This window comes from Pelobates fuscus, chromosome 13, assembly GCF_036172605.1.
Source record: "Pelobates fuscus isolate aPelFus1 chromosome 13, aPelFus1.pri, whole genome shotgun sequence".
Taxonomy (NCBI): Eukaryota; Metazoa; Chordata; class Amphibia; order Anura; family Pelobatidae; genus Pelobates; species Pelobates fuscus.
The window spans coordinates 8930436-9002524 of NC_086329.1; the positions used below are offsets into that span (position 1 = coordinate 8930436).

Sequence of the window (72089 nt, forward strand, 5' to 3'; positions counted from 1 at the left end):
CCTGATGCCCACCAGCATGGGGTAGCATTTAACAAAGCGTTAAATATAAATGTGTACTAGTGAAAGAGCAGTGGTCTAATGGTAAAGGACAGAATGTGAATAATTATTTATCCTGTAACATATGAGATATGAGCATTTCTACATATTTACTTTATCAAAATGCTTAGTAAGATGTGATTCTAGATTTGCAGTAATTAATTTTTCGCCTATTGTGATGTATCAGGAAAAGAATACATTATTGGTAGTAATGCACGAAAAGTTAAATGAACAGCCTACCAGGTTACAGTTGCTGTGATGGATTCCCTTTGCTATAATCTCACAGTTTTTCACCTAATTAATTTCTCCCTTCTCTGCACCAATGTTCCATGAGTATATCTTGTTTGGAAGAGATTAAGAGTCATACACTTCATTAGCAAGGTGTAAATTATAAGAGGGACCTAGTCCTTCCACCTGCTTAATTGGGTTAATGAGGCATCTCTGTGGGCCTCCTCTAATGCAGCAATCTTTTTATTTCTCTACAGACCTTAACACGATATCTCTACAAGCATCGAAGTGCCGAAAACAAGTGAACACAAGAGTATGTCAGAACAGCTCTCTTCTCACAGCACTTGTTGACAGTAGGATAATGTAAAATGTGGGGTGTGCACAAAATGAATGAGCCACGCGCAGTCAGAGCCTCATAAGGGGATATTGAACAAATTAATTAAAGAAGGCTTTTGCAAAAAAAAAAAATTAGACTGCACATTAATAAGCCACTAATGGAAATGAATACTTGAATAACACGTTAACAAATGGGTATATTTGTATACTGGGCTTTTCTAGAATCCTGTAATTTGGGAATAAGTGATATTTTGAATATGTTTAGTTTTGTTCTCACAAAATATACGTCAGGTGTTTGGATGTATTTCGTTCTTTATGATGCGCTTAGTGTTGTTCGCTGAATTTATGGAAATAAATATTATGGAAAGAAATCTGACTGGTAAAATTGAGATGCAAAATCAAGAGGTATTGCAGCTTGCCTTGATTCCTCTTTTTTATTGGATTAAAAGAAATGTGTAGTGACGAGGTCTCGAGAGTTCCTCCCTTTATCATTTCTAAAACAATGCCTCATGCTGTAGACTTGACAAATGGAGCCACTCACTACAAATTTATGTTAGTCCAATAAAAAAAGGTATTACCAAATCTGAGTATTTGGTGAAAGACACAATCCAGTATTAAGTCCCAAGCAATGAAATAGAACAGTGAAGCTCGATACATTTTGTGCAGTAAAATCGCTTAGTATTACGCCACAATACATGTTTCTACCCAAAGTGTGTGGCCATGTAATCATTGGACTTGACCCAATAGAAATAATTAAATCACATGTCACAAGGTAGAATTGAGAGCAAATAGGTACATATTACCAGTCCTTAGAGGTGGCCTGGCTTAAAAAAAAACCCAGAGAAATAGCAAAGTCAGTATGCAGGCTCAGGTTAGTCTTTATAGAGGTACGCGATATTGAGACACTAGCCAAGGTCAGAGACAGAGAATAGTCAAGACAAGCCAAATCTTAATGAACCAGGAATCAGAAACCACAAAATAAATTCACTCTCAGACCCCCATAAGGGAAATGAAGACATGTCAAAAGCCAGCAGGCAAAGAGGGACTTAACTAGCCCTCAATATGTTTTGATTGGCCTGCATCATTCCTGTGACGCCCAAAGACACCTTGGCGATAGTACAGAAATAATGCATGTGAATGTGTATCGGAAATCAGACAGGACATCTAAGCATCACAAAAATGGACATGAGGTTGGTGCAAGCAGTATCCAAAATTATGGTTGGAATGGTGAAAGGACTGCTGGCCATAAATGTCACTAGAATGATGCGAGAATGGCAAGTAAGAGCCAAATATGAGGCAAGAAACTGCATCACTTTGATAACAGGTGGCTTCATTGCCTACAGCCATTTTAAGGGCTTTCAGTTTTATGTGTTCCATCTAAAAAAAGTCATAGAATTCCGCAATATTCTTTTTTTTCTATTTCAAATTCTGAGGATTTGTGTAAGATATTTTATCACACATTTGCATAACTACATACATTTGTCATTGCTGGTTTGACCGGTGTAGAGGTAACTATGATCACATTTAACAGGTTTGTAATGCATACTCTACTTATATAATTTGGACTGACCTAGTCAACAACTTAAAGGACATGTGGAACCAAAATATCTGTTAAAACCTGAGAGAGTGGATAAGGTAGGGTTGCAGGTCAGGGTGGCGATTACACAGGTAAGGAGCAGGTATTAATGGGGTGGAGGTATGGTTACATGAGATTGTTTGTTTGAGATGGACCAGAAATGGATCTAAGTGATGATGTGTCAAAGTACCAGTGGAGGCTCCTTCACTGTCTGCATCTTCGTTAAATGCTCCTGGACGCGCTCCACTCAAGCCCAACACCAGTTATAATCATGGATGTGGGTGAGTGTCATCTGATGGATAAGAACCTTTGGAGATCTCCTATGATTCTCACCTAGAAGAGACTGTTAGAACCCTTAGCACATAAACTATGCATCACCCAGTTTTAGAAGTTCTACCACATTCCGTTTTATATCCTGACATCACGTTTATAGTTTTAATCCCCAGTGCGCCAAGGAACCAAAAGTACCATATTATCTATTAGAAATACAAATGGAAGTTTCCTTTTTACTAAGTTTATTGATGACACATTTCACCTCTTAATTAAGCAGACATTTTTAGTACTATAGTATTTTTGGCATTTACGCTCGTACCGTGACCTTATGCTGTGCTTCATGCCTGTACTATGCTTTTTTTTACCTTCTCCGCAGACATTAAGTTTATATGCGGATAAGGGAACAATTCTGTAATTATGATGTATTTTTACCTGAACAACAGGATTTGTTCTAAATTAAAACAAATAAATTAAAAAAGTCCATGATTTGATGCAACATGCCTTTCTATACTGCCTTCAGTAGTTTTGGCGACTAAAAGATGGTGCATTGCATTGCAAGCTGGCTTCAACAGTGGACACCTGTAGAAAGTCTGCACTGTGAAAAGCGCATGTATGGGAGGACGATGTGCGGTCTTCCGGCTCACTAAACATGCAAGCAATCTTCTATTAAATGCACACTAGAACCCAACACAATGTGCTTTTTCCTAAACACTCAGCCTCATTTCTATTTTACACACCTTAGAGGAAACATTAGTAAAACATAATTATTGAGTCATGTGCTCCATGGGATGTGGGAGATTGTTTCTAATTAAGACCCAGAAGACACATAATCTTAGGAAATTTCTTGGGGAAATTGTAACAACCTGAGAGAAAATTAAATAATTAATGTGTAGGAACAGTCACTGGAACAAAAACATCTCAATCAGAAGCAATTGACGAAGATAATTAGTGCTCAGTAAGAGCCGGGACCTTGAGGTAGTTCACGTAATATCCAAGAGGGGAGATTCTGTGTGCAATATTCGGCCGTTGTTTTCCGTAACCACTTATTGGTTGGTATTGGTTTATTTATTGAAACAGAATATCTGTTTATTAACATTTGTGCATCAGTCACATTAAGCTATCAGTTCTCCAACCTGGTTTTAATTAATATTTTCGGGTCACTGCGGGTTACACTATCAGTTTATGTTTGTATTTTCTCTCGCAATGTGAATAGTATAGCCAAAGTTCACAAACACATAACCTTTTGCAAATCCTAATTTTAATGGATAGATTTAATTATAGCTGTTTATGTTAAAGAGGGTAGTCTAAGCACCATAACTACCACTAGAGCCCACTGTGGTGGTGATGATGTCAGTAGTCCCTTGGTATCGTGATACGGTAAATTTTAAGCCATTTTCTAAGTTTTATTACAAAAGGAGGCCAGATCGCAGGCAGATAAGTGTCAAACTAAGGTAGACGTTCCCATTTCTGCATTATTTATGTAAATTACATGTGCGGACAGACTTCATTGGCTGAAGGTGCTCTCAACCAATAAACTTCATTCAGATATACAGCAGGCTGTAGTGGTTGTGGTTCTCAGTCTGCCTCTTTAAGCAGTTTAACAAAAATGTAATTCAAATCCAGTATGGATATAAAAATGTGTCCTTTTTTATAGTATGCATTGAACATATATGTATTATTATTACTTGGTTAGTTGAGTAATTATTCATTTAAATTAACCCTACTATTGAAATACTTCACTGTGATATGAATGATTTAATAACTGACATTATACGTCTTTCAGTGCGATGTTTGAATAATATATACATGTTATACATACTCCAAATCATTTCATGCGTATTTTGAAAAAAAATCTACAATTTCAGACTTCTCCCTTCAAAACCTATTATGATCGCACTACAATTTCCACGCAAAAATGAGATATTCCTTGTCACCACGGTGTTGTAGACTTTTAGTGTGTAGTCATTACAGTGTGTTTAATAGGGGGTGACTCACAATGGCCAAAAGCCAATGCCACTACAGAGACATTTTTAAAATATTGTTTAACTGACCTGTTGGGATAATTGAAAGTTCCGCCATAATTATGGCAAATTGCCTGGAGTCTGGAACAAAATGTACAGTGTCCAGCCACATATCGGTGCATTCACGTGGGTTGTTCCTTCCTCGGATTACTGGTGGGATACTGTATGGATGTCTGGATAATGCTAGTATTCATTGTATACATTTATATACATTATTCCATAGTTACATTACCAGTGCAGCCGCCTGGAAGAATGTATGATATTGTTTATAGATCTATAACGCTGCTGGAAAACACAGCTTATTCGCAGAGAATTGTTGTAAACTGAGCATGTTTTTGGATTATAGACCATGCAGTAGAGTAGAAGAACCCATTTGGCTTATTAATTAGATATTATTGGGATCACAAAGGTCATACAAGGAAAGAGACAGTTTAACCCAGTACTCAGTACTCAGAACCCAGTAGGGGTAGATTATGAGTGATGAGGGAGATATGCATTTATTTATTTTTAGTTAGTTAAACAACTTCAAACTGTTGAACAGAAAACTGGGGAGCAGGTGGTCCTAAACTTCAATTGAAACTTCAAGCACCAGAACCACTTGCAGTCAAGGTGTCACGTGTGTCCTGGTTCTCTTTCAGCACAATATGTCAAACCATTTTAGCACGATTTTGCACTTACCCGGGTCCACGCTCCTTCCAGTCTTCCTGAGCAGAAGACGCCTGATGCCAACACATGCGTTCATTCACTGAGAGCGTTCGTTGAAGGTTCTCAGCAAACAAATGTGTTGAAGCAATTTCTATCTTGAAGAAAAATGTAATGTAATGCTTTCCAACAATGTTTAGTCTACACAGCTCTGACCAGAAGCTTTTGAGCACTCACCGTTCCTATATAAGTGCCATATTGTGAAAAAATGGTTTGACAGAATAAACTGAGACAGAGTAAGTGATGATAACTGCACTCAGTCCCAACGGCCAAGGGTGCTCCAGAGCAGGACCAGCAATCCCAGTACAATAATCCAAGAAGAAAAAACTCACAGGCACTCCAACTTCAAGCCGCAGGCAGATTTATTATGACAGAATGCAACGCAACGTTTTGACCGGAAAGGTCTTTTTCAAGCTTGAAAAAGACCTTTCCGGTCGAAACGTTGCGTTGCATTCTGTCATAATAAATCTGCCTGCAGCTTGAAGTTGGAGTGCCTGTGAGTTTTTTCTTCTTAGAATAAACTGAGACGGCACAAAGTCACTCCTGGCAACAAAACCACTACCATTGGCTCTTCCTTTATTGATAAAGTACCTTAGAGAGACAGATATTTAATATGCGTTTATGAAATGAAGTATTTTTCATTTACTAACTCATTTAATCACTGGACACCATGTTCAAGCACAGTGTTAGTTTATTAGATTTATCACTAATAAAACATTAGTAGCAGAATAAAGTCTGTTTTCCCATTTGTTGTTTAATTGATGGTCGTATAACTGGTATTTTTATTGTTACCATCGACTCATGCTTTCACTTGTATTACTCAGGATTGAACAACCCGAGCGTCCTGCCAAGTGAAATCGGAGACGGGATGCCAACACCTGCGTTATGTTTGTCTTGAAATAGAGGAGGGAGAAAACCTGAGAGGTGACGTAAAAAATCCAATACAAAACCAGCGATTACCATGAATAGTTGAGAACATTTTGTCTTGAAGATCCCTTTTCCCTTTTCATATTTTCAGAAGTTAGAGATAAACGTCGAGGTCTTGCTTTTTTCCACAGTTCTTTATCCAGGAAGGCAGCTGACATTATTTTATTCCGATCCATGGATTTTCTAGTTACTGCTCAGTATATGAATCTTATCTTAGAATATTATTGAAAAACAGGAAGGAGATTAACCTGCAGCTGTTTTTGCAAAAGACTCAGTTACGGGTTATTTACTAAACTGAGAATTCAAAGTGAATTTCAAATTTAAGATCAAAATAAATTAGCTGGAAAAATTCTCGTAGTCAGCCTTTCAGTTTAGCTACTCTGGACTTACATTTGAAATTCACTTTGAATCCTCTCTTAGTAAATACCGCAGTTGGTGTGATTTAAAGCTCCTCTTTTGATTGCATTAAAAATGGAGACCTTCTTTTAGAAGTGAATGCATAATGAGTAAACTCCATAACTTTAACCTGGATGTTTGAATTAGTTACTGTAGCTCCGGATTACCCATTAGGTGACGTAGGTGGCTGCCTAGGATCCCGGCTCAGACAGGGGTTCCAGTTCTGTCCCTGAGCCAGCATGAAGATCAGCAGATTCCCTACTTGGCCCTGTGCCCCCTCCGTTTGCAAGGAGAGTTGTGATTTGTACACATGTCAGGCGCAGATTACTTTAAGAGCTACCTCGCGGTCCCACTGTGCTTCTCAGATGGGACGAAGCCAACACTCTGAACTATTAATTGAGTGCTGGGACCCACAAGGAAGCTGATAAAGTGGTCTGCACCTGAGAGTGATGCAGACCACGCTGCTCTTCCACCAGATTACCAGGGATAATACCCCTGTGAGCGCACTACATTGGAACACCAAGGATAGCAACCCCTCCTGCCAAGAGGTAAGCAGGAGGGGGGCATATGGAAAAAATATATACTTCCCTAAACACACTCAGCCTCTTTTCACACAAAATACTTACAACTCAGACAACACTCAACCCGCACACTCACTCAGCCACCACACATGACATTTAGCCAATCCCATTTTCATTTTCAGCCAAGAGCTCTAGGCAGTGATCCCCAGTCTGGTATCCTGACCAGGGCCCTAGGCAATCTCAGTCCAGCTCTGGTCAGCTGATTATAAAAAAAAATTCTTTGCCGGTCCTTTAAAATAGCACAAAAGTCTTAGAATAATTACATCTGTTTTCTGAGACACATTCAAACACCCCCATTCCAGGCGAGGAATTTTGAGATAACTTCTGACAAACTTTGTTCAGTTGAGCTTGGGCAAAGTTTTCTGACTAAGTATTAGATATGCCAAAATAGACAGCTAATTGGTTGTATTTGTATCACTGCCATACTACATGGTGCAGTCACACTAAACAGGGATTAACTAGAGAGACGGGCACCTGTGTCAAACGGAAAGTGGCAGTAATTTATCCCGTGATGCTTTAAAATGTTAGAAGAATCATAGAGCATTATTTTTATGTATGATTTATATTAGAGTAAAGCAAAACACTCCAATAAAATGGTACTTGCCATCTCAGCTTTTCTGAACAGAGCAAATCAGCCATCGTGCGTTTTGGTTGGTGAAGAGTCAAATACCCAAACTCCAAGAATAAAATTGCCTGAATTACACACCAACCAAAACGCACGATGACTGATTTGCTCTATTCAGAAAAGCTGAGATGGCAAGTAATAGCTTGAGGTTAGATTCTCCCCTCCCCCTCGCATGCATAGAGACATACTTCATTTTCTACCGAGGGCAGCGTGTTTCAAACCAATTTGAAAAGATCAAAGTTGGCAACTTGGAAGCAGGTCCTAGAAGACACGACACAAGAGTGCATAATCAAAAGAAGGGGAAGGTCGCCTCTACGGACCTACAAGCGCTTATCCCTGAGCTTGGTGTTAAGCTCAGGAGAATGTGAGTGTATTGACTGTTAGCCATATAAGAATATATAAGTATATACGTTATCACACTATTAGAGGTTTTTAATTCGCTTTATAGGTGCATTCTGGAACACATATTCATTGTGGAATTGTTACCAGTACGAATACCCTCTGGTTTGGCTCAAAAAGAACATCATATATGTATGTAGCGCTACACCTTTATTTGTTGTTGGAAAAAAATATATATCATCCTATTGTTTCACTCCCAAACCCAAGGGTTCAATCCCTAATCTCTCTGACACATTCCCTTTCCCAAAGCCGAAGTCACCCTACCCATCCCAAATGTCCTATTCTCACAGCCTTAAGCTTCCTTCTCTCCATCCAAAATATCTGTCTGTTAGGAGCTAGTCTGTAGGATCAGTATTTAGACCAGTCTTCTCTCAGTGCTGCGTAGGATTGGGGGCCAGGTGAGAAACAGTCAGACCCCCTTCCCCATCACTATTTATATATGAAATATTCTGCATTCTAATCTTCTCTTCTGGTCCAGATATTAAATGCAGAAAACACAAATGCCCAATATATTGTACAGTAAATGGCTAACTCTGGAGAATAACAATATACAAAGCATTATTCAAATCCACAAAATGCTAAATGCTAAGCCATTCAGTACTCGGCAGAGAATGGATCCACAATTAGATATGTTGAGATATGTGTAGGCTGTAACTATATAACTCCAAGGAAATGTGCAATATAAATAAAGCTAATGTTCCATTAGTACAAACTATTATACACATTCATTACATTGCACATAAGGAAAGATTTATGTATATATTGGTTAACAAATTATTCTCTGCAAGAAAGGCAGCCACACGGATTGTTTGGATGTAGCTAAGAATGTATATTATTACCTAATATGTAAAACTTGATATATTCAATACCTGATCTAGAATTTAGATGTTTGTTTATAGGCTTTCCCAGTTTACACTATGGATGCTGCAAATAATTATATAGTGCAATATGTCTGATTTGGATAACAGTTAAATCCCTGCGTGACCCAGCCGTGGTACTTTCAAGGTGACATTTCGTATCTGCTGGTTACTCAAAGCATTGCAATCACAAGCAAAGTATTAGTCTCTGAAAAAGCCGAGCAGAACTCAGCGTTTGTCAAATAAAATGCTCGGATTCCAAGGGAGATTGTTTTACTGGTCACCCAAACAACCAGGATAACTATGCACATAAAGGAGTTTCATTTGCTAAACCAAAAATTGTGGAGAATATAGAAAGCTATTTCATTTTTATTTATTTTTTTAAGTAGAAAATATCCAAATGAAATATTTCCTGTATGTTGGCTACTTTTTGAGTTAAGCCAAACCAGAACTCTTTTTAAAAGTACACAAAATTAAGCCCCGCACTCAAACTTTCATTATTCTCATGTGGCTTCAGTTCTCTTCAGCCCAAATATCTAGAACAGGAAACAAAGTTACCTGTGCACTATCTCAGATCCCTACACATATTTAAATAGCTGGGGGGTTTTAGTCCCATTCCAATGGCCATTAAAGTGTAAGCTCACGTGCCACATCAAGGCAAAACCTCTTAGGTAAGTCCTACACTAACAATTCACCTTGCTGCTTTCAGCAAAAAAGCTAAATTTCTGAGAAACCCTTCCACAAATTAACCCTTAATAGGGAACACACGGGATAGGCGACAGCACTGTAACATGGCTGTGTGATACTAAAGTAAATATAAACATATAAAATTAAGCCCTGCGCTCAAACTCCCACTACTTTTGGGAGGAAGCAATGACTATAGTTTCCACCAGCCTGCAGTATATAGAACAAGCAAAATAAGTTAGTGAATCATTAGTGTAGGACTCACCTAACATTTTTGCTTTTCATTTATAAAAGTGTGTACTAGGTCGTCCAGAAGGTATCTAGCCATGTAATATGAAAAATAGAGACATTTATTGAAGAAGATTTAGGAAACATTATACATAGGACAATGACCCCTCAGTCGCCTTCAAAGTCAGCACCTTGGGACCTCGCACAGTTCTCCCAGAATCTTTTCCGCTGCTCAAAACACTCTGCAAATTCTTATTGTTAGAATCGCCATCAGCTTCCTCGTCGTATTTACCTGAATCTCATCGACGGTCTGCAATCTCTTCCCTATCAAAGGTGATTTTAGTTTTAGGAAAAGCCAGAAGTCGGAGGGCAACAAAATCTTTCAACAGATTCTCGACCATCTTTGAAGTGCTTGTGCCACACTTTTATTTGCGCTGCACTTTTTGCATTGTCCATAAAAGCATTCTGAATCATCCGAATAGTTTCAGCAGAGGAATGTTCAAGCTTAATGCAAAATTTGATGCAGATTCGTTGCTCTACACACTGTCTTTTTGAATGTGACAGCCACACAGTACACATGCTCACTCAACAGCGTCTAGCGCCTCCACTGACTGGTAAAGTAAAGTCGTCATTGTTCACGCATGCGCATTCCAGTCCACTGTCCTTGGCTGCCAGGTTACATCGATGTCAATCAACACAGAGATTCTGAGCTCTGATCAATAGTAATCTAACCTGCACAAGAATTATCATTTAGGATTTAAGCGTCTGACATATTTGCAGTGTTTTTTGTTTTATTTTGTTTATTAATTTTACAGATATGCAATTATAAGAGCATTATTATAAGACTTGTTTTCAGCACAACACGGTTTTTGATGCAATCCTAGTACAGCCTAAAGTTTTTCATGACAAAGAAAAACAGACAAACAGATGATGAGCAGGACCTAAAACAATACATGCAGTAAGACCAATCATTATAAACTGTGTCTAAACCAAAACAAAGAAGATGTGAAAAGAAAAATGATGATTACATTTTCTACACTAATTTTTCATATTTTTCCAATCAAACATTAAGTCCCTAAATCTTTCCATAAAGTTTGGAAAAGTTTGTTTTCTGTTTAGATGCCTCTGTTTGGACAGAAGTTGGCAGTTTAAACAGACCTACTTACCCATGCGTGGTTGCTGAGCTTTCGAAGACCGCCTTTGCTAGGCAGAGTCTGGGGTGTGCGGTGTAGTGTTAACTTGGGAATAATTGGAAATTAAATGAATTAAAACAATTGGATCAATCACTGTGACATCACTTTGTAGCCTTTTCCTAACTAATATAGTTTGAGTACTCTCTCTCCTATGACCGTAGAATAGTCAGAACTTCAGCTTGACTAATGATCATTCTCCCGAATGGGACTTTTATCTAGAGAAAAATGATTGTTACTCTGTTTTACTGGTACAGAACAATCGTTAGGTAACTGGGTTGCCAATAGGATATTGTTTTATTCAGCTGTGTAAACATGGAAAGCCCAGAACAGAGGGGTTGAACATTTTTGCATGCTGCACATTTTAATTTTTTTTTTTCCCAAAATATTTTTCAACATAAAACCAATCTCACGTTAAAATAATTATTTTTGAGGGGGTGTGGCTTGATCGCCGAGAGAAATGACCGCATAATCAGAGAGCTCTGCACCTGAGATCCCTAAAAAGCATGGCAACTAGCTTCTTCCCCGACATCACTGGCAGCAAACTGTCGAGAATGCTGGCAGAAGAGCTCCAGAACAAGACCAGCCGCAAAGCGCCGCCCAAAAAATAAAGGTGACACACCTACTGTGGCAGACATGCTGGGAGCACAGAGGCCCTCACCCCTCACCTTCCAAGATGGCGCCAGCCCGACCTGCTCTGCCTCCCCGACCTCGCTGGGCTCACCAGACTCTGCTTGCCACTCACACCCAGACTCATCAGGGGCCATACTCCGCTTCCTAGCTAAAGTAAAAAGCTTCCTGGCAGCGGAGATTGAGAGGACAGCACGGGAGGTGAAAGCAAAGATACAGGCTGTGGGAGCCCGAATAGATGCACAATGGAGCAGCCACACTGACCAATATGCTCCTAGACAGAGTCACAGAGCTCAAGTTCGAGATGGAGGACACTTCCAACAGGTTCAGAAGAAATAACATGAGGGTAAGGGGCCTGCCAGAGAGCATAAGGGATGCTGACCAGCTTTGGCTGATTGACAGGGTCCATAGGGCCCTGCATGCTAAGGCCCCTCCAAACGGCCCACCCAGAGATGTCATCATACGCTGGCATTTTTTCTCCACAAAAGAGGCAATAATGAAGACCAGCAGCCGACACACCTTTAAGCATGAGGGACAAGATGTAGGCCTCTTCCAAGACATCGCACCCCTCACCTTGGTACGACAGAAAGAATGGAAGCCAATTGCTGGAGGTGATGCAGAGACAAATAGATGTAGAGCCATGGACTGTTATCCAGACTGGTAACGGGCCTGACCACCAAAGAACAAAAGCTACATAACAATATCACGTTAGAAGCAAGACGGGCAATAGCCCAATCCTGGCTCAAAAGCACCATACCCACCATAGACCAGGTCATTCTCAAAATAAAAGATAACTCCCTTATGGAACAACTAACAGCTCAGGTTAGAAACACCGAGCCGGCATTCACAGAGATCTGGCAACTCTGGGAGGATCATCTAGAACACTAAAAACCCAGAGGTAATGGGAAGACAGGGGCCTCGGGCAAACAGGGGTTCCTCACGTGTAGGTCTCAACTTAGGAGTCAGGACCCGTCGCTCCCTCGCTTTCCCCCTCAGCTCCCCCCCCACAATTGTCTCCTCCCCCCTTCCTACTGCTTACCTCTCCCCCCTCATCTTACCTCTAAAAACATCTTACTTCATACCCCTACTTTTATCCTTTGTGTCACTATACCCCACTCCCTCTAGAATGTAAGCTCACTGAGCAGGGCCCTCAATCCCTCTGTTCCTGTACGTCGACTTGTCTGGTTACAATTAAATGTCTGCTATTCCACCCTTTGTACAGCGCTACGGAATATGATGGCGCTATATAAATAATAAAATAATAATAATAATAATAATAATAATAATAATATTTTCTTTTTCATACCCCCAGATAAACTAAAGAAAATTGAGACAGGAGATGGTACACAGCGTAAGGTCACACTGAGGGCCTAAGAGCAGGTACAAGCCTACATACGGCAGGTGATTAATACGACCTCCATATCCAAAATGTAAACATCCCATGAACCTACCCCTCTCTGCTACACCATATTCCAGCCACCACCACTACTCATCATGTACTTGATGTACGTGTACTGTCACAAAGATGTAACACAATCAAAAATGTAACCTGCTTTGATTGTTAAGCTGCACCTTTTAAAGACCTGCACAATCTAACCTTTGTGCATTGATACGAGATATCTAGCTCTTTGTCCTAAATCTACCTGTGCTCAAAGATAAAGTATTTTTTTTAACAAAAAACAATTATTAATTTTGAATTTAAATATTTTTATATAAAGTATCACACAAATCAAATTTTAAAATAGGTCTGCGTAGGGAGAGAAATAGTAATAATGTGGAATGGCGTTGCCCATGTTGCCCAATAACTCCATTACAGAAGATGACAATGTTATAACCTATATTTATCGTTTCCTTAATATAAAGTATTAAAGTTTGGGGATTCCTGTTCCTAATCCATATACATCTTCTTATAATATATGTCCATCTACGTGTTTGAGCTCCAAAAAGCATCAAAAGTTTAGACGTGGGGAGTATCATCAATCCAAATGTGTTTGGATTAAATATTTGTATTATAGTATGTATAAAATGATACGTTTTTTTCATATCCATGTCTAGGACAAGCAGTGATGATTACGGGTAAATGTCCACAAAGTAGACAGAAGTAATTTGTTGGCAACATGAAAGTACAAGACGCATTGAGTGGCTTTGTCAATAGGTGGGATCAATTGAAGAGGTAATCGACTAGACCAACCGAGACAGCATAAGTAAACATTCCATTCTAACAAAAGAAATAAAAAATACAATAGTGGTGGTCTCAAAACCTACAAGATGAGAGTGGTACCTCGTACTTCAAATACAAATGGAACATGAGGCACTAGAGTGCAGACGGGGGAAATTATGGAAAATTAAAAAGGGTCTGTGAGGGGGAAGGGATGGTGGGCTGTACATATTGAACGCACTTGGTGTTCATTGTCGGGTTGCTCTGTATGCTCAAGATACAACAAGACAAGAAGAACCCAAAACTCTGAGGATATTTACGTTTTAAGATGTGACTCCATTATCCAAGCGAGACTCACTGTGTGGAATGATCTGTGAGGGTTTCTCATTAGGACGATCAATTGACCCTATAGTAATACATAGTATTTTATTATGGCTTTTAATTTGAAAATGTATTTGCTTGTGTTACGAGGAAGAAAAACAATGTCATGTTCAGAGTGTACGAGTTCAATATCACACCAGTTATTGCATTACCATACACCGTGCCTAACCAATAATTTTGTATTTACGTCCAATGCCGACATGTGCCGTCACATCCTGAATGCAATTAAAACGAACTAGATTTAGTTTGCTAGTAGTTTCTGCTCCCTGTAGCTCTAACTCCCATGTGATGCTTGCAATGATGCAATGTATCCTTTACGTTACTTTCTGTCCTTGATTTTAACAATAAATAGCAGAGATTATTAAAGCTGAAATATCGAATGGAACATGTTACCGATGCGACAGACGAACGGCACAGAACAATCCGTATGCTGAGATGGAGGTATTATTAGATGGGGGTAATGTGTTTTGCTCTATGTGCTTTGTTCTATGTGTTTTGTCTCTGCATTGCTATGTATGAACAGTAGTAATATAAAATAAAGGATACGAGATGTGGATGTTCTGTTACTTCAAATAGAGAGTTCCTAGATTTCTAATTAAAGAATAAATGTTCCTAACTGCTGACTCGACGACCTTGTTCTGACATTTAAAGGGACACTGTAGTCACCCAGACCACTTCCGCTCAATGAAGTGGTCTGGGTGCCAGGTCCCTCAGGTTTTAACCCTTCAGATGTAAACATCACGATTCCATCATGCAGAGCATCCATAGGAAAGCATTGAGAAATGCTTTCCTATGGACACTTTGAATGCGCTCACGGCACAGCCACGCATGCGCATTCGGCTCCGCTGACGTCAGACGGGGGAGCTGACGTTGGCGCGGGTGGAGAGGTCACCAGCACCGAGGGAACCCAGCGCTGGATTAAGGTAAGCTGCTGAAGGGGTTTTAACCACTTTGTTTTCCTGACACTATAGTGATCCTTAAACTTAGAACACTTGGTGCTGTAAGTCAATCCTATTAGGTTGTTCACTAATGCCTAGAAAATCTAGATTTTAGATATTTTGACCTATAATTTTAAATTCCTACTCTCCAGGCATTGTTACAATATTTACATCTCCACAGTTTTCCAGCTCGCCTCCTTTAACCCACAATTTGTAATTATCCTTGCCAATTCTCCACAATCCCCTGCATTGGGAATAGACTCCAAGATGTGATCTTACTCAGATAAAACCACACAACTGATCTCTTCAAGTACCTGCTACATTTAGCTCAAGTACAATTCAGCCTGACTTGCCAGCTTAATTCAGAGAGTCCCTTGGCACCCGAGATTTTCCAGTGTTATTGGCTAGTGCCTTGCAAGCCACCCAGAGCAGATATATTTTGAGAGAACTAATCTCCTAACTACTTGTACATTCTTTCTGTTGTTCTTAGTTGTTCGGTCAAGTTTATATTTCCATCAGGCCATAACTTCATTGAACAAATCAGTAAAGTTTCATAGACACAGCTGGCTTCATTGCACGGACAGTATTCCAATTAAAAGACTGCTTTAATAAAGCCTAATTAAATCAGAAAATGATTGTTTTCCAGAATGTTTACTATTATGTTTACATATCCTCTGTACCTGAGGTCTAAAAAATTAAATTAAATGGAGAAATCCACAATTTTTATCCTGCAACTGGGCGCCTCCATCTTAGCTTCCTGTCAGTCATGATTATAAGCTACAATTTGTCCTCCTCATTTGCATAGTGTGCCCTGGTTGTGCCTGGACTCACCTGGATTGTGATGTAACTTGCTAAATCTAAATTTTAAAAAAATTGAGCATATAGGATAAAAGGGTTAACACATGTTTTTGGTGATTTTCAATCTTTTATTCAATATGGTGCGTTTTCCAGAAAAGTGACAGCCATAAATTTAAAGGGTATTATTTTAAAGGGGGACTGTTTCTGTCACATAAAATTTGTGTTCATTTCTGTTAACCAACAGCCCTTGTGGATTCCAGCTGTGTGATTGTATGTGATTCTGGCTTGTTCGTGTCTGTCATGATTTTAATTTGAATATAATAAAGTAGTTTTAAAATTGAAATATTAGTGAGCAGTGCCCTAATTTGGATACATACTGATATTTTTTATAGAAGAGGGCAGAGGGAGTCCGACCCTGCACGTCACCTAGATTGGATTTTAATTTGCTAAAGTTTGGAGTTTAATGAATATCTCTTTCTAAATCGGGGACGCTATAGGCCTAAATGAGATTTAAACGAGTAAAAGCACTTTTTTCCTCCAAAAATGTTATCCTGTTTATACCTCGGTTTATGGTCTTTGTCATCAAACAACCAATCGCATTAACTTTTTTTTTATTCATTCGATAAACTGTGAACCATGGATAATTTCTAAAGTGCATTTCTAAATAAGTATATTGATCACCTAATTTTAATGTTTTCTTCTTTTTTTAACGAAGGCGAAATCATTCAAACAGAATGCATGTAATCTCATTTGTTTTTGTTTTCTTTTCGAATGTGAAAGTCAAGGTCCAAACTAATGACAATGGAGATAAACAGAAATTTGTTTCCACTTGGTCGTTCAATTTCTGCCACTCAAATCCGAATTAGTATAAATTTTACTAAAATTGATTTTATTTAAAGAAAAATAGATTTTATCACAAATGGTCAGAAACCTAACCTTTCTGATAGATACAGGGAACACGGCACTCAATGTATAAGGTAAAGAATAGTTGCGATGAGGTATATATCGAACAATTGTTCCCAAACTGGGGGGGTGAAGGACTACTGAAGTCTCTCTGAGGCTGATTGACAGGCAGCCAGCTGTGACCAGCTGTGGCGATGCTTTGAAGAAAGAAATGTCCTTTGAGCAAACAAAAAGTATATATAATAAGAGAAAGAAAATGTTGATCAAGGGCATATTGTCCTTCAAGGATTGGAGCAGAACACCTGCTGATTTAAAATAAGTATTGAGGGAAAAGAAACGAAATAGACAGTTTTGCCAAGCTGGACCGAGCATCCGACTGACTATCCTTGTCAGCTAATCCTACTCAGAGCGGGATTAACTTTTCAAAAAATATATGAATTTCTACAAGACTGTGCAAGTATGTGTTGAATTCAGGCGGAGACTTTTTATTTTAATGAACTAAGATGAACTTGAGATGGTTCACTTCACAAATATGTCTACACAAAAAAAAAAGAAATTCTCAGATTCTCTTAGAGGTGATGAAAGGTGTTTGTAAAATTAGGGGGTTATGTCTGACATGTGGGCAATGAGCAAGATAGAGAGTGTGGGTGGGTGTTTTCTAATTAATTTTAATCAATTTATACTATTTTATTGCAATAGGAAAGCATAATTGGCTGATAATTACACAACAGGTATGTTGACATGTAGCCTCTAAGAGGACTGTATTGATGAAATGGTTTAGAATTCAGAGATTAGGATCTACCTGTTTTACACTCTATCTAAATTCTGGTGGTACATTCAAAAACTTTCCTTTTTTTATTTTTGTTTATTTTTAACATATGTAATGTCTAAAAATACCAGTTAATATTACAAGAAAACCAATACACTGGTTCAGTGAACTGAGCCCCTGATTTTTTTTTCCTGCTAAGTGGCGAGGCTGGAGAGTGCTTTATGCGTAATCTTTCACTTACCTTTTCATTTTCAAATATCTTATATTGTTTAAACGGCAAAAATTGTCTTATAAAAATTGTAAGATTCTAGAATGTTTTTTTTTTCCCCCTTTTGGTTTGTTTAACAACATGAACACAACACAATAAAATAGAGTTGCTGAAATCATTCATTACAAAGCAATTAAATCAATCAACACTGAGTCACAGCAATTAATGCATGATGTGTGATATATCATTAGCAAACTAAATAAAGTCTGGGTTCTTTGAAGTTTGTATATTGTGATTCAATGTGTACTAGGAATGATAAGAAAGGGTTTTACATGAAAATAAAGGCTGATTTATGAGTCACAAGAACAGATTTTAGACACTCAGCTTGTCTTTTATGAATAGATAATGAAATATATGATAAAACTGTGAATATTAATATTTAAACTGTAGTGCAATAAGACTTCATTGGCCCAAAATCCCAAAACCTTTTATGAGCTACTATGTTTAAATATTTAAATACAACAGTTTTTTTTTTTAACGAGAAAATGTATTCTAAGCAGCCATTTAAACTTTATTCTACCAATACATGTTTTTATGAATGATTATTTATTATATCCATTAAAAACATTAACATACACTTTTGAATGCAAAGTGAAACATTTTTTTTTTTTTGTCATTTATTTTAAAATGTATCTGTTTCGGGAAAGAAAATAAAAATGCATTCAGATCAAAACATGATTGTTCTTTCACAAATAAAGTATCCATTGTGACAAACATATTCATTAGGCTTATTTGAGCTAAGAAAGTAATTATTTCCTGCGGTTAATAAAGAATATTGAAAAAATCAGAATGCCTTAAAGATTCCTTTGGATTTGCAGTGGTTCAGCCTAATAAAAGTGGAATTAATGTGTGAGCTGGTGTGAGGTTCCATTAAGTCCCCTCCTTGCCTATTAAGCACATTTTGTTCTGTAATATCCTGTAGTTTGCCAGACTATAGAAAAGCAAAAAAATATATATAACACACAAAGCGTGTGTCTGCCCTGCTGTATATTGTGGCATGTTTGGAGAGAATGGTTTGAAGTGAAACCACCCATGACATATGGGCTATGGGGCCTGGAGTACTATATCTGAATGGACAGTATAGATATAGGGTATTTACAGTGTAATTTTATTCCCAACCAAAGAGCATTATTTAATCTAAAAAAAAGAATGCAGAATTTAAAAAAAAAAAAAAAAAAATGAAATAATTTTGAATTTTAGATGATCAGTGGATATCATTCCCCAACTGGCTAAGTGTAAGTAAGATGAATATGGTTTGTAGAAGTCTAAAATATAAACAATGCAAATATAAGTAGAAAACTAGAAAATCAAATTTAAATAGAGCTGTAGAGTTTATAAAATATCTCTTTACTGGTGTATTGTTTGTTAAATGAGATGTGGTGTAAATGCTATTATTTATAATAGGGAAGACAGACAGATAGACAGACAGACAGAAAGATAGACACCTAATTCAAAGTTAGAGGGACTGTATGTATCATAAAACACATATACACTATGAATCACACTCACAATCTGAAACACACACAATATAAACCATGTAGTACACACACACAAATATTTGTTTTTGTTTTTGTTTTTTTTAATAAATAAATGAGGGTAAAAACAAATCTGTTTATTTTTCAAGTTTAATAAGAAAGGAATAGTTTGGATGTTTTATGAAATCTTCAATCCAATCCAGCATTAGGAATAAAGTTTAACCTTTCAGTCATCTTTAACATTCCTCTCTTTGGGATTCTGGAAAACTATTAGAAAGTTGTAGGTAAGCTTTCGGTAAAAGCACGCCACTCCTAGGGGTTTATTTACTAAACACTGACTGGTGTTAATTTAATTTTTAACTTAATACATTTAGGTTGAAATACTTAACTATAATAAATAAATAAATAATAATATATCCTGCCCTGACATGTCCGAGTTATGGCAGAATATTTTAAAACGTGGCTCTTTTGACCTATTTTTTTTTCTATATTATCCATCAGCTTGTCATAGCTCACTGTTTAGTAGATAATCCCCTGGTGGCACATTTCGGTGATTGATGGAAGGGATCCAGAACAGCTTGACTTGTTCTCAATCCCTCTCTTCAAACACACATTTCTCATACACAAATCCCATCTCTTCAACTGTTTGTCATGCAAAACATATGCAACCACAAACCTAAAATACAGGAAATAAGTAGATGCGATTAAGATACATTTATTATATTTTTTTATCTCTCTCTCCCTCTCTCTCTCTCTCTCTGTGGACCATATGATGTTGCAATAAACCTATCTAAACCAAGTATACAGAGTGGTGTCTGTGAGTAGTCCCAGGGAGAATGTCCCTTTAAGAGCTTCAGCTTATAAAACCAAAGCAATGATAATCTGATAATCAGGTAGCTGTGTGTGTATCCCCAATACTATGTTAAGAGTATTTCATCATACTTCCATTAGGACTTTGTAATCCTCTATCAAAGCTTTTGAGAGCCATTTGAATATAAGGAGATTTTTTATTAATGTTCATGAGACTAAAAGTCTAAATTGACTCTAGAATCAGATTTTAGCAGTCTGGGGGCATTCGTTGTGTCATACAACTTAAATGATCCAAGAAAATGTCATCAGATCAGGATTTTTTTTTTTTTTTTTTAAACGCTCTCTAAAGTTTACATAGAGTGGTGTATTCACTAAGCATCGAATTGTAGCGAATTGCAACATGAAGGCCGAAATAGCTGCCGAATTCTCCTTCCCCGTTTTAGTCACAGATTGAATGACAAAATTGAAGCCAAAATAGACCGATTTTAATTCGCTACAATTCGGAACTTAGTAAATATCTATGTGTAAAGTGTACGAAATTTTGTTTGGTTTAATATGCATTAAATTTACCTTCAAAAATATATATATGTTTTTTTTACAGACTGCATCCTTGGGTGCAAAAATAATATTTAGCAAATTATGCAAGGTGATTTAGCTTTGCAGGCGTATATGTAGCCAGGTTATTATGCAATAATAATAATAAAATAGTAACTAATTCTAATCATTTATTAGAATATATTTAATGTTGTTTTCTGTGTAACATTCCATTTTATCTGAATGAAATGGAATGTTCTGGTTCACACAGAATAATCCCGAAAATAAACCATTAAGCTCAGCATTGTGAGACTGGGGTTTAATTTCGCCTATTTTGATGTAGATTTTAACTAGACACATTACCTTCAAGGTCCCTCTTTGCTTTCCAGATCTAGAAATGTTACTATGGGTCAATAAGAAAATAATCCATCATTTACAAATACAAATTAGGACATAAAGAAATCGGTTGTAAAACAGGAGAATTCGGGGATTCCAGGTAATCCAACGTTGTGATTGGAAACGGTAAAATAATTCAATTGGAAACAGTAAAAGCAAGTTGGCGAATTACTTGGGTTCGTCTGTTTTGGTTAGTTTTGCCCATTCGGCTTTTTAGTTCGCAATAATTCAGTTTAGAGAATAAAGCACTAAATGGTTATTCACAAAAGTGATAATTCAAAGTGAATTTTAAATTTGAAGCCAGATTTTAAATAATGCTGTAAAAATGTTTAATATGAAATTTAGGATTGGTTCTCTGCATTGGTTTCTGCATTGGTACTCTGCACTGGGAGATATACTGCATTCTGTATACTCTGCACTGGGAGATATACTGCATTCTGTGTACTCTGCACTGGGAGATATATTGCTTTCTGTGTACTCTGCACTGGGAGATATACTGCATTCTGTATACTCTGCACTGGGAGATATACTGCATTCTGTGTACTCTGCACTGGGAGATATACTGCATTCTGTGTACTCTGCACTGGGAGATATACTGCACTAAGAGATATACTGCATTCTTTGTACTCTGCACTGGGAGATATACTGCATTCTGTGTACTCTGCACTAGGAGTTATACTGCATTCTGTGTACTCTGCACTGGGAGATATACTGCATTCTGTGTACTCTGCACTGGGAGATATACTGCATTCTGTGTACTCTGCACTGGGAGATATACTGCATTCTGTGTACTCTGCACTGGGAGATATACTGCATTCTGTATACTCTGCACTGGGAGATACTCTGCACTGGGAGATGTACTGCATTCTGTATACTCTGCACTGGGAGATATACTGCATTCTGTGTACTCTGCACTGGGAGATATATTGCTTTCTGTGTACTCTGCACTGGGAGATATACTGCATTCTGTATACTCTGCACTGGGAGATATACTGCATTCTGTGTACTCTGCACTGGGAGATATACTGCATTCTGCGTACTCTGCACTGGGAGATATACTGCACTAAGAGATATACTGCATTCTTTGTACTCTGCACTGGGAGATATACTGCATTCTGTGTACTCTGCACTAGGAGTTATACTGCATTCTGTGTACTCTGCACTGGGAGATATACTGCATTCTGTGTACTCTGCACTGGGAGATATACTGCATTCTGTGTACTCTGCACTGGGAGATATACTGCATTCTGTGTAATCTGCACTGGGAGATATACTGCATTCTGTATACTCTGCACTGGGAGATACTCTGCACTGGGAGATATACTGCATTCTGTATACTCTGCACTGGGAGATATACTGCATTCTGTGTACTCTGCACTGGGAGATATATTGCTTTCTGTGTACTCTGCACTGGGAGATATACTGCATTCTGTATACTCTGCACTGGGAGATATACTGCATTCTGTGTACTCTGCACTGGGAGATATACTGCATTCTGTGTACTCTGCACTGGGAGATATACTGCATTCTGTGTACTCTGCACTGGGAGATATACTGCATTCTGTGTACTCTGCACTGGGAGATATACTGCATTCTGTGTACTCTGCACTAGGAGTTATACTGCATTCTGTGTACTCTGCACTGGGAGATATACTGCATTCTGTGTACTCTGCACTGGGAGATATACTGCATTCTGTGTACTCTGCACTGGGAGATATACTGCATTCTGTGTACTCTGCACTGGGAGATATACTGCTTTCTGTGTACTCTGCACTGGGAGATATACTGCATTCTGTGTACTCTGCACTAGGAGTTATACTGCATTCTGTGTACTCTGCACTGGGAGATATGCTGCATTCTGTGTACTCTGCACTGGGAGATATACTGCATTCTGTGTACTCTGCACTGGGAGATATACTGCATTCTGTGTACTCTGCACTGGGAGATATACTGCATTCTGTGTACTCTGCACTAGGAGTTATACTGCATTCTGTGTACTCTGCACTGGGAGATATACTGCATTCTGTGTACTCTGCACTGGGAGATATACTGCATTCTGTGTACTCTGCACTGGGAGATATACTGCACTAAGAGATATACTGCATTCTGTGTACTCTGCACTGGGAGATATATTGCTTTCTGTGTACTCTGCACTGGGAGATATACTGCATTCTGTGTACTCTGCACTAGGAGTTATACTGCATTCTGTGTACTCTGCACTGGAAGATATACTGCATTCTGTGTACTCTGCACTGGGAGATATACTGCATTCTGTGTACTCTGCACTGGGAGATATACTGCATTCTGTGTACTCTGCACTGGGAGTTATACTGCATTCAGTGTACTCTGCACTGGGAGTTATACTGCATTCAATGTACTCTGTACTGGGAGTTATACTGCATTCTGTGTACTCTGCACTGGGAGTTATACTGCATTCTGTGTACTCTGCACTGGGAGTTATACTGCTTTCTGTGTACTCTGCACTGAGAGTTATACTGCATTCAATGTACTCTGCACTGGGAGTTATACTGCTTTCTGTGTACCCTGGACTGGGAGCTTTATGCTTTCTTCTTCTCAGACACTGGGAGATAGACTGTTTGTATACTGCATTCTGTGTACATCTATCCTAATGTGCTTTACAGAATAAAAAAGCTTAATTAAGAAACATAATCTGTTTGTTTTTTTGTATAATGTCTGCTCTGGTCCTGGATCTGACTGCTATCACTGCAAAACATCAGGGGTCCTCCAGCAAGCACACCATATGTACATATATTGTATATGTATTATCTCACTCCCCCCCCCCCCCCTCTCTCTATAAATGTGCATACATTGTATATGTAGTATCTCTCTCTCTGTCTCTCTCTCTCTCTCTCTCTCTCTCTCTCTCTCTATATATATATATATATATATATATATATATATATATATATATATATAAACATAGAATGTGACGGCATATAAGAACCATTCGGCCCATCTAGTCTACCCAATTTTCTAAATACTTTCGTTATTCCCTGGCCTTATCTTATAGTTAGGATAGCCTTATGCCTATCCCACACATGCTTAAACTCCTTTACTGTGTTAACCTCTACCACTTCAGCTGGAAGGCTATTCCATGCATCCACTACTCTCTCAGTAAAGTAATACTTCCTGATATTATTTTTAAACCTTTGCCCCTCTAATTTAAGACTATGTCCTCTTGTTGTGGTAGTGTATTTTTCTTCTTTTAAATATAGTCTCCTCCTTTACTGTTTTGATTCCCTTTATGTATTTAAATGTTTCTATCATATCCCCCCTGTCTCGTCTTTCCACCAAGCTATACATGTTAAGATCCTTTAACCTTTCCTGGTAAGTTTTATCCCGCAATTCATGAACCAGTTTAGTAGCCCTACTCTGAACTCTCTATTAAGTATCAATATCCTTCTGAAGATATGGTCTCCAGTACTGCGAACAATACTCCAAGTGAGGTCTCACCAGTGTTCTGTACAATGGCATGAGCACTTCCCTCTTTCTACTGCTAATACCTCTCCCTATACAACCAAGCATTCTGCTAGCATTTCCTGATGCTCTATTACATTGTCTGCCTACCTTTAAGTCATCAGAAATAATCACCCCTAAATCCCTTTCCTCAGATGTTGAGGTTAGGACTCTATCAAATATTCTGTACTCTGCCCTTGGGTTTTTACGTCCAAGATGCATTATCTTGCACTTATCCACATTAAATGTCAGTAGCCAGAACTCTGACCATTTTTCTAGTTTACCTAAATCATTTGCCATTTGGCTTATCCCTCCTGGAACATCAACCCTGTTACATATCTTAGTATCATCCGCAAAAAGACACACCTTACCATCAAGACCTTCAGCAATATCACTAATAAAAATATTAAAGAGAATGGGTCCAAGTACAGATCCCTGAGGTACCCCACTGGTGACAAGCCCAAGCTTCGAATATACTCCATTGACTACAACCCTCTGTTGCCTGTCCTATCTATCTCTCTCTCTCTCTCTCTATATATATATATATATATATATATATATATATGTGCATACATTGTATATGTAGTAGCCCATGCTCGATGTGTGTGTGTATGTATATATACATACATTGTATATGTAACATCTATATATATATATATATATATATATATACATACATTGTATATGTAGTATCTCTCGCTCTCTCTCCCTATATATATATATATATATATATATATATATATATATATATGTGCATGCATAGTATATGTAGTATCTCTCTCTCTATATATATATATATATAAATATGTGCATACATTGTATATGTAGTCTCTCGCTCTCTCTCTCTCTCTCTATATATATATATATAAATATATACATTGTATATGTTAAATCTATATATATTTGTGCATACATTGTATATGTAGTATCTCTCTCTCTCTCTATAAATATATACATTGTATATGTTAAATCTATATATATATATAAATATGTGCATACATTGTATATGTAGTCTCTCGCTCTCTCTCTCTATATATATATATATAAATATATACATTGTATATGTTAAATCTATATATATATATATATTTGTGCATACATTGTATATGTAGTATCTCTCTCTCTCTCTATAAATATATACATTGTATATGTTAAATCTATATATATATATATAAATATGTGCATACATTGTATATGTAGTCTCTCGCTCTCTCTCTCTATATATATATATATAAATATATACATTGTATATGTTAAATCTATATATATATATGTGCATACATTGTATATGTAGTATCTCTCGCTCTCTCTATATATATATTTTCATACATTGTATATGTAATATCTATATGTGTGCATACATTGTATATGTAGTATCTCTCTCTCTCTATAAATATATACATTGTATATGTTAAATCTATATATATATATATATGTGCATACATTGTATATGTAGTAGCCCAGCTAGATGTACACACACACACACTGTATAATATACACACTAATGTATGTGTAGTATGTCTATTACATACATGATGTCTAGCACCCTACATGCTTTGACAGGCCACCACATGTCAAGTTAAGGAAGTGACACTTAATGAAGTCCTTGTTAAGAAGCCATTATAGAAGACTTGTCCATTGTATGTACTAACAAACTCTCCACTGCTATTGACATTTTCTCACACCTTAAAGAAAGACCCCCTTAAATTAAGACAAGAGAGGGGGGTCTCTACCAAGCTCCTGGCCCCCTCACTCTGCTCTGAGCCTCTCCCTGTTCTTACATGATCCAGTATTTAATAGGATTCAGCCTCAGAATAGACATTTCACGGGAGACACAGCAGAGTTAAACTGGTTCTCCTTTTAGAAAGGGAAACATACTTTTATCACTTTAGTGAATAAGTCCAAATCAGGCTCAGCCCAAGATCTGATCTTGGTGGGACTGGAGTAAAATACAGACCTCCAGATTCTGTCTAAACCCCCGGATTATTATAGGAATTCAATTTAATTCGTTTTTAGAATTTAAAACACAAAACGCTACTTTATATTGAAGCATTGCTCCCAAGTTCACAGTATTAGTGAGTCACTCACTGTCTGCCCAGAGGACAGTAACAATCAGAACATCCCAACATCTGATAAACCCAGGACGGATACCTGCTTCTATCCCTGGCACTACAGCCACAGCCCTTTGAAGAAGGGATTTGGTACTATGTGAAAATAAAAATAAAACGTGTGATTAGTACAAAGCTGCAAGTTATATAGAATGTCTAACACGTTTAATAAAAAAAAAAACCTTCTCCCATTGAAGTATTAAGATTTAATTTATCTATTGGGAAATTAACATTTATATTCCTAAACTATAAAAAAAATAAAAAAATAAACACGGAAATGTCTGGGCACACACGGATCCAACTGCAGAATTTAATAGAAAAGAGCAGGCAACGTTTCGGCTCAAACAGGAAACAAAAAAAACAAAAACAAAAACTCCCGTTTGAGCCGAAACGTTGCCGGTTCGTTTCCATTAAAGTCTACAGTTGTAACCATGTGTCCCCCCCAGACATTTGTAATTTTAAAAGTATTGGGGTCTTGCAGTCACCCGGTCTGTGTGGCCCCAGAGATTGAAGATCCTTTTTGTAGGAGATGCCTTGTCCGGTTATATTAAATCTCTATGTCACTTAAAGTAATAATGTATCTCAGTAATAAATCAGCCTTTAAATCACCAATTCGAACGAGATCAAACGGGAATCGCTCTGGCAAAGTGTTCATGTATTTAATATTTTTACACAGTAACAAGTTAGATTGTATTAACTGTTACAGGGGGAAGGACAATTGAAATATTAGGAAGAAATGTGTATTTAAACCCCAAATAGGGTCATGGAACGGGGAGGGAGATATTTAATGATTTATAGAAGCGACCAAAATGTAGGCAGCTGGTTTTTGTATTTGTTTTAAGTTTTATTTATTTTTTTATTTTTTGGGGAGGGGGGGGGGTGTTATATTTACATTAATTACTATAAACCATCAGATTTCTAGCTTCACTTGTGCTTTTAACAGGTGACAAAATGCTTATAGTTTCAACAAAAATATTTGTTCTACACACATTACAAAGCTAAAAACTTTATACAATTTAGAAAAGTTTGAATAAATATTTTACACTGAATGAGAAGGAGTTGTAATAAAATGTTAAGTTGTTTATGTTCACTGTAAGTGGGAGAAAAATCCCAAACATATATTTAAAATAGTTCTTTTGAATTCCTTTAAAAACAAGGTAAAAGATTGGTGAAGGTCGCCTTATGTTCAACTCCTTAAATTATAGGCTTTGCAACTTTCTAAAGTGTCCTTTTGTTCAGACATTATTTCTGCTTCACTTCTGATCCCCCCCTCCCACAATCTAGAGGAGAGAGGGGAAAAAACAAAAAAAAAAAAAAAAAAACAGAATCTCTTTGTTGCAGTGAAAATGGTCCCACTGCAAAATAAATAAGGAACAGGAAAAACAGGGAATTCATGTAATGTAATAAATGTACCTGTAATTTAAAACAAACAGGACCTTGCCTACAGACAGCTGGAATGACGAAATATTTCATTCTGGGAGTTGAAGGGTTAACCCCACTGTGAGCTACATGACATGACAGGTATGGACAACACAAACAGGAAAACAATGCGAGGTTTAGTGAATATTTTTTTGCATGTAACAGTGGTGTAATTTGTTTGTTTTTAATTTTGATACAATTCGGAGTTTAGTAAACAAACACCAGAGTTAATTAAAACATCCTCCTAAAACAGGACAATTTTTAGCTTTTAAAAAAAAAAAAAAAAAAAAGGAAACTTTTTTTTATTATTATTATATATTCTCTTGAAACTACTGAAAGTCCTCTAGAATAGAGAGTCTACATAAAACAGAACCTGGTATTGGTAGAATTGAAACTTTTCAGTAGGAATCAAACTGGGACACATCGTTGTGCTAGATTCGTTTTTAATATAAATTATACATCATTTTTCAGCTCCAGAAGAGGAAATAGTAAATGCATATTTTAATTCACATATGCAAAAGGTTAGAAGCCAATTGATTGAGTTGTTGCATTGCACAGAGATCAGGTATAATTTAAAGCCAGTCTTTTTATTATTATTATTTAAATTTTCCTCTTGTTTAAATCGATCTCTAATAATCTAATGTCCATTCGATTTCTTTCTCCAATCTCTGTTCTCGCTTCTGGGACAGTTTCACTGCAGTTCCTCGTTGGTAAAAGACACATTTTGAATGATCAAAGGGCAAGATTTCCTCTGAACGCAGAAATCTCACTTAATAGATTATAATTCTTAAATCACAGAGGAATCCCTTCTGGTGGGTGGGGGGGGGGGGGGTTCACAGTTGCATACAATACAGGAGATCACAGTTTTGAAGTCTAGCACAGATTTAAAAACCACATATTTACCATTTATAAGACACACACTGATTGTCTTTTAAAAACTACATATTGACTCCTTATAAACATGTTTTTTGTTTGTTTTAAATAAAAGTAGTGCATCTATGAGAAATCAGTAGCACAAGTCACTCAAACCCGTGAAATGTTCTTAGTGTCAGCCAAGCAGTCACGAGCTGTACCCCCTCCAAAAATCCAGAACCGGAGCACTCCATTGGTTGACCCAAGAGTTGCCCAACACTGGACAACTTTTGATGCAGATTCTGTTGCCCCATCCCCCCAGTTTATATTAATTATCCATAATATGACTGCCTGAGATAGGAAGGGCTTCTTGATTAGTTTAAAAAAAAAAAAAAAAAAAAAATCAGCCAATTTTTTTTTTTTACTTAATTTTCTTCCCCTAAGATCTATGATCACAACTGTATCTGGTTTGGATGACTGGATAAATAGGTCCTTTCCCACAATATGGGAAGAAGTTTTTTTGAGATCAGCTCCAGAGTTTAGGGAAGGGATATATGAATAAGACTGGTCGATTTATTATATTTCCCCCCCTTCTTTTTTTATGGTTTGTTTTTCTTGAAGTCCACCAAGACCTGACTAGACCTGGAATGTCAAAAGGACTTTGTCTCCATAAAAAGTGCCTCCACTTGCCTAAAGTGGTCTTCACAAGACTTGGAACTTCCATGATGAGGTCTGGTCTTTATAATCCAAGCAGTCAGCATTGAAGTTTAGCTTCCAGGAGGCTGTTTGGTCTTTGTAATCCAAGCACTCAGCTGGAGTGTTAAAGCCCAGGCTGGAGGCCCCATAGGCCTGGCTTGACAAGGAAGCTGGGGACTGGTTGAGGTGGCTGGTCACAGCATTGGTTCCCATAGGACTTAGAGTAGCTCCAGGTCCAGGCAGCTGGTGGTGCATAGGAGTTAAATAAGATCCACAGTCCATGCCCCCAAAGTAGGATGCTGAGCCTGCATATCCTTGGCTGTAGCCTGAAGCTTGGGTGTAGGTCATGGGGTAGGACCTCTGCATGCAGGAGGAGGAGGTGGACAGGGGGTCTGACAGAGGGGATATGGAGGCTGGACTCCAGATTGACACTGGGGCAGTGCTGCTGGAGATGACTGGCACAGAGGTGCTGCATGGAGGGGTGTACTGCCCACTGGTACCACTTTCTGAGCTGACCTCTCTGGCTGGAGAAGACTTCTTTTTAGGTGGCCGTACCTTGTTTTGACCACCATTCTGCTGTTGCTGCTGTTGCTGGCGGCATTTTGCTCGGCGATTTTTGAACCACACCTAAAAAACATTTACAGAAAGAGAGAGGGAAAAATGCAATTAAAATGTGGCACCTGGGGCTCCTTGGTAAATAAAACCTGCACAGTTATCCTCATTGTGTCTGCAATAGAGATTAACCCTGTAAATGCCGGAGGGGATACTCAGCCCATCTGGTACAACCCCCCCAGTTCATTACTAGCTTTTGTTTTCAAGCAAATGAGAATCCCCCACCCTCCCCTCCATTAGACAGAATGAAATTGTTATCTTTCCCAGATTAATCCCAGCACAGTAACTTGTTATTATGTAACCAGACATTTTACTATGGCTGCAGTGATTCAGTTACAGGTTTATACTGAGCACTTACCTGGACTCTGGATTCGGGTAAGTTGATCTTTAGAGCCACCTCTTCTCTCATGAAGATATCGGGGTAACGAGTTTTGGCAAAGAGGGCCTCCAGGACATCCAGTTGGGCTCTGGTAAAAGTAGTCCTCTCTCGCCTCTGCTTTCTGGGGGTAGCTGAAAAGAGAACTATTGATCATTGGATTGATCTGATATTGGGAATGTATAGATCTAATCGATTTAAAATAAAAATAGGTTCCCCAAACTCCACTGCATTGCCCAAAATCCCCCCAAACCGTTCTACATAAACATCCCTTCGAAACAATATAGGTTTCACTGCAATCCTGAGTGTCCCACATTATAGATCAGGTAATCTAATTTTACTAGATTAAAAAAAAAAAAAAAAAAAAAAAGTTTTAAATATAAACCCCATTAACCCTTAGGGGGTACACACCCACCAACATAGATCGAATTAGTAATCAATGAAGTACAGTCAATTTGCTAGCCATATGTCAGGTAGCCATAGCAGAAATCCACTTACTGTACCTACACAAACCAAAGCCAAGCTATGTACCGGGGCGAAATTAATAAAAAGTCAATGATTCGAGTTACTAAACAGCGAACGGTAGAAATGGGAAACTCGATTTACAAGATTTAGGCCGGTATAAATGATCTGAGAACTATTCCAGAATAAATGTTGCAAATTAGTTTGTTTATTGTAAGTGGAACCCCAATGTTAAAACAAAAATCCCATCCTCTAGGCCAAAGGAACATTAACAAAAAAATAATCAATAACCCCCTCTCCCCCAACTTGTTTTTATGCCATTCTTTTGTCCAGATTCTTCGTTTGGGTTAATTCACTAAACTCCGAATTGTAGCAAATTGACATCCGAAAATTACAAAGTTTAGCCCAAAAACAAACAAACCTTCAAGCTATGACTATAAGCGATTTGGAAAATGTATTGCAAAGTCAGCTATTGTTTTGAATAAATGTTACCATTCTGATTTTAATTCACTACAATTGTGAGATTAGTAAATAGAACCCCGCTGTTTATTAAACATATCTTTACAGATAAACAAAGTATAAACAGACTTGAAATTCTTAAAAACATAAAAAAAAAAAAAAAAAATGCAAGTTAGTTTTTGATTTTAAAAAGTACAGCCCTGGGAATAAAGTGCATGTCCCTCTGACTTAGAGAATTACTGAAGATGTCCTGTTAATCCCAGAAACCTCAGATAATCAGCATTAGGTATAAGCGAACTTACCAGGATATCCCACGGAAGGATGTAGTAAGTCCATCCCAGAGGTAGTGAGGCTCAGTCCATTCACTGCATAAGGTGGTTGCTTGAGATAGGACATCATGCTAATGTTGTAGTGGGGAGCACAAATTGCAAAGTTGTCTGGAATCGTGGTGGCAGTTGGGGTTCCTCTGTACAATATTCTTCTGCACTCAGACGTTCTAGAACATGAAGGGGGTTTGATGTTAAAATTCTTGCATTTTGGATGTGGTTCTATGTAGTTTTTGAGCTGTGTGCATTTAAAGGCTTGTTTATTTTCATTCTGGATCTGTTAGTGGCTTGTTAGTGTATGAGCCTCAGTAGCTCATGTCCCTGCTCTTTAGGAAGTCCCAGACCCCCAGCTGACCAGTGGAGGAAGAAAATGCACACTAAATAAACGTGTCTCTTCCTCCCAAAAAAAAAAAAAAAAAAAAGTTACACCCCATGAAATACAACACGCCTTCCTAGGCAAAGGGAAAAAAAAAAAAAAATCAACAACCCCCAAGCCTTTAAATGGACTCAGCAAGCCTGCAGGAAGACTCATTTGCATAGCATCTATTGGTTGGTGCTTGCTAATTGTCTCTAACAAAACTTGATTAGGACCATTTGCAAGAAACAAAGAGCTCATTGGTTAAATAAATAATAAAGTTAAAACCCTTTCTGGGAGATAAAGAGAATGCATCCCTCCCAGCCTTGGTGGGCATTAGAAAATAATCATAAAACCATTTATTGGAGATAAGCTCGCTCAATTTATTTTGCTACAAGTTATTGCAGAAAAGAATTAAGGTTTGCAACAAAACAAAACAAAACAAATGTACACTTTTTTTAAATTAAATCTTTCAGTATTTTTTTTTTTTTAAAAGTTCAAAAATCTCCAATTCATTTAGTTAAAGGAAATCCTAATTAGAAATACAACGCCATAGAATTGGTTTATTGAGGTTTCAAAGTGTTGATTCAAAGTTAAACAAACAAGTCTTTAATTTCCAATTAAGAAACAATCTAAGAGAGAGTCACATTCCTCACCTGACTGAGTGCATACTGAGGTGCAGATACACTTTAATTGCATTAACTCATTTAAACACTCAAACATACACATCAGCAGTCGCCCCCTCCAGAATCAACAGTATTGGCCACTAAAGGCAACAATATATATATATATATATTTTTAAATGTTTTTAGTTCACTCTGCAATCTACCTTCTCCAGGTAAATAAAAAAAGTACTTAAAACCTGTCCAATCACAAAAATTGTAGCTAAAGATAATATGCCTTAGGAATTATGTTTCAAAATCAGGTATTTAAATATTTATGTTTCATTATTTATATGTTTTGTTTTTTTACTACAACAAACATTTTTACAGTTTCATTATTTCTAAATACAAGGCCATAAATACAATGTTATTATCTATTATAATTTGTAAATCTGTGTACTCCATATTTGTAGAGTGTAATTTATAATTCATGATATAAAATAGCCGATGATATACTGTACAAATATGATTGATACAATTTATTTCTAATGTGAATTTTTTTAAATTAGCATTTTTTTTAAATTGCTCCAATTACATGCATTTAACGTTAAACACGCTTTACAAGAGATATTATCTGATTGATTACAATGTACAAAAATCGTGTTTTAATGAAGAGTCCATTAATTACTTAGGAGATTGGGGATGGGGGCAACCTAAAATGTAATCACATTTAATAAAAACAAAAACGCCCTTAATTTTTAAGTTTAGCTTTCAACCATAAATTCACTTAACTTTTCAGTTGCATTTGATTAACATACTATTCTAACTAAACATGAGCCTTTTGAATGTAATTTATTTTTCTGTATTTTAGAGGAATCATAGACAAACTGAGTTATTGAACTGAAGTACTGATTTATACTACAGGTCCTGAGTATTATACTTAGAATATTTCGTTGAGTTTTATTAAGTTTCAGATGAGCACCATAGTTAACAAAAAACAATTAAAGAAAAAAAATATTAAGTAATTGTTATGAATGCCTATTTGAAACTCAATCGTTGAAGGCAATAACGAGTTTTTATCTGCCAATCCCAGGCGTTTAAATCATAATTTAAAATGGTCTTTGTTCATTTTTTGAAAAAAAGAAAAAAAAAATTAGGTTGCTGGTAGGACTTTTTTTTTTTTTGCTAATCACTGATGTAACTTCTGAACAACGGTTCCACAAACACAATCTGTCACTGTTTCCCCTAAACGTTCCATCTACAAGTTGCTATGCAGTTGCTCAATAATAATTACCTCGTCGAATAATTAATTATAATAAATGTTTTCTTGATAAATTAACGAGATAATCTGAGTGGCACAAGTTCCCTAATTATAGGACGCAGTTGCCGAAGTCTGCAGAGCAGTTGTGGTGATTAATTTTTCTGCCTCATGGATATTAAACAAAACACACAGACTGACATGCTGTTTATAGACACAAAAAAAAAAATTGGTGTTAGACAGTGAAAGTTTGGGGCCTTGGGGGGGCGAGAGGTAAAGGAGTTTTGGAAGTAGGACTTAATTATTTTGTCATCCCTAGTTGTTAATAATTAACAAAGCCCCAACGTGTATTAGTCACATGTTAATTAGTGTCATTGTTGCAAATTATTTTTACATTTACATTACAATTTGTAATATCTTTTAATTTTAATTGAGAACCCCCCAAACATTTTCAGAGTACACATCGCCCCCTCAATTCGTATGCCAAGCTGCTCAAAGCTTCCTCTTGTGATTAAACAGATGTTATTTAAATATCACTATTTTATTCATTAATATAAGTATGCTGTCCCTCATATACGTGATTTTATTAAATCCAATTTAATTGAAACCTAAAAGGACCCTTAAAGCATTAAAAAAATGTATTCCTATTTTTCTGTTTATAACAATAATATAATTATTATTGTTATAATTAAAACAATAATTTATCTATAACTATGGGATAACTATAAGCATAATTGTCATTGTTATAGTTAGATTATTATTATTATTATTATTATTATTATTATTATTGTTCATTTCTATAGTTATATTGTTGTCATAGTTGTGTTGTTGTTGTTGTTGTTATTAATATTGTTATTTTTATTATTTCATATTCTGTTCTAATTCAGAGTTTTTCCCCATTGTAAAAAATGTAAACGAATCCTATGAGCGCATAGCCTGAATATTTACAATCCTAGAATAGTTTTGATTAAGTTTACAAGTAATTGTGAAAATCAAAATACGATTGTTATCAGGGATTCTTTCTAATGTCTACCAAATTGTCAAACGAATATAAAACAAAATGTTAGCACACACACACAAACATTGTACAAATGCAAGTATAGTGCAATTATTTGTTGATCAGTTGACTCATAACATCTGCTCTCTCCAATAACAACATCTGTCAGCAGTACACACAATATACACATTTTGTTGAGATCATTAAAACCCAAACATTGTAAAAGCGAGTATAGAAGATACACTGTATGTGACAAGATTCTATGTTCTATGAGTTTACGGTCTAGAAGCCTTGTACAAGGCTGTGTTTTTAAAACGACTTTCCTTAGTTCAACCTATCGATTGGAGTCTGGGAAGAAATCTGTTTGTCAATAACTGAGTAAGCTAGAGTTTTAATGCCACTTATTTTTTTGATAAAAACTATTGGTTTGTCAACATGAGCAGGCCATGATTTTTTTTTTTTTTTTTAAAGTAGTCCCCCCCCCCCCCCCCCCCCAACCCATTGATCTTGTAAAGGAAAAAAAAATCCCAAGCTCTCTCCCTCACCCTTTTACACACAGAAAAGAGGGAAAATTGGGGATGAGACACCCCGCCTACTCAATTATCCGTTTTTCTCTGTTTGTGCTTCTGTGAATGAAGACAGAGAATTTACTAAGCCAAAAAAGAATGTTTAACATTTACTTAAATATCTTCTCGGATCTGTCTTCATAAACAAAAACAATAAAAACTTACAAAATCATTACAATTCACTTTATAAATAAAACTATTATCCACCTACAGATTCCTAAATGCATTCAGTAAAAGCTCCACTCTAAGCAATGTTTTCTTTGTGAATTAAGAAAAGGACAAACAGAGACACAGTTTAGAGATCTGGAACACATCAGCTTTCTCTTAAATTGCAGAAGAGGTCTAAAAATGAATTAAACAGAGCCAGGTTTAACAAACAGGAAATAAAGGTAGGTAGCAACACTCACCTCTTCAAACGTTAAATAGACCCCAAAAATGAAGCTAGGCTCAATCAGATATCCTTTATCCTGCAACAAATCGAAACAAGTTCATTAAAAACTCAGTTCTCTCTTCCCCTTCCGTGGAGTAAAGTACAGCAAAGCTTTAAACTGTGTGTTATCCCTGTACAGACATACAAAGGGGTTGGTGGAGGAGGATCTTGTGATATCTTGTGAAACAGAGGAGACAAGATTGGAGCTTGAGCTCTGTGTCTCTCTACTGAACATTTGCAGAGAAGGCTCCCTCACTGGCAACTTTTTGACGCAATTTCTGTAGCCAATGGCAGGGGGAATATGATTGACACTTGTGAGCCACAGGGAAAAAATAATAAATAAACACATCAGGGGGAGGGAAGGTACACTGCTCAACCACAGGGACAATCAGGAGACAAATAGACTCTTATGGCACTGGGCAGGCTAGCAATGCAGCTTTAAATAGGCAATTAATGCACATATTCATATTTTATACCATTTATGAGCAAAATGTATGTGGTGTATAAAGTATTGGGTTGTAATGTCCCATTTTAAGACAACATGATTATTATGCAAAGAGTTAGAATAAAAATTGTTTTGTGGGAGGTGGGCTGGTAGCGATATATTGATGTCATATTTCTAATTATCAACTGGGTGAATGTATTTGTAGGGTGTGGAATACACAGGGATGGCTGAAATGTATTAGGATAAGGAGAGGAGCATCGAAAAAGCATGTGTTGAGCTCCAACATATTCAGTAGCGTTGTGCATTAGTAAGAAAAACTAAACTATGAATACAAAGGAAAGAACGGATAGTGGTGCAATAACCAAGCCTTGTTCTCACATGCACATTTATTCTTTAAACGAATTTGAGGGTTGGGTTTTTTTTAGGGTGTGTAGTTTATTGTACACAAATCAAAGTGGTATACTAGAGTTTGTCATACTTTGTACAGTGCTGTTTGGCATTGGTTATACAGATTATTAGTAAAAGAAGGGGTGTTATACACACAAGGAATGAGTGGGTGAACAATTAAAAGGGGTGCTACACACTGGCAGCTGCTTACCACATGCACTGCTTCTTATAAATTAAGGATCAGAAGCCCCCATAGATTGCAGATAGAATTCACAGAGCTGGTAAGGACACACGGTTTTCCCAAATTCAGGCGACAGATTATAATGTAAAAGAGCCAAACCGTGTAAATAGTGAAATGATTTAGCCCAGTCCACAATAGAAGAAGGGAGTCCTATTTCTCCCAGACAGAGTGATCCAGGCAAAATATAGACTAGAATTATTCAACACCAGATCACTATATGTTAATCACTTTCCCAACGCACAAAGAATCCATTAAAGTCTTCAAAAGGCTGTAATAGATAGAATGGAACGAGTTGAAAATATTTCTTTTCTCACCCCAAATTGCCCAAGTACTAAATATATTTCCCTCTGGTAGTTAATTCTATAAATATATATTCAGTGAATATAGACTGTTACTAGAAAATAGACTATTGTAATTCAGGAACACACAGTGCATATAACCAGTCTACAAACCCACATCTTCTCCCTTCTAATAGGGTTTGTGAGGTTTATTTTTTGGTTTGTTTTTGTTTTTTTTTTTGTCCTTAGAAATAAAAATAATCAGTACACAAATAAATGGAAACTATTTTGATAAACAAACCATTTAAAACCAAACATTCTGAAGAAGTAGCAAAACAAAGTAAATATTGTTTATTTTCTAAGGCGCTATGTGCTTGTGTACATCTATATTTTCAGTTGTATTTTTTTTTAAATGTTTTTATAATTTGTTTCCATATTTCAGATAATCTCTCCAGAAGTCTTTGTTACACCACCATGCACAATATATGTATACAGAGTAATCTAATTTTACAATCTGGGTATGTATATAATCTAGATATGTTTTGCTATCTACAGAAGACATGTTGGATTTACGTTTATATCTAACACAATTAGGATCTGTCCATACCCATCTGTGTTTCCATTATCAAACAATGGATTAGGCAGTTTTACAACAACAATTCTACAATCCGAACACTGACATAGTTGCAAAGTAAGGTTGCAGTGGGGAGCCCTGTCTAAAATACTATGGGACCTCTGGTATAAACATTGTGTGGCTGGCAGTTTTAGAAGAGTCATTCTATTGGTGATGTAGGTAGAGTCTGGGAGATAATCTGTAGGCTATCTTTCTCCCACTAATAATAATTAGCTACTAGTTATTTTCGCATGGGCGATATAACAGGTAGCAGAAATGGACAGTTCCCTAAATAAACAAAGATCTCTTTAAAATTCTCATCTACTACAAATGTCTAAAGTCATACAACTATGATTTTGTCACGGTTTGGTAAATGTACCCCTTTAAGAGGCTTTCATAAATCCCAAGTACACACCTTCAGCCAGATTTGAATATAGATTTAGGTTTTAAAACCCAGATGCCTACAACACTGTTTTATCAAAGAGAATTTCTCTTTAGCTGAGCTGACTGCTGGGTGGATTCTTTGCAAAGATCTGAAAGAAACGAGAAAGTGGTGTTCATCTGAAGGAATTGTGCTCTGATTTTTATTTAGAGTATTTTTTTTTTTACTCTTCTTCTGAACAAGCTAAAGAGGGGGAAAAGTTCTCAAATTGATCTGCATCTCCAAAGAAAACTCGCCTTAACTCTTCACTGTTTTATTTTGAGGACTTTACACAGCAGTTTCCTACAGCCGAGGGCTCCAGTAGGTGGTAAAATGTATTTTAATATTCTATACCTAGGCACAGATCTCAGGGAAGTGGATCTAAATCCATTCTGATGCTGGTTATATTATGATGTGTTGTTACAATGTATGCATGCATTCTATGGAATGTTGTGATATACACAGCCATTAACTCTTTAGGATCCGTTAGTAATTAGTGGATGTATGTTAGTGTGGTGTGGAGTCGATCTGCCAATTGTGACTTTATGTTTCTGTATTGGGTGGTCCTGTGCACCTGTATTCTGGGGATCAGATTAAAAGAAATTTAAGAGAGGAATATGATAACTCGAAATATATGTGTCCCTTACATTTTTGGCAGAGGTGATACAAACGATAAGTTGAACTGATATAGGCGAAGGATGTGCTATTTACTTATATTTCTATTTCGAAAGAAATTTATTAAAATAAAGTATGATTAGAAAAGATATGTAAGAAAAAACAAAAACAAAGAAGAGAGCATTTTTTAGTACTAAATTAATTTAGTATCTTTTATTTCAATAGGGGAATTTAACACAAAAAAATCTAGTCTGATTATTTTACAAGTATAGGAGTATTTTTATTTTTTATTTTTTATTTTTTTAAACCAGTGTTTAGAGATAATGAAGAAGGCTTGTTTCTGTAAAATTCTCTAGAATCTACATCCAGAGAGAAATCTATTTTCACAGTTTGAGTTTAGGTACTGGAAGGATTTGTGATTGTGTAAAATGCATTACTTCAGCTCGTGCGTGAAACATTTGGTTCTCCTGATTGCTAACTAAATAAATGAGGCATTTTGTAAACACAATATTGTTTATATCTCATACATTATTTTATTAAGTCCTTGAAATTATAAATATTTACCATAAACATTGAGGGAATAGAGCTGCTTGGAAAACCGCTACTGCCAAATCGATAACAGAACTTTATCCCAGAATTGTTCTTTGTACATAAGCAACAATGTATCACTTCATTCTGTTTCTCGGAGAGAGTAATCAACACCAACATTCCATTCGTTTCTATGGTGACTGCGGCACTTTTACAACTTAGCGTCACATCTGCTGTTTGTACAAATCCTCCCAGTACCTCGCAATTCTAAATCCCACACCCTGCTAATCGATAGAGCATGATCTTGGCAGATGGGGGAAAAGGCTGGATCTACTGCTGCTAGATTTTACATTTAATATATTCGCCAGTTAAAATAAATAAAGTGAACTTTAAAACGCATTAAATTAAATCAATCGAACAAACAGACACAAACATTATACAAGCTCTCATCAAATTATTGTTGGTTATCTGGGAAATGTTTTTATTTAATTTTATAGTGAAAGTGTAGAATAATTTGTAAAATATAATAATCCTCACATTGCGCTAGCTTCTTGTCATCTACTGTCAATGTGAAGTTAATTCAATTAATATTACAACTCTACCTTTTAAATAACTGGGAAAATTTGGGGGGGGGAGGTGGAGGGTTCAAACTATAGCTGTACCCCAATTTATTTATATTGTCCTCTTTAGATAAATATGCACAATTCGATTTGTCAGTAATGAAAACAAAACACACACAAGCACAAAAACACACACACACATAAACATACACTCACATACACATGCACAAAACACACAAGCACAAAAACACACACACATAAATATACACTCACATACACATGCACAAAAACACACAAACAAACACACAAGCACAAAAACACACAAACAAACATACACACACAAAAACATCAACAAACACATACACAGACACATACACAGACAGAATATCTTTATGATTTATTTCTATAAGGACAAGAAGCCCAGTTTAAAGGAAGTAACAAAGCCACTGGCTTAATTGCTTTTTAATCCCTGCAAGGTTATTTGTGCTAAATCCTATATTTATTTCTACATTTAAATTATCTTCAAATAAATTCTAATGTCCCATTCTCTATTTAAATATATATTATATATGGGGGGAAAAAAACTAAGCTATTAAAGGACTAAAATATGAAGACTGAGAGGCATCCAGTTCATAACTGAAAAAGGTAACTGTTTAAATGATGCGGTCTGAAAGGAGATTACACACTTTATTCAAACAGAAAGATAATTAATAGAGAGAGGAAGGCTGGTGCTGTTAGTTTTAATGGGGTACAGAAATGGCAGGACATACCTGATGGGCGATGGATCACAGTAGATCTACAATGATGCAAAATGTACTTTGTAGCAAGAGAAGGGGGTTTATTTACTAAACAGCGAGTTGGAGGGAATTGAAAAATCTAATTGTACGATTCGGGCTAAAATGACTAAATTTGAGATTAAACATTTTTCCAAATCAGGTTTTTGTCTAATATTTAAAATGTTAGTTTTAATTCACAACATTTCACAGTTTAGTGGATAAAGTCCAAGGTGAATATTAAGTATTTAAGGGTTAAGATTGAGGCCTCAAATAAAACACGATTTGGTAAAACCTTGTACACCCTGGGGGTATAGAACACCGGCCTATTTACTAAAATACACAATTTTCAGCGCTGCGCCTTTAAATCAAGGACATCATGTCAATTTAGATAAAAGCAGGATCCAGACCATTAAATCATCAAAATTGAGGGATTTTAATCTCCAGTGCCCAATCAAATGGTCAATATTAATAGTTTGATTTTTTTCTAAAAGCACCTTGAATTTTACTCCATAACCACATTAGAATCCTGCAAGTGCTGGGAGGGAGAGGAGCAAAAAGGGGGCTATATTGATAATGGCACAAAACTAAAAGTAACATTCTAAATAGTTTTATTACATAGATTTATGCGAAGCGCATCGATAAAGAAAAATACGTTTTTTTGTTTTTGTTTTTTTTCTTAACAATCGAGCATCAGTTATAAAAATAAATAAAACTGAAAGTCACTTTGAATTCTCACTTTAATAAATAACTCCGTTAATATAAAAACACTCCTCCCCATTGGATACGTTACTCTTCTCATTATACATCTCTGGTTCCAGAATTCAAATCGTGTGACGGCAAGTTGTCAAAACTTCCTCACACAAGACTTTAATCTGTCTATCTATCTGTCTGTCTATCTATCTATCTCTGTCTATCTATCTGTGTCTATCTATCTATCTATCTATCTATCAATCTATCTATCTATCTGTGTCTATCTATCTATCTATCTATCTATCTATCTGTGTCTATCTATCTATCTATCTATCTATCTATCTCCTATTTTAAAGCATCAGGCGCCCCAGAAGATACTATAATTATTGCATAATGCCTTTTAGAAGGTTTGACACTGGGCTCAGTATAGCACAGATCCTAAGTGATGATTTAGTTCCTTTCATGCAGGTTTTTATTTTGGGTTCACTGAGCCCAGCAGTGGTTTGTGGAAAAGTTCAACTGGAGAAATGCGATTTTATTTTCGAGACTGTCATGAGAAATCTGGTGTCTGAAATCTTAGCCTTTCATTCTGAAATGTGGATGATGGTGGCAATGTTAACGGCTTTGAGGAAAGCTGAATTATTCGCTAACCTTATGGGATTTTCATCAGGTAGATTATTACCCTGATATATTGCGATGGTAGCCAATGCCACACTGACAGACAAACCTATTATTTGGAAACGTTCTGTATATTCTGCGTAGTGTTACAAGAAGGGGGATAATTTGTGGCAAAATGAAATAGAAACCGTAGATTGTAAGCTCCTAGTACACTGTATCCTCTTTCAGTGTTATCATATGTGCTCCAGTCTCTGAACTGGCCGGATCTGATCCTCAAAATACTCCGCTTTTGGATAAAGGGACGGTCTAAGCACCAAAATCACTTTATATTACAGATGTGAATTTGGGGCACGGATGATACCCACGATGCCTTGCAAATTAATACCGTAACATTTCTCAGAAACCGTACTGTTTATTTTTAGTACTTTCCACTCCTTCTAATAGAAAATTTGAAGACAGACAGACCGCCACTAGGGGATTCCAACGCAAATAGATTCAATATTAAACCTATTTGATGTTTGGTGTCAGCGCGCAGATAATTCGGATTGGAGCGCATTGTGTGCATTCGGTGTTTCTCATGGCTTGGCAGATCACAGTGATTGCTGTGCGTGAGTACAGTGTCCTCTGATTTGACAAAAGTATCAGCCTTGATAACGACACAGGAGGAAGATCGGGCTCCAGTGAGGAGTGTGTCTCAGTGCTATAGGTTCAAGGACTTTTTACAATATATATATTTTTCAAAACAAGGGGCTAGGTAATCTAAAATAAAGCAGGAACACACCTAATGTAAAATGCTTTTTTTTTTTTTTTTTTTTAAACAATAAAAAAAAATAATTAGAATGTTCCTTTTTGGATTGTGATAGAAAACTTAAAGTATTACTCCAAGTGCCACTTCATGGTGAGTCTGTATGTGCAACGAGTCGCTTTGAAATGCTGCGCATACAGAGTTTACCCCTCTGCTGGAGGTGTTTCTCCACCTCTAGTCACGTCATTGGGGCGTCCTTAGCCAGCCTTAACCCCTTAGGGACACATGACGTGTGTGACATGTCATGATTCCATTTTATTCCAGAAGAGTTTTGGGTGACTATTGCCAGTTCTACCTAAATTCCTATGCACAGAATTGTATTTACTGGCTTGGTGAGGTCAGCTGATGCAGAATGGCCAGCGGGACTGCTCTATTAACGAGAAACAGGTCCAGGGTACTCCAAACATCATAGCCCTACAAGGGGCTTTAATGGTGCATAAACTACGCCTTTAAAGAATATTTTTTTTTCTTTCTCTTTGTCTCTTTTTGTATGTATTATGTATAATTATTTTTACATATATTTTTTATTTATTTGATTTTACTTTCCACAGAATGGAATGAAAGTCAAAGGACGCTTTATTTTATTAGCTTACCAAATTCTCTCATTTTAGGGGCATTGCAATGGGTAGCTAAACATCTGGATAGCTGAATGTGAGGGGAAGTCAATCCCAAACGGTATCTGCCAAAACTCTGGCGTAATATGTTTTTGCCAAATTACTAATATTTTATTGATGAAGAGCTAACATTCTATAGCAAGATAACATTGTATTTGAACAAAAGACTTGACTTGTAATAGTGATTTGGATTTACCGCTGAAATTAGAAAAAACTCCGGAGCACAGGCGTGTACAAAGCGTGTGTCAAAAGTGCTCTGACACACCCTAATATAGTGCTGATTTGTCCTCACTGCCCCTAATTTATGTCCTAAGTGAACGTTTGTGTTACCTATTAGAATAACAGACATGTTATAATTTTTGTATTGTATTTAAGCAACACTTTAGTTGGTATTTTAGAAGTATTTCGACAAAATTGTTTTAGTTTTAATGAAACAATCTAAAGTCATAAATAAATCTTAAACTTTGATGAAAAAAATCAAAACAAACGTCGATTTAAGTGAGCTCCCAGTAAAATGTGCCATTTACTCGTATGACATTTGGTATAACCATGCAGCCCTCAAGAAACTTAACAGTGAGATCTTCCAGCTCACAAATCCCATGATGGAATCCAACACATTTGCAGGAGGTTGTAAACAAGATTCAAAACAGCCTCAATAGAAAACCACTGGCAGTATTATTAGTTGGGGAGCCATATCCAAGTTTAGGTTGCACAATATATATTACTACCTTCTGTTCGTGTACATCGATCCTATTTAGTAAATATTACTTGTTTAGCACTACTTAGTATGTTAGTGCTTTATAAATACCTAGCCTTCTATTTTATCGTTCTTTTAATTAAGATTATTCAGTTTTATTTTTAATGTGTAACAACGTACTGATAAAACCCACGGTCTGGTGTGTACAGACCCTACGCCGTCATGGTTTGTACGGGAGCTGACGTTAAATTGCCAGAACAGAGCTCAGTTGTATGTAAACAAGTAGTTTTCAGTTTGGATTGCGATAGGTAACCCTTTCACGACCAACAATGTGGATACGCTGTATCGGTATAATCCCATTTGAAATTCACTTTGAATTCTCATTTTAGTGAAGAACTTTGAAAATAACACAGCTACAATAAACAAATGAAAACATATCGCAATACAGTACTCTGACTTTCCCCATCCCTCCAGTGCTAACCCGCAGACGCTAACCCCCAGACGCTAACCTCTGCCTGTTTTACCGCCAAATTCCACCAGGATCATCACAAATACAAATCATGACCATTTTAACTTGTTTCTGTCACTCCAACTGCACAATGTTGCTTTTATGGTATTTGTGGTTTTGAACATTTTTTTTTAGGCTGTCCAGAATATTGTAGGACAAGGGCTACCATATAATCTTTACTTTACACCCCAATATAAAAAAAAAATGTTCTGAAAGCAAAAATAGTCTATACATTTATGACATAAATCACCATTGGTAGCTAACGGGTTAAACACCATTGGTAGCTAATGGGTTAAACACCATTGGTAGCTAACGGGTTAAACACCATTGGTAGCTAACGGGTTAAACACCATTGGTAGCTAACGGGTTAAACACCATTGGTAGCTAACGGGTTAAACACCATTGGTAGCTAACGGGTTAAACACCATTGGTAGCTAACGGGTTAAACACCATTGGTAGCTAACGAGTTAAACACCATTGGTAGCTAACGGGTTTAACAGGTTAAACTCCATTGGTAGCTAATGGGTTAAACACCATTGGTGTTTAATGGGGTCATTGCATTACTTTCCTATTTGTTTTTAAATTTGCAGTCACATTAAAATAATATTCTAATCGTTTATTAAGGAAATATTCAGCATCTTTTTGCATTAGGCCCATTTCACGTCACTGGCACACATTCGGTTAAAAGCTCCCATTTATTTTGGTTTAAAGAGAATATATAGCAGTCATAATGCCACAAGCCTATATTGAATGGATTACCATAGTTGTAGCACTATATCGACAACGACAATTCAACACATATCAGATTACGTACACATCTGATTAATCCACAACTAATCTGACACTTCCTATTGGACATTAACTCTTCAGACTGCAGTTCATCTAATATTATTGTGATACGGGGATTGTCTCTCATGTTTTTCTCTGCTTTGCAACCTTGATGGGCTTTAAATCTTCTGTTCTGTATATAATACTGATCTCGCATTGTATCACAATAGTCATTCCGCCACTTATACTTGATGCAATATCATGTACATACAGCTATACAAAGGTGCTCCAACACTACAACTGTAGATCTCCTTCAGATATTAAACATTTACATTGATAGGCGTATCTTTACATGATTCCTTTTAAATTGCTCATCCAACCAAATGACACCCGATCCTTATCCACTTGGCACTGACTCATCCCCTTATCTGTTCTGCGCTTCTGTGCTATAGACCTTCTATACATTGCCAGCATTATGTGAAAGATACGAATAGTAGATATGGGATTGCTTCTAACCAGCAGGATCCTGGCTACAGCTTGTTCACTTTTTAATGGACACGGTTATGCTCATATTATATTTTATTTATGTGTTTTTTATTTTTGCTTTTGATGTAGCTATGTAATTGTGTACCTCCCAACGCTACAAATGGCCACAGAGGGACACCTTTATTTTAGAAATTGTGGCTGGATTTTTGGTTGGGCTCGGGGGCCATTCTGGACTAGTTGACGTGATTTTGTCTTCTAATTTCCATTAATAAAATCAACCTTGTTCTAAACGTCTCATTCAAATACTTTTGTTTACACAAACAATTTTTTAAAAACATTTATTAAAGTTTAAAGACGAGTGCCTGAATTTCATTGCGGTAGAATTTCGTGATTCACCTATACACACTCTTAAACTTTCTGAGCTCTGAGAAAAACATAATAGTTGTATTAAAAAAAACAAACAAACCATGAAAGGAATTGGTGTTTGTAAAAGGCAGCCTCACAAAAATAGTAGAACAAGCAGATCCGTAAATGCCGTAAATTGCGCTACCAATTTAATAGATAATATTGCACATATGTATATTCTTGGTGATAGCTGTCTCGATCTGATCTGCATTAACTACATGTAATACGAAGTCTGCTTAATGGTATAAAGTCCTCGGTAAACTCCATGTCCATATTAAAATATTGTCACAGATATACATTGTAGACTCAATAAATAATGACATGTAAGCTTGATGAACACTCCACAAAATCTATCAATGATTAGTCAATGGCAGATTCTCAGTAGAACTAAATCGGAAGTCTGACAAAGCCTCAAGGAGTCGTTGTATTTGTAGAATCGTTTGAAAACCTGCTTCTTTTGGTCCCACTTCTTCTATTACATGTAGATTAAAATGACCAGTGTGCAGCATTCGGCTTTCCATGGACACCTCTGGCCGTCACAAGGGATCCTTTCCTGAATTAAGTTAATGTAATGTAGATTCAATAACCACTACAACCCACCCAAGTACCACAATATGAATAATACTCAGACAACCATATTCAAGTTAACAAAAAACAAGTTTTATTTTCAACTAGCAATGGTATTTTTTTTGTGTGTGTAGGACCTAATGTGGGGATTGTAGGGTTCTTTCATGAGTTCCTTGGCCCATGTCTCTTAGGGTGGCTTGATTGGGGTGTGACAGTGTCAGATGCTTGATGTAAGATCAATTAGCTCTCCTGTTGACATGGCCTGCAGAAGGTATTCATGAGTGAACTCTTCTTTGTGCTAGAGTAAAAAAGTACCTCCATAATTAGGGACAGCTGTTGTGCCATCTACTTCTCTGAACTAACTGCTCATATATATCGGTAAGGATGTGAGAAGAGCTGGTGTGCCAGTAACAGTTCCACATATGTCTTATCAAAACTTTGTGAAGCAATGTAGCCAACTGGCAATCAGTCTGTTCGCTACAGAAATGGCCTCTTAGTTCTATCGGTGTGGTAGCTGGTTCTTGCTTTTCTTTTGGTGGAGGTGGTGGGGCACTCGTGGCTGCAGTAGAACATAAGCTTAATTTGCTGAATGAGTGTTAGTGTTCCTTTAATAACATTTAATGGTGGAGTGCTCATGGTTGTTGGTGGAGGTTTTGGAGTGCTCATGGTTGTTGGTAGAGGTGGTGGAGTGCTCATGGTTGTTGGTAGAGGTGGTGGAGTGCTCATGGTTGTTGGTAGAGGTGGTGGAGTGCTCATGGTTTTTGGTAGAGGTGGTGGAGTGCTCATGGTTTTTGATGGAGTGCTCATGGTTGTTAGTAGATGTGGTGTAGTGCTCATGGTTGTTAGTCGATGTGGTGGAGTGCTCAGGGTTTTTGGTAGAGGTGGTAGAGTACTCATGGTTGTCGGTAGAGGTTTTGGAGTGCTCGAGGTTTTTGGTAGAGGTGGTAGAGTGCTCATGGTTTTTGGTGGAGGTGGTGGAGTGCTCATGGTTGTTGGTGGAGGTGGTGAAGTACTCCTTTCTAGGAGGAAACAGCTTATCATCAAATATCAATACTGAAAGAGATTATTTTCATTAACATGTGTATAACCTTTACATGAGCAGAGCATTCATAGTTATGATACATAATGCAGTTGTCTTTAAATATTGCTGCATTGCATAGACACATTTTAGAACTGCATAACTTAGAAGCACTATTGCCTTGACCTAAGCGATGTTATTAAAGGAACACTCCTACAGCAACGCATGCTTACTGTCAGGAGTTAAACTGATTGGTAATGGTTTAATACTGGAAATGGGTCTCTCTAGCCCGACACCTCTGTTCTTCTCTGCAGTGCAGTATGAGGAAGGTTTAGCAGGGCAACCAGTGAAAAACACAGTACGTATACTCCCGCTCTCATAACAAGTTAAATGAGCTTGTGTTATGTGACAATCGAGAGTATTACTGCATCCTGAATGAGTATTTACTGCATCCTTACCTGCCTTCCAGGCCCATTGTCTCCTTGCTGATGTGCACTAGAATTCCATTATTAGGAAGGTCGATGAGTAGTGAGTTTCAGTAGAAAGTAACACCTAGCCAGTGAGCTTGAGGTGTTGGAGTAATAGGCGTCCAATGGACTTGCAGGAAGGTTGATGGGAGAAGACTATTTGAGGGAGGAAAGATGAGGAGTTCAGCATTAGAAAGATTACGTTTTAGAAGACCAGAAGACATCCAGTTAGAGATGGAGGAGAAGGCAGTTTGTGACATGATCTAGGAGAGCAGGAGAGTGGTCAGGGGAGGATAGGTAAATCTGAGTATCGTTAGCATATAGATTGTTTAAGAAAGAAGTAGTATAGATAGAGAATAAAAGAGGACCAAGAACAGAACCCTGGGGAACACAAAATGAAAAAAGCATTCAGGAGATGGTGGCACCCAAAAAAGAGACTGAATGAGGATTCAGAAATATCGGATGAAAACCAGGAAAGTACAATGTCTCCAAGGTTGTGGAGGGTTTGAAGAAAAAGTGGTCAGCAATATCAAAGGCAGCAGAGAGCTAGATCGAAGAGGATTAAAAGAGAGTGATAATCTTTAGATATAGTCTCAGTAGAATTTCAAAACTATGATGTACCATATGGACATATTACAAATAAATGACTCCCGCAGTGGACGACACTTTAGTTTTGTTTGGCGATTTGGAGTTCTTTCTGTGGTTCCATAAATGGTGGGACAGAATGTAGAACTAGTTGTGTTTTTATCAGTGGTGGGGGCTAGAGATGTCCCGAACAGTTTGCCGGGAACTGTTCGCTGGCGAACATAGCTTGTTCGCCACGGCGGGCGAACATATGCGATGTTCGGTTCGCCCCCTATTCGTCATCATTGAGTAAACTTTGACCCTGTACCTCACAGTCAGCAGACACATTCCAGCCAATCAGCAGAAGACCCTCCCTCCCAGACCCTCCCACCTCCATGACGAATAGGGGGCGGACCGAACATCGCATATGTTCGCCCGCCATGGCGAACGCGAGCAAGCTATGTTCGCCGGTGAACAGTTCCCGGCGAAATATTCGGGACATCTCTAGTGGGGGCAAATAAGCAGCTTAATTTGCCACGATGGACAAGAAGTCTGTCTAATGATGTGGGTTGCACCTCAGCAGGTGTTGAAAAAATTATATCATAGGGACAGTACCTAAATGTTTATTTTATTCACAGACCAAGTGAAAAGTGATCAATAAAGTGAAAAGAGGAGTATATATAATTTACAGTATGCAGATTGGCCCATTTTCACGCTATTTTGGTGTGTCCGAATCTTTGGTTTATTCCTGAATCTTTTGCATGGAGATATTTTGACAAGCCAACCGCCGCATGGTCGACTGTTGGATTGCCTAAACGATATACTTTTTTTCTGACAAAATGACTTGGCCAAGCCGAATTTGTCTTCTGGTATCTTTGGATTATGTTGTAATTTAAGTGGAATTCCAATGCAGTCGGATACGAATTTTACATAGAATATATCTTTATAAAATACTGAAAAGTGACAGATTCGCTTTAAGATTTATATACTTTTCTGTAATGCGTTTTGTTACTGTATTTTCTTTCCTCCAATACTTTAACAGGCAATGTGAGATTGTGTCTCCGAAACGTTCTGCCTTATCATGTATGAAGTGTAAAAGTCTTATAACCTCACACCTTAACGCACATGTTAACGTCATACTCTCTAATAATGACTTGCAGTATAATGAAGAGATATTCGTGCGTAGAACAATACATTTTTTATTGCTTCAAATATAATCAAAGCAATTATCTCTCATGTATTAGTATTAAAGTAGAGGTTTGCGGTTTCTTCTTCATACTTGTAATTCAAGCACAACATCCGATTTCTGATCTAGGGAAACACTGTTGCAGTGGATTTCTGGAAGTCCCAAGTGACTCAATAAGCACTCTTTATAATCTGGCTAATTAGTGGGACCGCTGTTCTGTTTTTTTTTTTGTTAATTAGACATTAATGTATGATTCGTGACGTTATGACATGGTAGGTCAGAGTTACAGGAAAGAGCTACTGAGCTATATATTTATACACCAAAACTAAGACTTTCCCAATAAATATACAAACATTTTAGCTTTATTTCTGTAGTACCTTGGATCAATACTTGTGATCAGGTGTCTGTTCATAATTGTTACCTGTGGGGATTACAGATATTTGATATTTCAGAAGACTTGGCACTGATTTTTATAATTTGTAAAACATTGGACTATGATAATATTTGAGAGCTTCTTTGGGGGGATGGAAAACTGTTTTGGACCAACACTAATTGTAATGTGCATTAATTAGCATTTGTAACCTTGCCCAATAATTAGATTTTGGTCCTTTCTGATCACCACTTACCTTTGTGTTTAGCCGACTCCTGCTCCTACTCAGCATCTGTGATAGAGGTGTTCTTCCTTGGAGTATTACAAGCTATTACACAACGTGTTCCTCTGCCTTGTTTGGAAATGTACGCATCTAACACATTCTAGAGGGGCAACATTAAAAGATACAAACATTCTAATATGATGTTGCCAAGTGGCATCACAGGTATTTACTTCTGATCAGGAATTCTCTTTTGACAATAATCTCCGATTCTGTTGTGTTGTTGCTACTTGCCTTTCATGCTACCGTAACCAAGATGTGTCCCTCATCGTTCATAGTAAATTATCTGCAGAACCCAGAGAGGCAAGGAGGCATAATGTTAAAATCCAGATAAAATTATTTAACAAACAATATATCCCAGTATCACGCTAAAATTGGTAACTTGTACAGATCTGTTACCTGGTCTGTTGGGAGTCCGTACTCAAACTGGATGAAGAGGGCTGAAAGGTATGTGAAATTAGGGTAACATTGAGGTTTAGAGTTGGGGTACAATTCAGGTAGTTATATTAACCAACTTTAGCACCATACTGGGGCAGGTAGAAGGCAGTCGTGATGCCATTAACCAACAGGTAGACCTTCCAATAGTTTTTATTGATTAGATTTGCAGGCTTAGTCCATTATAGTCATGTAAAATTATCTTTTTGTTTCTGTCTCATGTTTGGCTGTCCCAGAGTGATATTGTAGTGTGCTTGTGATTTGAACCAATGCGTGATTCTGATTTACCAGTTTTTGTCTTTTACTTTGTACTGTGTGTCGATCCTGAAATATTTACCATCACTGTCAAGGCCTTATGCTTACTAGATGAAGATAGTACAAGTGTCATGCATGATCTGACCTCTTGATTTCATCTCTCAATAATTACCCCCAAACCCCCCATGGTAATCATTACATTTATAGATAGCTCAAATTACCTAGCTTTCCTGTTAAACCAATTATGTCCACCAAGCCCCCCACACCCAAAATAGCTATACTCACACAATACCTCTTTAACCCTTAACCCTCCTAACCACAGCTCTTAAAAACACAGCACCTACTCTCCTACTAATGTTCTCACTTCTATTTTTCACTTTCTCTCTCACTTCCCTCATCATTAAAATCTCTCTATCATTTCACTTACCTGTTCCTGCTAACACCATCTTCATTGCTCCCTCCTTGCTCCCCTCATCTCTGTATTCATCACATGCACTTTACTCATATTTATCCAGCCTTTCTCCACACACCCCTCCTAAATCCCTTAAATACAAGCTCTCATCCCCAACATTTAAATCTTACTCGCACCTTCTCTTCCTTTCCATCCTACTACTCCTAGCAGCAGGTGATGTCTCTCCAAACCCTGGTCCCTCCACTACTCAGCCACCTGGTTCAAACACCAGAAACCACTACAACCTAATACCCATTCCATGTAATTCTCACTATAATTCCTCTTTTAAAGCTGCCCTCTGGAATGCACGCTCTGTGTGCAGCACCTTTAAATCTACTTCCATCCATGACCTATTTATCTCACACTCCCTAAACCTACTTGCACTAACAGAAACATGGCTCTCTCCCTCGGATACTGCTACCCCTGCCTCACTGTCCTTTGGTGGTCTTCACTTTACCCACAATCCAAGACAAGCGGAGATTAAAGGTGGCGGTGTAGGTTTTCTTCTCTCACCCCACTGCTCCTTTAAAACCCTGCCCACCCCCCCTTCCCTCTCTTTCCCATCATTCGAAATTCATTCAATTCGCCTTTTCAAACCCTTCTCTGCTAACATTGCCGTCATCTATCGTCCCCCTGGTTCCCCTCTCCTCTTCCTTGACCACTTTGCTGCCTGGCTACCCTACTTCCTCTCTTCCAACATTCCATCCCTAATTCTTGGAGACTTCAATATTCCCATTAACCCACCTTTAACCCCAGCAGCCTCTAAACTACTTTCAATTACTTCCTCCCTTGGACTATTGCAGTGGGCTAATTCTCCCACTCATGTAGCTGGCAATACCCTCGACCTTATTTTCTCCTATTCATGTACATTATCTAATATCTGCAACACTCCATTTCCTCTCTCTGATCACCACCTCTTATCGTTTGCTCTCAATTACCCCCTCACCCAACAACCTCAGCCTAACCCCCCTCAGCTCAGGAGGAACCTTAACTCTATTGACCTCCAGCAGCTGTCGGCTGACATTGATTCACAACTGCTATCCATCCCTTCCCTCTCCTGTCCCTCACTGGCCATCTCCACATATAACACTACCCTCACATCTGCCTTGAACACTGCAGCCCCACTCCAAACATGCACCACGAGGAGAACACGACCCCAACCTTGGCATAATAAATCAACACGCTATCTGCAGAGTTGCTCCCGCTGTGCTGAACGCTCCTGGAGGAAGTCTCGCACCCAGGCAGACTATCTTCATTATAGATTCATGTTGCTTTCGTACAGCGCAGCCCTTGCCCTCGCCAAACAGTCCTACTTTTCCTCTCTCATTAGTTCATGCTCCCGCAATCCCAGACGTCTCTTTGACACTTTTAATTCCCTTCTCCGCCCTGCTGTGGCCACCCCCCAAACTAACCTTACAGCTGATAGCTTTGCATATTACTTTACTGACAAGATTGAACAGCTAAGGAAACAATTCTCCCCTCCTTGCCGTTCTCTTTCTCAACCACACATAAATCATGCTTTCCCTACCCTTCAGACTTTCTCCCCAGCTACTGAACAAGAGGTGGCTGCACTTCTCCATTCCTCTCGCCCCACCACTTGCCCACTTGATCCTGTCCCATCTCACCTCATCAGATCTCTCTCCCCTTGTCTTGTGCCTATCCTAACACACATCTTTAACTGCTCTCTCTCTTCTGGCACTGTTCCTGCTGACCTTAAACATGCCACTGTAATACCTATCCTGAAAAAACCATCTCTTGACCCGTCCTCCCCCTCGAACTATCGTCCCATATCCCTGCTCCCTTACTCATCAAAGCTTTTGGAAAGACTTGTCTTTACCCGTGTGTCTCACTTCCTTAATTCCAACTCTCTCCTTGACCCTCTTCAGTCTGGCTTCCGCCCTCTCCACTCTACTGAGACCGCTCTTATCAAAGTGACTAATGACCTAATCTCCGCTAAATCCAAAGGTCACTACTCCATATTAATTCTCCTTGACCTCTCTGCTGCCTTTGACACAGTTGATCATTCTCTTCTCCTTCAAACTCTTCAATCACTCGGTCTCTGTGACTCTGTCCTCTCTTGGTTTTCCTCCTATCTCTCCCAACGCTCATTTAGTGTCTCATTTTCCAAGGATACCTCCTCCCCTCGCCCTGTCTTGGTTGGAGTTCCCCAAGGCTCTGTCCTTGGTCCCCTTCTATTTTCTCTTTATACTGCCTCTCTTGGAAAACTTATTGCCTCTTTTGGATTCAACTACCACCTGTACGCTGATGACACTCAGATATACCTCTCCTCACCGGACCTCTCCCCGGCCGTCCTGCAACGTGTCACTGCTTGCCTCTCTTCCATCTCTGACTGGATGTCGTCACGCTTTCTCAAACTTAACCTCTCTAAAACTGAACTCCTTGTCTTTCCTCCTCCTAATACTGATCCTCCTCTCTCACTCTCCCTTCAAGTCAGTGATATCCACATAAGTCCATCCCTACAAGCGCGCTGTCTTGGCGTCATACTTGACTCTGGTCTCACCTTTGAGTCTCACATCCAGTTTGTTGCCAAGTCCTGTAGGTTCCAACTCAAAAACATAGCCCGCATCCGCCCCTTTCTTACGCAAGATGCTACCAAGGAGCTTGTCCATGCTCTAGTAATTTCCCGCATGGATTACTGTAACCCTCTCCTGATTGGTCTCCCCAAAAGCCGTACTGCCCCGCTACAGTCTGTAATGAATGCTGCAGCTAGACTGATTTTCCTATCCAGTCGGTCCTCTCACACCTCGCCCCTCTGCCAGTCCTTACATTGGCTCCCTGTATCCTATAGGAGTCAATTCAAAGTGCTAACCCATACATTTAAAGCACTGAACAATTCCAGCCCCTCTTATATCTCTTCACTGATCCAGAGGTATGCCCCTCCTCGTACCCTCCGCTCTGCCCGCGACCACCTCCTGACCGCTGCTCGCACCCGTACGGCCAACTCACGCTTGCAGGACTTCTCACGGGCGGCTCCTCTCCTATGGAATAACTTGCCTACTGCCATCAGACTCTCCCCTAGTCTTCAATCATTTAAGAAGGGCCTTAAATCCCATCTCTTCAGGAAAGCGTATGGCCTCCCAGAGTAATCTCTCCCTTACATACCTGTCCCTATGGAATAGTGCTTTGCTCTCTCCTCCAGCTCTGCTTCACTCCTACTTGATATTTCCTATCCTAATGTTTCTAATACCCCACCTCCTATAGACTGTAAGCTCATTTGAGCAGGGTCCTCTTCAACCTATTATTCCTGTCAGTTTTCTTGTAATTGTCTTATTTATTGTTACATCCCCCCCCTCTCAAAATATTGTAAAGCGCTACGGAATCTGTTGGCGCTATATAAATGGCAATAATAATAATAATAATAATAATGAACACCTTCTACTAGGCTACCTCCCTCATTATGTTCATCACGCAAGCTTAACTTTTTAAGTATCCTTTTTTAAAAGCTATAGTCAATCTTCTATCTTGTTCCATCCTTCCCAGCTGATATTGTAGTACTGCAGTATCTCGTAATGCACTCTGTGTCCAGTTTGTTATATCAGGAACTTGCTACTTGAGTGAGTGTCCCAATATGGACACCGTGTAGAAATGATGGTTTAACTTGGATATTCTTTATTGCTAAACCTGAAATGAGGTACAGAAAGAAAACGCTATCGATATCTCCGTGTTTAATATATTTTGTGCTCAGAAATGAAAGTGTTTAGTGTTTCCGCCAGTTTGTAAGAAATAAACAGTTTATTGCTGACAAATATTGCTATTGATAGAACTCATGAAATCATTCTACTTCACGTAGAACCAATGCCTACACAATACTGAAATAATCAAATATAAAATATAAAGCATCCATTAATACCTCTTATTTTATTAATAAATTACAAATAACTGTCCCTTATGCTTCTTTCCTACGTCTACTTTCAGATTATTTTCGTTTAATTCTATTCACAAAAGGTAACCCCCCAACTCCCCTTCGGAAAAAAACACAAACAAAAAATAAAGTTGAGCTTCAGGATAAAAAGTGTAGGAGTTCATTATCTAGTTCAATGAAGTTTGTACTGGCTTTGTTAATGGTGAATTTGCTGAGTGCTCCTATTTTCCTAAATCCCAAGGTCCTATGGGTGTTTGGAATGTAAATACCATAACAGTAGGGAGTTTACCTCCCCCTGAGTGTTTCCTATGGGTATAATCTTTTCTTGCAGAGATACAGTTGTCGACCAGCTTCTAGTCTCTAAAAATGGACATTCTTGCTTTAACAGCATCCCAAGGTGTGTGTACACCGCATAACACATACCATTTATTATTACATACGTAGTATACTTCTAAATTAACATTTGTTTTTAATTCCGTTACCCCCACCCGCTTTGCATTATCACCATATGTCCATATATGTTCAGGTCTCCATTAAACCTAATTGTGATGTCATGCCACCAGTATAAAAAATGAGAACAAATACAATACAGCGCCGTATTGTATATAGTTTACATATTTTTTATTTATATATGTATATGTCTATATATACATATACATATCTGTATACAAGGATAAAAATAGTTCTATGCTCACTTTAAAAAAATCTTTTTTTACATTTTCGTGAAATATGCTTCTATACTTTAAAAAAAAAAAAAGTTAATAAATCCCCAAAACAGACAAATATATAAATATTAGTATCTATAATAATTTGGTGCAGCTAGAATTATTTTTCCACTTTGGATTAATAAAAGCAATATTCTCTTGTTGTTTTTTTTTTTAGGAGGGGAAAGGAGGTGACCCCGTTCAAGGTGTTTTTTGTCTTTCTGGATCAAGATCAACAACAGGCAGGAATGACTGAACCTGGTTGACCTCTAGGGGCATGCTAAGCAACATAAAGCTTGCTGTAGTGCTTATATATCTTGGCGAGGGTATCATGACGCCAACCCTTAGCTTTATATCAAACCATATCAATAGCTTGACTTACACCAAACTCTTCATTGGCACCAAATTTATCGATAGCAAACATTTAACATTACCCCATTACCAATGTCAGATTATTTTCCAATTGGATTATCTGAGCTAACCTGCTCCAGAATACTCAGCCAATATGTTATGGTGTTAATTCCGCTTTATCAATACGACGAGTGAGGTTTCGGTTTTGGGCTCCGTGAAGAAGTCTAGCTTATATCAAACAATTCCTAATCAAGCAGTAGAGGTTGTTATTGAGAGTGCTTCTTTAAGTATTTTTTCAGCCTAAATTGCTCTATAACTATGCATCTGTGTTGAATTCTTCTGGCATATTGTGCCGATAGATTTGATTTTCTGCACACCTGTCCCAAGCAGTTTTTATTGTCCCTTCTTTCACTGCCTCCCTCAAGAACCATTATAATGTAATTAATCTCTTCTTTCTGAAGGGCTGCACACGCCATTGACTTTTCATAAAATATATACCTAGAAACATTTTATATTTCCCAGAGTTAAATAATGTACGTTTTTATTTAACGTCGTGCTTTCCCCAACGGACCTTGCAAAATAATTAAACCACTCAAGGAATATATAATACACTTAAAATTAAGAACGACAGAGCTAGCATTTCCTTTTCTTTGTTTCCTTTCATCCCTACCGCAAATTCTCTCTGTAAATTAATCTCTCCCTGTAAAATAAAGTTTGCCCCTCATGCATGCTGGCACTGCGTTTTTCATTAATGCTGATAACACAGTAATGCAAATTTCTCAACTTGCCCAAGCTTGTAGAAAGATTGCAAGTTTGCGTAACCCAGGCATGTAAGTACCTAACTACTAAGCCTGCTTATGAGACAGAAAAACACCCCCTTAGGTGTCCTGTATAATATTTTAATATGGTTAATTAATTTGTTTTCAGGTAAAAAAAATATATTAAAAAAGTGAATATAAATATATATATTTTTCTGTTCCACAACATGAGAAGGTGAAAATATTTTGTCATCTAATCTATTCTTTATTATATGCTTACTCGTTCTGTTTTTTCTTTCTTTCTTTCTGTAAAAGAGAAGGAGGGATGGCTTGTAAGAAGGGGAGCTAGGAATTTATTGAGGGTACGAAAGAGAGGACAGGTAGAGAGGTAAGACTGGTCCAGTTTATAGGATTATTATTGCATGAAATGCAATATTTGCGATGTTTCAAGCGAGATTGCAATAAATTTATCTGATATATGGAGAACCAGCTGAACCGGTGACAAAGTAAAACCTAACCGAGTAATACAGTAAATTAAAAATTGTATACGCTTGATAAAGGAGAAACTCATAACATAGAGATGTTTTAAAAGATTCCAGGGTGCCTCCCCCAGAATGATGGCGGGCCAAACACTCCTCCCTACATTCCTTTGAGTGAGTAGTAAGTGATAGGAAGAAAGACAGGAACCAAAGTGGGATGAATGGAAGAAAATTGACTTGATTGTAATAAAAGTAAATACAAATCGGTCTGACGTGTTTCCTCCCAATATGGGACCTTCTCTATAAATGTTGGTGTGGTGCACATGAGACTTGTCGCTTGGTGAGTAGGAAATTGGAGCAGGAGGAGGTAAGAAGGTGGCACGATCCAGGAGGACATAATCAGGGGTTGAAAGGAGGAAAACTCTCTTGGCCAAATGCCTCTATGCAATAAGAAAAGGTAAGTAGTTGGATAACGCTCTGTATTACAGAAGGTGTCTCCATTGCAAGTCCCCGGGGTGAGCAGAGTGGCATTGAGTCTAGGGCTTTGCAGTGTGGATTTGCAGAGGACTGTCAGAAATGATAAGTGGACATGAGAGGACATTATGTAGGTGCTGACAGTGAGTTCCGTTACTGAATTATCCTCGCAATTCCTTTTCTGGGTATTACACTATATATGAATCTCATATACCAAGGCAATGATGGGGGCAAAGAGTTTAATGAAGAACAATCACCATGGAAACCAATAGAATGTTTCTGTAAATGGTACTTCCCCACCAAACCTAGCATTCCAGGCTCTCGGTTTAGACGTTACATGGTTGTCTTAGTACTTCTTCATCATTAGACTAAAAAGCTCCTCAAAGTATAGGAAGGAAGTATAATGTATTTTAATATTTGACATTTTTCTCACTGCTTTCGGTCATACATACTCAGATTCTGTATATTTATTTGTTTTATATTTTCCTGAAAAAACAAAATCCAAAAATTCTTGCCCTGCTCATGTGTCTGAACTTAAACCGTGTTGAGCACATCACTGTGCAGGATTATGTGTTAGGAGTTAATTAGTTTGCAAACAGGTTTATTGAAAGACATGGAGAAATTTCATGTTGAATCATTTTAATAAGGTTTATTAAGGTGAACTTTTCTTGTGATCAGTCGGGGATGACAGCCCCCAGGAATGTTTGTGACAATAGTTTGATGTTACATTTTTAAACATTGTGGTTCCCTGTTCTATTTGTGACTTTCTTCCTCGTTGGATCTTGAGGTACCCCCTCTATATAATATCTTACCCCATTTCTTACTCACTATCTGCTCCTCATGTTGCCATCTATAACTTGCTCGTGTCTCTCAACAGAGTGCAAAACGGGCAGAATTCAAAATAGGTATGTATACTCTGCTTGATACATTAATTGTGGCTGTTTTGAATCTGGTATTACTCAACGTATGACTTTCACAGATAAGTTGTACCAGTTACAGTGTAAGGACAATTGTCAAATGCCGTCAAAGCTTTTTGTATCCATCTGTAGATTGCAGGATATGCCAATGTATTTTTAGGTAACTACGAGCTTCCCTGCATTCTTGAGGTTGAATCAAATGGCTAGACAGAACGTATCTTTCATGCCATGCATGATATGGCCTGCTGTCACACGAATTAAGGTATAGAGGGTAATTACCTTCCTCTACAAAAGGGTAATCCTGCCCAAATAGTGTAATCATTCATATTTGTCATTGTGTCCTCACCACTACTGCTCCGGTGACTCTAATACCCCCATTATAAATAACCTTGTTTGAATATTTGTGTTGTGTAACTTTTCCAGAATAAAGGTAACCGGAATAACAGATGTATTGTAACTGATTTTGTCTACGTTGGTACTGGAATAGTTTTGTGATGAAGGACATCTAATTCAGTGGAAAATTTAATTTCCACTTTCGGGATGTTACTAAGATACATTTTCTTGCATAAAATAATTGGAATGAAATTTGTGGTTTTTAATCAAATATTCAATCTGTGAAAAAAAACATTTAGTGGCTATCAATCATCCCATCGATCATTTCTTTATTTTGGCGTCACTTGGGGAACTCAGAATTCCGAATAAAACGAATATGTGTGGCCATGGCGCTAGTCATTTGCTCTGTTATACCTCTCTATGGTGCTTTGAAGATACAGAATTTAATCGATCAAACATATAAAATAATGCAATTTCATGTTTTCCGGTATCTATCTGATTATATATCAAGATGTTCTCCATGTAAAAAAATAAATAAAAGTAAAAGTGAAAATACATTTGAAGTTCCTTTTCATTAAATTTTTCCACATTACCTTTGAATCTCTTTATCCACTGGTTACCATGAGTTAATATGTTAAAAAAATATGAAAGAATGTTCACAAAGACGGCCAGGTCAGACTTTGGGATAAAAAAGGGACAACCGTACATATGCCGGCACTGAGCTCTTGCTTCTGTAAAACCATTTGAAAAATCACGAGTGGCTCCAAAATTTGCCAGTACAACTATTTGCCAAGAAGCCAGATGCTACTGTAGGCAAAAAACACACTTTTTCCGCAGCTTGATGCCTGAATTCTATGATTCTGATCCAAAGTCTGGGAAAGGTATACTGCAAGTTAAGGGGCTCCAGATATACATAACAAAATCTCCCAATTAACTGGTTTTATTTTTGTCCCTTAAAGCAAAACATATAAAACTTAAAAATATACATTTATAGTAAATACAACCTATTGATTTGTCTTATTTTGCACATTCTGGACACAGTTTTTAATTTAATTAGGACTTAGAAGATTAAGCACAACCCCTTTTTAATTAAAATAGTTTGTTTTAATAACCTGAAATATGAACTTATATTACAATCTTTATTTTCTCAACAAATGATAGGTAATATAAATTGAATATTTTTATTTTAGAATAAAGAACAGGTTCTTATGAAAGTAACCATAAATTGTATTTCAAACAAGCCTGTACGTTATAATAGTTATCACTATAAGATATTTACTATCAGATATTTTAAAACATTTGGAAAACAAATGGCTATTTTTTAAAGAAAACTAATATATATATTATCTGCCTCCTGTGTACATTTTGTTAAAAGATTACAATTGATCATGCTGTAGGATTTAGGGACTCTCTACTTGACTGTTGCTCACATATCCTTATTTTTCTGGTGATCCTCTTAGTCTACAATCAAATTATTATCAAATCTCAATCAATTAAAACACTATTACTGATCCATACTTTTACAGACTTATTCACAGAATGCAATTAAGTTAATATAAAATGATCTGTCCTGCACAAAATCCACAATTTCTTACATATACTATTTTCTTAATGGTAGATTATTATTCACCATAATATACATTGCATTTCCGATGGATAATATAGTCCGTCAAATGAAACACAACACTCCATCCTATTGAGGTTGTCATCCTGTTAGCTACAGTAACAGAATATTGAATCAGATCACCAAGTCTTATGGATGCTTCTTCTCTGAATGTTGAGCAAAGGAATGTCCACTTAGTCAATAATCTGATGTCCTATACGCTGGGCTATTTTTTCTGTAGATTGTAATTTTTATCCCATAACTTTTTCATGCATTTTGGAACAAACTGTTTTCAATTGTCTAAACTGGAAGAAAAAAAACAACATATACATTTTTTTAAATACACTTTCTTTTATTGACACTCTAGGTTGGCTTTACGTGTATGACTCTAGGTGACAATCAGGCGTCCAATTATAGTGACAGATTACACAGTATTTTTATGTCAACAAAAGTGTGGTTAATGACAAATATCAATGAAAATGACACTTGCATAAAAAATCATTCAAATAGACATATGGCATTTACAAAAAGGAAATATTCTCCTGGGAAATTAGCTAAATTATTGATTAGGCGACCAAATCCTGTATAACAAGACCTCAAAGCATTTCGTACTTGTAAGGACTATACGCAAAGGACATATACAAAAAAAATGATTGTGATATTGTAACTTGGTTAATAATAAGTGTGTGTTCTCGATCCAGGAATCTGCTGTTAATTTTATCTAGGCCGATTGATGGGTAAAGGACAATCACCTCCCAAACAACAATGTTATTAAATACCTGATGCCCCCCTTTAATTGGGTTAATCCCATAAGAGCAGGCATTAGGTTGCTAGAGTAGAACCTGCCAAGAATGGGGGTACATTGGCATTGTGGCAGGCTTATGCAATGTATGCTCATGACTTACTGTAACTATGTGATTTTTGAGCTGTATAGCTGGTGTTTATTGTGTGAGTATGCTGGATTCTATATGTTTATGATTTATATCTGGTCTGGCTATGACAGTAACTGTAGAGTTCACTATGGGATTACAAAAATAAGGCTATGATTGAGTATGGCACTCTCCAGAGGGTGCTGCAACAAAGAACACTGAGTGTTCCCCCCAAAAAAGATATATTGAACATTAAGCATCTGCTCGAGAAATGGGCACAAGCTTTGAGTCTCTTCCTCTTTGTTGAATTGAGTATCTCCTGGACTTTGACTTTCAGCAATACACAAGACCAAAAATAAAACAAAAATAAGCCAAGAGTCCTACAATTTTTTTTCTCCCTTGTTGAATATACTTGAGACAATGAATAAACAGGACTAATAACACTCTGTACACAAAAAAAAGGCTACGTGGTTCAGAAACGTGAAAACAACAGTTTTTGTTAAACTATGTTTGAAGCCATGCTAGATAAAGCTATGGATTGTTGTTTTGATGTTGTTGTTGTCTAAAGCTAAACTATCATGGAAAATATAAAGTAAATGGTTCTAAGACAGACATGAGCCAGCAAATGTGCAACCAATTGGTGAGTGTAAACACGAACACCTGCTCCGGTGCATCAAAGAATCTCTAAGAGATAATTTTCTGTTATATTTGGCCTTGCGCCTTTCCACACACCTCAGGCATTTGCAAACATCCTAAAAAAAAAGACACTTTGCTAGCAGTTTAATTAACTTTACTATACAGTGAATTAACGCTCTAGTCCTTTTATGTTGATATGTGTAATTATATAGCCCTCTGTCTGTACGAATACCCTACAATGATAAATTGCTAACATTTTGTAATGCACTCTCTGGATAAGAGCCCGATATAAAAACTATTTGATAAATCAATAAATAATTACAACTGATGATGGAGTATGAAATGTAAAGAATTATAGTATCTCTCTCTGACTATCAACCAAGAAAAGGTGAGATGCCTCCCATTTATAGTCTGATGGCCTGTATATATTTTATTATTTATATTCTATATGGTGCCAACGAATCCTGCCCTATTTTACAGCCTAACGTGATTCACTGAAAGCAGTTTGATCTAATATGTTGTCAGGACCATGCACACTTTTACAATTATTACATTTAAATGCTAATTTAACAAAATGATTCCCCCTTTTGTGGTTTACATACATTTAGGTGCACAAATTGTTCTATTTTAACAAGGAAATGATTATCAAAGGTGACAGCACACACCCCCCCCCCCCCACTGCTCGGTTACACACCTACCTGCTAGGGTGTAAATTCTTAAAGAGATTATTAATTATTCAATGACCACATAAGAAGACTGAAAGTCACGCAGTGTAGTGTTAACTAGAAAAAAATAGGAAAAAACAGGGACATTAGCGCAAGGACATTTACTCTATTTGATTTTACTTCATGCCAGATCTGACGTATTCTTGGTAAACAGGGACAAGTGTCAAGTGGCTTTTAATGTAGAGGTTATTATTATGCATTAATTGATTATTTTTTTTAACCCCTTAAGGACCAAACTTCTGGAATAAAAGGGAATCATGACATGTCACACATGTCGTGTGTCCTTAAGGGGTTAAAACAAAATCCGCAAACAGACAGTATATCTTCTGGCACAAAAAAATAAATTCTTCAATATCAATATTAACATAATCTTCATAGATGTGTTGTAAATGGCCTTGTCACAATGATCAATAAATATGGGAGGCTATAACAGGCTTTGCCTCATTACCCACAATGATAGCTTAATGTCACATACCTTAATCTGCTTAAATCCATATTGTGTCTTAATAGACTTGTGAATGATGAGAACATTTGGCTCGACCAAACAATTTTTTTATAAAATGTTACATTTAGAATTTTGGACAAATATTCATTTTGGCTCAGCAGTATTTCAGTCCCGATGTTCCAATTTGGGTACCCAATCAGACAAACAAAAAAGAGCTGAAAATAAACCAATCAGAGTGCCGCAAAATGTATACATACACTGACCATAATTATAAACGCAACACTTTTTTTTACCCTAATTTTTTATGAGCTGAACCCAAAGATCTAAGACTTTTTCTAGGTACACAAAAGGCCTGTTTCTCTCAAATATTGTTCACAAATCTGTCTAAATTGGTTAGTGAGCACTTCTCCTTTGCTGAGATAATCCATCCACCTTACAGGTGTTGCAAGATGTTGATTAGACAGCATGATTATTGCACACGTGTGCCTTAGACTGGCCACAATACAAGGCCACTCTAATATGTGCAGTTTTACTGTACTGGGGGGATCCGGGAGGGTGTGCGGGGGATTCAAAAACCAGTCCGTATCTCGTGTGACCACCATTTGCCTCACGCATTGCAGCACCTCTCCTTCACATAGAGTTGGTCAGGTTGTTGATTGTGGCCTGTGGAATGTTGTTCCACTCCTCTTCAATGGCTGTGTTAAGTTGTTGAATATTGGCAGGACCTGGAACACGCTGTCGTACACGCCAATCCAGAGCATCCCAAACATGCTCAATGGGTGACATGTCCGGTGAGTATGCTGGCCATGCAAGAACTGGGATGTTTTCAGCTTCCAGGAATTGTGTACAGATCCTTGCAACATGGGGCCGTTATCATGCTGCAACATGAGGTGATGGTCGTGGATGAATGGCACAACAATGGGCCTCAGGATCTCATCACGGTATCTCTGTGCATTCAAAATGCCATCAATAAAATGCACCTGTGTTCATTGTCCATAAAATACACCTGTCCATACCATAACCCCACCGCCACCATGGGCCACTCGATCCACAACGTTGACATCCGCAAACCGCTCACCCACACGATACCATACACGCTGTCTGCCATCTGACCTGTGCAGGGTTAACTGGGATTCATCCATGAGGAGAACACCTATCTGCCAAACCCCATTGAATGTGAACATTTGCCCACTCAAGTCGGTTACAACAACGAACTGCAGCCAGGTCGAGACCCCAAACTTGACGACGAGCATCCAGATGAGCTTTCCTGTAACGGTTTCTGACAGTTCGTGCAGAAATTCTTTGGTTATGCAAACAGATTGTTGCAGCAGCTTTCCGGGTGGCTGGTCTCAAACGATTTTGGAGATGAAGATGCTGGATGTGGAGCTCTTGGGCTGGTGCGGTTACACGTGGTCTGCGGTTGTGAAGCAGGTTGGATGTACTGCCAAATTCTTTAACCCCTTAAGGACACATGACGTGTCTGACATGTCATGATTCCCTTTTATTCCAGAAGTTTGGTCCTTAAGGGGTTAAAACGCCTTTGGAGACGGCTTATGGTAGAGAAATTAACATTTAATTCCTGGGCAACAGCTCTGGTGGACATTCCTGCAGTCAGCATGCCAATTGCATGCTCCCTCAAAACTTGCGACATCTGTGGCATTGTGCTGTGTGATAAAACTGCACATATTAGAGTGGCCTTTTATTGTGGCCAGCCTAAGGCACACCTGTGCAATAATCATGATGTCTAATCAGCATCTTGATATGCCACACCTGTGAGGTCGATAGATTATCTCGGCAAAGGAGAAGTGCTCACTAACACAGATTTAGACAGATTTGTGAACAATATTTGAGAGAACGTGGCATTTTGTGTACATAGAAAAAGTCTTAGATTTCTGAGTTCAGCTCATAAAAAATGGGGGCAAAAACAAAAGTGTTGGGTTTATAATTTTGTTCAGTGTTTATATATAATATAGCGTTTCCTGCCATTTGATTCACAGATCAAGTGGGAAAAGTGACCAAATAGAGGAAAAACCTAATGCCTGGGTGCTTACCTGTTTTGAAAATATAAAAGGCGACACTAAAAGGACTTTCAAAAAATAAAATTAAAGTATAAATAAAAATTTAAAAGGGTTTAATGTGCTATAAAAAAAATATCACATTTCGACCCTTTTCAGGTCTTTCTTTATATATACATATATATATATTACAATTCAAAGTCCTTATCTGCTAGCGAGGCCCTTAAAAGTTGCCGCTGCAAGCCTGGACGGCCACGGCACTCTCACCTAGGAGGAATTACTACTTGCCAAGGCTAAATTACCATTGACCAATGTCTAGTGTTCAATATTTTTAAATATATATATAGCTATAAAAAGTAAAAGCAGTTACGTAATAACCTATAGGGCATACACTACTCACTCTTTGATGAATCTTGGCCAACCCACAAAGCTTTTCTTGAAGTACGTCTACAAATACTTGGCATTCCACCGTTTTTCTTACAGAATCTCTAAAGAAAAAACATTTCGTCAATTAGGATGGAATGACCGCAATCTTTAGTTTGTTTGGGGATATTTAACATGAAAGTTTCAGAGGATGCTTGTTCCTAATTACTGAGTCACTAATAACTTGGTAATAATAACCTGGTTTTAAAGTCAAGTACCTAACTGTGTGCACAGGAGGGACATGAAAGCCTTAAATGCTATTTTAAGCTTCAAATAGTGTCATGCTCTAAATAGCCTCCTAGGCACATAGCAACACATGTGAATGCACATAGTAACATACATGTTTACATTCCCAGGGAAACCAGTCCCCAGAGGATAAATCTACATATAGAATTATAAATAATGTAGAATTAAATTAGAATTGGAAGTGCATATACTGTTTAGAGCTGGGGGTTTTATGGACTGAAATTTCATTTTTATTTTTTTTATTTTTTTTCTGGTCATTGTTGATTTGTTTAGCCCAAAAAACCTTATCAATATGATGTTTTTTTCTCTCTCTCTTTTTTTTTTTTTTTATTTTATTTTATAAATTCTGCTTATGAATTAAAAAAACAAAGATAGCAGACACCACAGTTTTGATTTTATTTTTTCTTTATGTTGTTGTGCCGGTATTGAATGCTATTTAGCTGATGAATATACTCGGAATATTTTGCTGGGAAAGTTTAAAAAAACACAGTGTATTGAGAAAAAAAATGTAATTTTGGAGAAGTAATAACTGACAGCCGGCATTTCAGAAGGCAGCGGAGACATCAGAGTGAAATCCCATTAATCGAATTATCGAAACAATGTAAACCAAATACCTTGAATGATGGCTACATTTTGCCCTGGCTCAAAGAATAATATATCTCTTTTTCCATCAATTGCTAGAATGATCTCAATTTGATGGACATAGTCCACTTTGTAAACCAGAAGGCTTATTCATGGTGAATTGTGATGTAGAGAAACCTGAATTGTAGATGAGTTTTTAAGGATTTACAAGATCAGGTATTTTAGCTTCTTCTACAATTCATTTTTAAATTCACCACAATTCACTGTTTAAATTGAAATGTCACTTCTCTGAAAGTCACACTGTTAAATGAAACATTGAAAATGATTCCCAATAACTCGTGTTAACTTTTTTTTCATGTGATGCTCAATTATTAAGAAAGTGATACCACAATACAGCCCAGTTCAGGCACAGTCAGGGCACACAATGCAAATTGCTTTTATTTCTCATCTTCCACCATGTTGAATGGCAATAAAGAGCAACATTTACGACAACGATTGACAGAGAGCAAAGATGGAGGTGCCCAGTACCAGGAAAGATGTGTGGATTTATTAAAACGTTTTCAAACATTTTATTGGTTTTTAAACAAATTAACTACATACCCGAACACCCAAATAAACATTGTTTAATGTCATTATTTGTTGTGCTTCTTTTAATTACTTTTTAAATGTTTCGGCAAACATTTAATATAACCTAATCAAAAATCAGTTCCGTATGAAAGCAAAGAGTACCCCATTGGAGAAATAGAAATGAAACAGTTGCTAAATCAAAGTGTGAACAAACTTACCTCGTCCCTCTCCATTATCCAAGTTAACCTGGAGGTCTCCCACAGCGTAGTCATGAAGAATATCAATTGGTAAGTTGAAATGTATGGTGAGAAAGGGTTTTATTATGTATAACTAAAAATTGCATGTATGATGGCTCCCAATATTGAAAGAATTTTCAAACCATACATTCCCTGAACTGGGAGGCTTCCACCCAATCCAATTTGAACACATAGACAAATTTAGTTTTGCATTATATCAGAGTTGGCTTGTTGGAAAAAATCGAAGTATGAAGAAGTTTTTTTTTGGCAGCTGCTAATACCATTTGAATGAGCCTAGGGTGACATTGCTATTAAAAATACCAAAGATGAACTGCTCCAGGGACAGCGGCACTTGGAAATGTAAGAAATTCTCAAGGTAGGTTTGCACCTTCCTCCAAAACTCTCTTATTTAAACAACGGTATAAATCCTCCCCTCTCTTCACGATATTTTAGCCAATTCGAGGATTTATTAATTATTATTTTTGGATCTCACAAAAGCATATTTGCGAATTACAGGGATAAGTAAACAAAATGTTAAGAATCGTGGGAAGTGACAATTCACCTTTAATTATTAAAGCTCCAGGCATTTCAAGTCAGGTTCCACTTCAGTTCAATTCAAGCGTAATTACATTTTAGTAGATTATGGGAGGAAATATTTTGAATTCACAGAAAAGGTAGAGTGCATTATTTTACGCACTCCATATCTTGGCAACAAAGCTAACAATTTCCAGTTGAAAAAGTCTATAGAGTAAAACTAGAACTCGTTATCATCTCTCACATTCCCAGATTACCGTCTTCCAACCCATAATTTTAAGTATTACTGGGCCCTCCCCTTACACCTCTCTCTTTGTCAATACTTAACACTAAATTTCCATATTATTCAACTTAAAATCCTGGCAGCCGTGAAGCTTTTAACAACTATTCTTGTTAAACTAATAAGCAATATATTATATATATATTATATGTTAAACTAATAAGCAAATACAACTCATCGAGTATATTCAAGCCCATCAGCCCCGTCCATCTGACGTTGTTTCCTAGTCCGTCAGTATTTTCCATTATGTCCCATTGTTTTTTCTTCTTTTTATGGTTATTTGTTCTAACAGTTCTTTACTCATATTTCCAAATATTGTATTATAAAATGATGCTGTCCAAGTGCAATGAGTCTAAATTAAATATAACCTCCTGAGACTCAGCCCATTAACTTGTGTCCTCTATACTGGACATTTTGTTCACATGCATCTCCTTTTATTCTTTGAGCTACTCTATCAATCCCTGCTGTATTGTAAAGAGGACATCCTGGGCTTCCCAGTGATAAGTCATGTGGTAGGCTGGGATGCTCGGACCTTCCTCTTCCTTTTCATCAAAAATTAATGGCATGTTGGAAGACATTTTTATCCTCGGTTCCCAGGAGGATATACTTATATATAAAAACAAAAATGTATATATGTGTGTATCCTTTCAAGAAGGATTTTAGCTCATTTTAAGTATAAAAGAAACCTTTACAATAGTTCAATAAATGTTCAAAGCCAACAGTAGATGATACAAAGCGCCAACAGATTTTTTTTGCAGCTGATTTGTAAAGATTTTATTATGTAACTTATAACAGTGGGGAAAGAATAATTATAATGATCTCAATACGTGGGAAGTGATTACAGGCCGACAAGATCCGATGATTCAAGAAAAATATATATTATCGCAAGAAAACATTCCATATAGATTTGAGCAAACAACGAAAAGTTTACATGTGTAACCATCGCAGTGTGTTAAGTTAGAGGAAATCTTGTCATTTTTATAGAATAAAAAATATTTACTGCGTCACCTTTTCTCTACCATGTCCAACCATTTATATACTCCTCTTGCTGCAGGTGATTAAAACAAAAACAAAAAAAAAACATTGAAATTTTGTTCAATTAGGCTTCAAATAAAAAAAAATTCTAATTCTAAAACGTCAATTGGACTTCTTCCTGTCGTTCCCCGAATCATTAAGCTGATAATATTATGTGATATTGTCATTTTTACTATAAAAAGAAAGTTTAGCTTACTTTTCGTATCTGCATATTTTCACTTTGACCATAATATAATATTTAGGGATAGATAACATAGGAAAAATCTTTATAAATGTTATTACGGTCCAATTAATACTAACCCATAGGGTAGAGCAGAAAATTTAAATTAAAAATAATTTTTGCAAGATGTCCGGCATTTGTCGAACGTTCGGTAATAAACTTGGTGAAAACCATAGAATGTAATATAAAATGACTCGTGGTGTTTTCAGTCAATCAGATTACTCTTAGATTTACACCATGTTCATTATTCATTATTCAGAATGTGGACAGGTGAGAATGAACTAATATAAGCAAACTATATCCTCCTGTTTGCGTTAAAAAAAACAAAAAAAACTGCCCAGAGCAATAAAAGTTAAAATAGGCAAACTTAATATCGTTCACACAAACTTCTGAAGATCTAAAAAAAATCTGTAACGATTATTTGGATTTAAATTGAGAAAATGTTGCTTTATTTTTATTTGCTACTGTGAACAATAAAAAGGTACCATCACTGGATACGCATTATAGAAAAAATTTAGAACCAAAACGCGTTAACTAGTATCCGATTGATTATTTAGGTTGCTGGTACGGGGGCTGCTCTTGTTCCCCTTGTTTCTGTATCTAACCTGTGATAATTCATAAAAGGATTGTGAACTACGATCATTAGGAATTCAAAGTGAATTATCAAGTTAAGATCAAAGTAGCCAAACCAGGACCATCGCTGACTTGGACTTTATTTTTCCAAATTTGCTTTCTTGGCCTTAAGTTTGAAATCCACTCTGAATTCCTGACAATTCTTACTTTAATGAATAGCCCTGATAGTGTTCTAGAACACAGAATATGGAAAAGATACTTTTTCATTTCAGGGGGAGCATCATTATCCATAACAAACAGATTTTTCTAGATACCAAAATTAACTCCTCTCATATAGAAAATCCTACTTACAAAAGGACAGAAAGTAGAATGTGAAGAGAAAAAAGTTAAATTCAATGATAATTTGTCGTAAACACCTTGGACTTTGTTTACATTAAAGATCCCAAGACCTCTGAATTCAATATTATTTCTAACTATGTAGAATGTAACAATATAAAAAAATCTTTAGCAGGTAGGTGCACGCAGATTTCATTTGTATGTTTTGGAGATTGCTATGTTATTACCCAATGAATATCAATTTAACAACCTTGGGAAGATGGAATGTGGATTTGACGCTGCTGTAACCCAGCCATTGGCTTGCTAGTGGCTCCAGGTATAACTGAACTCTTTGCATGTATTTTGCTATCAGCAATGTTTTCAGTTTCCTCCTCTGTAATGTAAGTGTACATACTCCACTTAGTTTTATTTTTGGTAATTTTTTTTATAATTTATAATCAAATTTTTTCTCTACATTTTCTGTCTCTGAAGAGATAGGGTTTTAATTTTCTCTTCAATGTTGCACAATGGCTCTCCAGTGTTTACTGGTGATGTTCAATATATATGTATGTAAAACAAAACAATAAAAAGCTAAAATACAATTTATGGAAACCTCCCGGACATGCAGGTCTTACAATGAGCTCTCACCAAACCACTAAACGACTGATGGTCACTATACTTTTTGTAGCATTTCTGAGCTTTTCACAGAAGCAGTATTTACAGG

At 37.2% G+C, this 72089-nt stretch overlaps 1 protein-coding gene across 3 annotated transcripts; it reads right to left on the reverse strand.

Annotated features, from left to right (window-relative positions):
- Positions 1-28946: 28946 nt before the first annotated feature.
- OTX2 (orthodenticle homeobox 2) lies at positions 28947-36381 on the reverse strand. 3 transcript variants are annotated; one of them, XM_063439429.1, is made up of 5 exons: positions 36260-36381; positions 36092-36151; positions 31883-32076; positions 30642-30805; positions 28947-30298 (listed from the first exon to the last, which is right to left on the reverse strand). In XM_063439429.1, exons 3-5 carry the CDS (start codon positions 31977-31979, stop codon positions 29678-29680), a joined length of 882 nt encoding a protein of 293 aa, XP_063295499.1. In that variant the 5' UTR covers positions 31980-32076; positions 36092-36151; positions 36260-36381; the 3' UTR covers positions 28947-29677. The 3 variants fall into 3 exon arrangements, with proteins under 3 accessions (XP_063295499.1, XP_063295498.1, XP_063295500.1); XM_063439428.1 differs by having other exon boundaries at positions 36092-36381; XM_063439430.1 differs by having other exon boundaries at positions 30642-30793; positions 36092-36379.
- Positions 36382-72089: the final 35708 nt, after the last annotated feature.

Excerpts from the sequence above, each read along its gene's own strand:
- OTX2 (XM_063439429.1), bottom strand. The coding sequence starts at position 31,979 with ATGATGTCCTATCTCAAGCAACCACCTTATGCAGTGAATGGACTGAGC. Across the intron at positions 30,806-31,882 it reads TCCTTCCGTGGGATATCCTG|TTCTCTTTTCAGCTACCCCC; the intron begins GTAAGTTCGCTT and ends AATGATCAATAG. Across the intron at positions 30,299-30,641 it reads TACCCGAATCCAGAGTCCAG|GTGTGGTTCAAAAATCGCCG; the intron begins GTAAGTGCTCAG and ends AATGTTTTTTAG.